The sequence below is a fragment of the Xyrauchen texanus genome, chromosome 37 (genome assembly GCF_025860055.1).
Source record: "Xyrauchen texanus isolate HMW12.3.18 chromosome 37, RBS_HiC_50CHRs, whole genome shotgun sequence".
NCBI classification, from domain to species: Eukaryota; Metazoa; Chordata; class Actinopteri; order Cypriniformes; family Catostomidae; genus Xyrauchen; species Xyrauchen texanus.
This window is the reverse complement of record NC_068312.1, coordinates 21,724,894-21,796,982: the sequence shown is the minus strand read 5'-3', so window position 1 is coordinate 21,796,982 and position 72,089 is coordinate 21,724,894. Positions and strand designations below refer to the sequence as shown.

At 37.3% G+C, this 72,089-nt stretch overlaps 3 protein-coding genes across 5 annotated transcripts in view; 2 read left to right on the top strand and 1 right to left on the bottom strand.

The window, feature by feature from the left end:
* LOC127631336 (protein Wnt-2b-A-like) overlaps positions 1-711 on the top strand; it is a 17,569-nt gene extending 16,858 nt beyond the window's left edge. The window contains exon 5 of the mRNA XM_052109439.1: positions 1-711. This exon is cut by the window's left edge and continues 348 nt beyond it. The gene's annotated coding sequence lies outside the window, so the exon portion shown is untranslated.
* Positions 712-29,434: 28,723 nt separating this feature from the next.
* On the top strand, positions 29,435-38,402 carry LOC127631337 (F-actin-capping protein subunit alpha-1-like). Its single transcript, XM_052109440.1, has 10 exons — positions 29,435-29,520; positions 32,995-33,058; positions 33,476-33,527; positions 33,716-33,779; positions 35,383-35,589; positions 36,522-36,601; positions 37,077-37,155; positions 37,246-37,317; positions 37,399-37,461; positions 37,560-38,402. Exons 1-10 carry the CDS (start codon positions 29,482-29,484, stop codon positions 37,698-37,700), a joined length of 861 nt encoding a protein of 286 aa, XP_051965400.1. The 5' UTR covers positions 29,435-29,481; the 3' UTR covers positions 37,701-38,402.
* A 138-nt stretch (positions 38,403-38,540) lies between these two features.
* Positions 38,541-68,030, bottom strand: LOC127631335 (CTTNBP2 N-terminal-like protein). 3 transcript variants are annotated; one of them, XM_052109435.1, is made up of 5 exons: positions 67,908-68,030; positions 58,064-58,171; positions 45,328-45,558; positions 44,602-44,709; positions 38,541-42,684 (listed from the first exon to the last, which is right to left on the bottom strand). In XM_052109435.1, exons 1-5 carry the CDS (start codon positions 67,911-67,913, stop codon positions 41,401-41,403), a joined length of 1,737 nt encoding a protein of 578 aa, XP_051965395.1. In that variant the 5' UTR covers positions 67,914-68,030; the 3' UTR covers positions 38,541-41,400. The 3 variants fall into 3 exon arrangements, with proteins under 3 accessions (XP_051965395.1, XP_051965396.1, XP_051965397.1); XM_052109436.1 differs by having other exon boundaries at positions 58,064-58,166; positions 67,908-68,028; XM_052109437.1 differs by lacking the exon at positions 67,908-68,030 and adding an exon at positions 63,772-63,795 and having other exon boundaries at positions 58,064-58,166.
* Between the last annotated feature and the right edge of the window lie 4,059 nt (positions 68,031-72,089).

Below are 72,089 nucleotides of genomic sequence, written 5' to 3'. Positions count from 1 at the left end.
CTGTTTTTGTGAAAGCACTACAAATGAAATCTACAGTTCTTTTCCCATGAGCTGCTTGCACACTATGCCCGATATGGCAGATTTGACTCTCTTTCCTCCTCTCTCTTGGTTTGTTTTGAATTGATCAGAGGATGGTAATGGATTCAAGATTCAAGAACAACCTGTGCTGTAACTTGTTGATGTATTTTTTGTTGTGTTGAGTGTTCTCATTATGTTCAATGAGTGGTTATGTGACAAAAAGTGTGCTGCTTTAAAAATTATATTTTAAACTGCCTCTGAGCCTATAAGATATTATCATGGCTAATAGCTGAATATGTACATCATGTTATTAAAAATGCCACTGTGTACTAAACATACATCACATGCCCGTACTGAACAGTATGTTACTCACATTAGTACTGAATATTACAGAATGAATGAGGTTCAGTCAACAAAATGGATAACAGCTCTGTGGGCTGTTCACTCCACATGGAGCCCTGACTGAGATCTTCGCTGGAAGCTACAGAGGACTTTGAAATGTTAATAATATAAATGAGACTGCACTTAGGACAGTTCAGTAAAAATGACATGCTATTATAAAAGTCATCCTTACAAGTATTCATGAATAAATCTATTAACAGCTGTGACTGGTAGAGGTGTAAGCTCTCTTTTACTTTCCTCTGCTGTGGTATGTGTTAACTGTGTTATAATTTTTTCAGCAAAAGTTCATATAAAGTCATTAAGTAAGACATTAAGTATTAGAGTCATTTTATTTCGTTCAGCATACATGCATTTTGCTGAAATTAGATGTCAAGTCAAGTCAAGTGGTTTTTATTGTCGTTTCAACCATATACAGTTAGTACAGTACACAGCAAAATGAGACAACGTTCCTCCAGGACCAAGGTGCTACATAAAAACAACAAAGGACCAACACAGGACCACATGAGACTACACAACGAAATAAAATACCTATATAAAAAACCTATATATACCTATATAAAGTGCACGTGCAAACATGTGCAAAAAGTACGGGACAGTACAACAAATTTCTGACAATGAACAGGACAAAAGACAAAGTGCAGCGCCGACCAGTACTCAGTAGTGCAAAAAGATGACAGTTTCTAAAAAATAAAATAAAAAAAAAAAACGTAAACATAACATACTATGAGATAGTGTTCTATGCACATAGCAGTTATTGGGGTAGCAGACAGTTATAAAGTGACAGTAATTAAAGTGCAACTCAGGACACGTGTGTGTGTGTCACTTCAGCAGAAATGAGACGAGAATCGAAACTGCACAGGTTTGAATCCAGATTTGCATTAGGACACTAGAAAAAGCTCTAACGGAGCATTAGACGGATATGAATGCGCAAGACTTGTAACCTTAAAGGGATAGTTCACCCAAAAATTGTAATCCAAACCTTACAAATAATTTACTCTCATTCCTTTACACACCTGTATGACTTTCGTTCTTTCGTGAAACACAAAAGGAGATGATAGGAAGAAAGATAATTTCTGTCACCATTCACTTTCATTGTATGGAAAAAAACATGCAATGAAAGCGAATGGCGACTGACATTCTACATATAATCTGCTTTTGTGTTCCACTGAACACAAGACAGAATTTTCATTCAGTAGTTTGTAAGTTAATCCTGCCATGATGATAGTGTAAACATGTTTGGCTCGCTGTCCCTGGAGGAGGGCTCAAGGCTCAAGACTTGACCCGAGATCTGATAGACATAAGCTCAGTTTATAAAATAGCCTTCCAGGACCTGACCAATGACTGACCTGAACTACCCAATAATGAGCTGATTAGTTTAATGACAGGGCAGAGGGAGATGATTGCTTTAAACAAGCCTCGGTCACAGTGGAGCTTGTGTCTGCTTGTGGATTCAGAACTTTTCTCTGAATGTGTTTTTTTTCTAACCAAAGCACATTTTTTCCTACATTCTTTTTCTCTTCACCTATTTTTTTATCCAACCAAGGAAAGACAAAGTGATGGTGAACTAACATTATGCTCTGATGTGATAACAATGGCAAATCAGCAGTTTTTGACAAGCTTTATGAATAATAGGAAATGTAGTGTCAAGGTTGTTTTTGAGGTTAATATTTCCTGTGTGTGTTGCTTTATCATGCAAGCCATTGCAGCAATTTGCAAGAACTATTTTATATGTAGAAAGAGCTATTTGCACTGTAAAAAGTGGGAACCTATAATTGTTACCTTAAAGAGCTATTTTTAACTGACTTACCCCTTAAAAATTGTTTTGTTGGTGTAACCTAATGCATTCACATTGATTCAGAAATGTAAAATAATTATTTTAAATTAAATTAAATCAATTACTGTAATTTAGATGTAACCACATTTTAGGGTACTTTTTTTAGTGCGGTGAAATGATAGGATTATCCAATGATCCATGTCTCCCATGATGATGCGATCTCTGCTCTTTTGCCATGGGGTATCCACACACTTCAATACCTTCTTGGGGAAATGTGTCCTGCATTATCTAAGAATGTGTTTGGCCATACATGCAGCCAGAGAACATAAACAGACAGGGAGAAGATCAAACAAGCCCTTTATACAGTATTTACAAATGTAAAAATTTATGTCCTGCTCTAATTATACACCTAGCTGATTCCAGGAATAAAGTTTCATCATTACGGTAAAGCACTCTATTAAGTTGCATAATAATGTGAAGTTAGCTGATCCAAATTTTGAAGTCTACATTTTAAAAAGTGGTAACCTGCAATTGTTAATTAACTATCTCTGCTTGATCAAACCCTTTAAAATAGTTATGTTGGTGTAAATTTATAAAAAAACAAAACGTCTTTAGGAATTTCAGTAGAAAATTCCCTATAAAGAGTGTGTGTGGGGGGGGTACTGAACTCATAGGGACGCAGATGTGCGCAATAAGCCTACAGTGTGGTTTGCAGATTGCTCTGAATGAGCCATGGGCCATTATTACTAATCGTTGCAATATGATAATTCAGGCAATTTAACAGTGGCCTTAAACACACTTAATATGACCCTAGTGAATCAAGGTGCTGATAGAGAGATATAGAAACAGAGGGATAAAGCGAGATCAGTGTTGCCTGAAACCTCATGTCACCAGCAAATAAATAGGCAGCATGGTATCTGACTAATACTACCGATCTGGCCCTACTGAGTGGCCCATTTGGGTCTGCCTTAGTTCCTCTGCAGGTGAGAGGGTGCACAACCCTAATTAGGAACCAAGTTGCACACAATGATTTATGAAACCTGGTTCAGGGAAGCCGTTGTTTTGATGGTCATAGCTGGTCCCCTAACTTGGTAAGCTTGATCTGGTTTGCTGGTCAGGAGGCGGCGGCGCCCACAGGTCAACGACATTGGGGCCATTCTCATTTAGAATCACCAGGGCACCAAACAAGCTAGAACTGCTACTGACTCACACACACAGACACACACACGCATGCACATCTAATCAGAGATGGGAAGTAACAGAATAGATGTAACGGGATTACGTATTTAAAATACAAAATATTAGTAACTGTGTTCCACTACAGTTACAATTTAAATAATTGTAATTAGAATACAGTTACATTCAAAAATTATTTTGATTACTGAAGAGATTACTTTGCATTTTATTGTCATTTGTTTCATTTAATATTTTGTCCTTTCAGAAGGAAAACATTTATACATATTAATGATGCAATCCAAAGTGCATTTGAACAGAGGTGAAACACTTTTTCTTATGATGTGTTCAATTCATACGAGCAGACAGAGAAGTAAGTTGAAGTAAGTTAGACGTAAGTTTGGAGCAGAAGAAATAGAAATAAACCTTGAGTAAATTGTCAGCTTTACGCTAAGCTAAAATGCTATTTCTAGCCATTTTACAGTAGTGTTACCATTCACGATCATATTTGTTTATCACGAAAATTCACATTGGATCATAATTTCTTTTTTCTAGTAAGACTGCAAACAATATTTAGGTTTTTCAGAGAATGTAGTTTTAAATTTTTTTGTTTTACTTTACTGGCAGAATTTTTATATTCAAAACAAGTGAAAAAATCTACCAGTGCTGAAGAAGTAATCCAAAGTATTTAGAATACGTTACTGAGCTTGAGTAATTTAATGAAATATGTTACAAATTACATTTTACAGCATGTACAGTATTCTGTATTCTGTAGTGGAATACATTTCAAAAGTAACCCTCTCAAACCTGCATATAATGTATAAAGAAAAGTAAGTGAAAGTCTTAAATTATTATATACTGAGTAGAGAAAATATAATGGAGGACAGAAACAAAAAGCTCATTGCTGTTCTCATAGAAGAGTGGACAGAGATGAAGGGAATGGGAAAGGGGGGAATGAAGAGAGGTGTGGAAAGAAATGAGAAGAGAGTAGTGTTGGGTTTCTGAGTGGCCTGGCGGGCATTTTTTATCAGCAATCCTGATCTTAATCTGAGTAGAAAAGAACAGCCCTTACACACACACACAACACACACACACATATGCATTCATCTTCATTACTTTTCCTGTCACCTTGTGCTGCTCCATTGCATGCTGAGGTCTGTATGAGATGAAGAAATCCAGTCAGGAGGGTGCAAAAGATGCAAACACACTGACATCTATACACTTGCCCTCAGACAAAAAGATATCAGTATCAGAGACCCCCCACAACCACTGACACCAACTAACCATTTGTCCATCTGAGTGTTAGCATGTCAATAGATTTTACAACCATGTCGCTCAGTTCTCAGATCCCCTCTTCCTTGCGTTCTTTCCCTCTGTCCATTTATTATTCTCCACCTTACCCATCTCTCTACTCACTCTCCATAATGTTTTCAAAACAAGGTAAGGCAAGGTGTAACCCATCTCCAAAGAGGAGAGGACAGTGACTTTTTGATGTTTACATGAATAATGAAAACTCTACAAGACTTTAATTTATAAATTAAAGGGATAGTTCACACTTGAAACACCCCAGAATCTTGCTGTTTCAGAGCTGATGCATTTGTTACCTCTTCTGTAATGAGTCAGTATAGGTGTTTCTGCACTGATGTTTATATGTGCCTCTGCACATGTTGTAGAGAGAGAGAGAGAGAGAGATAACATTTCCAGTGCTGCACGTTCTACGAGAAGCAGCTTAGCTTTATGGTTTTACCTGTGTTTGCAGAGGAGAGGCAGAGGGAGTGACCACAAAACAGAAAGTCCATTATAAGATAACATATAAGAAAAGTCCTCTGAGTCAACACCCAAGAATTCATCCGTTCCTATCTGCCCTGTGACTCTCCTCTCTATCATCTACCCCTACCTTGTCCTTTGCGATGATAATGATCACATTGTTTTCATGTACTTATTATAATCTCCATGTTTGACATAAGATCCATTTAAAAAATGTCAAATTAAAGAAACATTTCCATCCCAGAGTCCGATTACAGAAAATAACTGGTTTAATTGTGATGATTGAAGCGTCCACTCGCAACCGTATGCAATATATAACATAAAGATGAAAATGTCCCATTGTCTACAACTCTATAATATTTACAAACGGGAGATGAGCATGTTGCAATAGTGAAAACAATGACATTAAAACACTTAAACATCGTCTCTTTATACTTGAGTTGAGAACTTTCATCCTCTGGGAGTATGCTGAAGAGCATGCGAAACTCCTTGTGAACTGGGAACATTTTGCACTAAAAATCTCCTCGTTCAGATACTATTACATATTAAAGTGGTAGAAAACACATATGGTGAAGTGCTGTGTTAATCCAAAGAAACAATTAAAGGTCTGATGTTTACTGCCAAGTGCATTCAAGTTGGCTACATTTATTTAGAAAAATCGTCTATAGACAGATTGATGGGCGGATGTTTGGTTACCCTACTATTCGGAGCCGGATGTGACGACACGTGGACTGTGATAAAGGCCTATTGTTGGCTATTGTTGACTGGTTGCTATTTCTTTTGAAGTTTTTTTTACCATTTCTAATCATCTTTTTTTGCCTTCACTATTTCTTTAATGATCCAGCAGTGTGACAAATACATTTTTAAAAGTAAAAATATTCCATGTAGTCAATTAAAATTAGGTAATAAAAGCTGAATGCATAACAGAATTTCAATATGTTTATTGAAATGGTTTTATATAGAGTATAGCATGCCATACTATGTCAACTTCCAAAAAGTGGTCCACTACCCCATTATTAATGATTTCAGCTATTCTTCCATTTCATGGTGAAACAGTCTAACTGAACTTGTCTAATTTAGAGAAATATTTTTAAATAATGAAAGCAATATTAAAGGTGCTGTAAGCGATTTTTTTATGGAAAGGTATGTTAAAAAAAAAAATCCTACTGCTTGAAAGATATCACAAAAATAATTGTTGTAAGATATCTCACCTGTCTCTGTGACACCACTAGACTCACGTAAACAGCACATACAAATGTGTCCGCGGACCACAGACAATTATGCTTTCAACCTGTCAATCATTTTGCATGTTCTCATATAGTTGCAGCAAATTACTGAGGCTTACTGCCATTTTTAAGCCATGTTGTTTATAGCAGTTGTCTGCTGAGGGCGCTATTTTTCTGATGTTCTTTTAAACAACCGTTTCTGCATGATGTCGGTCTCAATAAAGCTAATTTGTTATCTTTGGAGTGCAGGGTTTTGGAAAGAGGGGCCGTGGCTAATTTAACAGCTTAGTCTTGTGGAAGTAGAACAGCTGAAATGCTTAAAGCACCTTTAATGTCTACCCAGTATTTATGTGTAATGTGTTAAGCATTCATGTGTATTTAGACATTCTTTATAGGGGTTTAATATATGCTATGTATTTGATTATGTTCCTGATATACTGATTATGTGATTATATATATATATATATATATATATATATATATGTGTGTGTGTGTGTGTGTGTGTGTGTGTGTGTGTGTGTAAGTGAGAGAGTGATGACTCTGCTTGTTAATTTGAGGGTCCCAGGGTCAAATGCATGGCATTCCAGCCCTCTTAAAGGTATGAGCGGGCAAGAGCGAGACAGAGAGCAGACAGATAGAAGGTTGGGGGAATTCAGGTGCCTTTGAAGTTACTTAGTGAAAGTAAGTTTAAATGTACTGATGCTCTCTGAACATATACTGCAAAATATTTTTGTCCTAAATTATGTCCTGAGGTCAGGGTCAAAATACAGACACACAGACCCACGGACACATGCACTCATAAGGCATTATTTTGTATGTTCATTAAGGCATTTTCCTTTGTGGGGACAGAACATGAAATATTCCCTTTTTTAGTCATGAGGCTAACTAACATTTGTATAAACACCTTGCTCTGACCATGATTCAGAAAACAGTTCATCTAAAGCACTACACAAGCTAATGCACATACCGAATATGTACACAAACAATATTCATACACAAACAAATGAATGTGCACTCACACACAATATAACAGATGAGTTATTCTCTTTTCTCTTTGACATTTCTCTCTTCCTCATCTCAGAGCTGATGTCATTTCACTGCCCCACACCCCAGTGTGTGTTGTCCACTGGCAAGGACACCATCCTTTATAATCAAAATAAACAGGCTGGCCTGGGACACCTTAACGGCGCTCCCTCAGGCCCCCTTTTCACAGCACTTCACTTTGGCTCTCGAATCACATTTCTCAAAAGTATTTAAACTGCAGAGGTTTACTCATCCATAAACAGACTCCTAATGTGTTTACACAGTCATATATTCTACACATGTACAGCTGTTACAAAGAGATGTCCTGTGAGGGTGAAAAAGACAGAGAGTGTAGCAGCTGACTGACAGACATATGAAGGGTAAAATATCAAAACACCTGTACATACCTGACACTGGATTGGAAGCACAGTTTTAATCTATGTGGAGCCAATTGAAGAATGTTCCCTAAATATTGAGTAGGAAAGTAAGGGGAGAGATTCTCTCAGAAGAGCATGTTTTAAAATCTCTGTAAACATTTCAATAAACACACTCCCACTAAACAAGAGCAAACACAACACAGCTTATCACAGAGACAATCATGTAATGCAACATCAAGACAGCTCACTGTGAATCGCACGAAAACATGTCGGGTCACATTTCACCGCAAAATCAAAAGGAAAAACTAAGAAGTTATATTTTGTGCAAACAAAGGCCATTTTAAGAATTTTAGCATTTTTACATTAAGAATGACAAATAGATTAACTTCCAAATTCCCATTACCATGTGTTTTACTTTTTAGATTTTTTACACTATGCTGATAAATAATTCTCCTTAGATTGTCATTACAGTACTTTTTTAATGTATTTTAGTAAAAAAGTACTGTAATAATTTGTTTTGTAATGTAATGAGAATTATATTATAAATTTTTGTCATGGAAATCCGGAATTCCATCTATTTTATTTGAGTAAAGTTACACAATTCAATTTGATGGAAATTTGTTATGAAATTAAAACAAAATATATTTCTTAAAAACAGGCAAAATACAGGCTGGTTTTGTGAGATTCACCCAATCAATAATCGTACTCTCTCACTCTTCATCCTGCACATTTTCTGCTTGCTCTCTGACTTTTCTATTGTCATTCCCTCTTTGATTTATTAATCTATTTATCCTAGTATATCTTTCCTTGTACTGTTAAAAAAAACACATTGAAACGAATATTCCAGGTTCAATACAACTTCAATCAACAGCATTTGTGGCATAATGTTGATTATAACAAAAAATTTAAAATATTCAACTCATCCATCCTTTTCTTTAGAAAAAAAAAACGCAAAAAAAAAAAAAAAGAGACCACATAGAGGCACTTACAAAAGTGAATGGGGTCAATTTTTAGACAGTTGAAAGGCAGAAATGTAAAGCTTACAATTTTATAAAAGTTCTAACATTAATCCTTTTGTTAGAACTGCTGTAATATTTAGCTTTAAAGTTGTTTAAATCATCATATTTATAGTTGTTTTAGGGATTTGGGGTTTGTTGACAGTACATCATCATTGCAACGAAGTTGTAAAATTGGCTATAACTGTACACAGAACAGGTTAATTAGTGATTTTAATCATGTTATCACACTTATTGTTTACATCTTGTGGTTATAATTTTGAAACAGAGAGTATTTAAATGTTTAAAGATTGGTCCCATTCACTTCCATTTTAAGTGCCTTACTGAAACCAAGATTTTTATTTTTATTTTTTAATAAAAGGAGGAACAAGCCACAATTAATTTTTGTGGTAATTTACATTATGATACAAATGCTGTAAATTGAGTTTAACTTGTATTGAACCCAGAATATTCCTTCAAGGGTTTCCTACACAACAACTTTTCTTTGCCGTTGTTCCTTCAGCATCCAGCACTTCCAGTATTTACAAGATACATTGCATAAGAGAGAGACAAAGAGTGAGAGAGAGAGACAAAAGGGAAAAGACAGACATCACAATTCCTGTAGACCACCAGGTGCTGTCTTTGTTATATTTACCAGATTTAAAGTAAACACAAGTGCATATTCTATTGCTCATACTGATCTGAATACAACGCTGATGTTTTTGTTATTGAATCAGTCTATGTTATTGATGTCCTCAAGGCTCATCAGGATCTCTCTGGTGTCTGGCCGGGTGACATACTTCAAAGGTATCTCAGTGTGCAGCCTATGTGGGACTTATGAAAGATGTAAACAGAGGGCTTTACAAATATGCAACATATCTAAGCAACAGGGAACCACTACTGATACTAACACACAGAAAGACAGACAGAGAGGAGTGAGAGGGAACTTTTCTAGCCTATAATAATGTTAACTCCTCTCAGAAGGGGTCAGTGAATGGTAGCATTAGTCATATAGCTGACAGTTAGACTTAGACCTCACAAACAAACAGTGTTAGACTGAAGCCTGGTTAAGTGAATAAATGAGTTATATTGCATTCATAAATTATAATATGAAGGTAAATTAGATGATTTGGCAAACTTCAATGACTTCATCCCACAAATTTAGCCTTTAATATTGGACATCTGCTTAGTATCAAATAGGAGGTGCCAGACCTCAAAGGTTTGAAGGAAAAACATATAATAATAATAATAATTATTATTATTATATATAGCAAGTATTTCAAAAATCTGATGTTTAGATAAATCAGAAATGTATATTTCCCTTAAGGAGTCAAGACTCCTTAAGAGGCTCTTCACTGATAAAATGTTTAGCTTGAATGGACTTTAAGTTGCTTTGGATAAAAGTAATAGATCTCTTTACCCTACCAAGAGTTTTCCCTGTAGAAATTACAAAAAATACCATCACTACCTTACCATAAACAAACAAACACACTGACACACACCTGAGCATGCTGATAATGTTCACCAGCAGCAAACACAAACGCTGCAGGGTGTTGTGATGTTTTACCATAAAAAAATAAATAAATATTACCTTCTGTCCTCTTCTTGCTGTGTCTCTTTCAGTCATTGTTTGGGTTTAGACACCCCTGCATTTGGGATTTTTTACTGTCCTCAGATGCAGTGTCAGTGAGTGTTCCTTTTTGTTATATGGTGGTCACATTAAATGCCTTTTATGTACTGGATTGATTTGACTGTTTTAGGCTTGTCCCTGACTCAGCAAAAAAAAAAATAAGAAAAATGATAAAAACCATCACAAATACAAATCATTGCATGTTTAATACTATGATCATCTTAAAAAAAAAAAAAAAAAAAAAAAAGGAGTTAATGTGCTTGTTAACAAAGAAGACAAAGGTGTCAGTGAAGACTAGAGCAGGCTTAAGATCAAATATGAGACAAGTGATGTTTAAAGAATACAAAGAATTTCAAGATAAATGTGACTTTTTTTTACTGGGCATCATTTCCAATTAATATGTTATTTTGTCAAATTATATGCATATATATATATATATATATATATATATATATATATATATATATATATATACACACATAAAATTCCTGATATTAAATTTTATTTAGCAAGACAAAGAAGTTGGCTTTTTTTATTTATTAATTTTTTTTAAACACTTAAAATGTCATTTTCATTACGCCGCAAAATAATAAAAAAAATATATATATAAAAAAAAAACAAACACAAATTTAAGATGATGTGAAAAAGACACTGTGGTGAGTATTTCAGAGACTTTAAGGAAAAATACTAAAACACAAAGCAATAACAATATAAATAAAAAACATCTACATAAATTAACATACAGTGTTGGACATTGTTAATAAACAATAAAAGAATATTAGTGAGAGTTTGATAAATGTTTTTACATGATTTAACTTTCTAGAAATGCACAGGGTTGAAAATGCATGAAGTTAAAGAAACACCCATGTATTGATTTAATAGGTGTACGATTGACAACAAGTGTTTGAAATGGGTACTGCAGTCCAAACTCAAAATATTGGAGATTTGTCTGCCTCGCCCCAGACACGAAGATCATGTGGGTTTTGACATGCAAATTAGCCAACTCAGCATCCATTTTGAAGGATTTCTGGGCTTTAAGCTGTCCCCATCTTTCAAAGCCATCTCCAATATTTATCCTTGTTTTACTTCGCCTCTGGTCATTGTGGATTTTAGATGGATGGCAAGGCTTTTAGGTCTGTTATCTCTGTTCCAGTTTGTTTGCTGGCTTCCATGGCTGCAGCATGCAGTGTTGTTTGCCTACAAACTTGTTCAAATCTGGAAACCCGGCAGTGTCAAAATACTATTGGTGAATGGGCAGTGGGCGGGATTACACATGCCAAAACATATACAGAAATTCCAGCCCCAAATGGAAACTAAATTTTGTCCTAGCAGAAGGAAGCAAGTTTTCTTCCAGGATAACCTTGTACATGGCTTAATTCATGCGTCCTTCACAAAGACGAATCTGCCCGATTCCAGCCTTGCAGAAGAACCCAGAGATAATCACAGATTCTCCACCAAATTTCACAATGGGTGCAAGACACTGTGGCTTGAAGGACTCTCCAGGTCTCCGTCTAACCATTAGACAACCAGGTGGAGGATCGATGATGATCTAGGGTGCTTCAGCAAGGCTGGAATCAGACAGATTCGTCTTTATGAAGGACACATGAATCAAGCCACGTACAAGATTATCCTGCAAGAAAACTTGCTTCCTTCTGCTATTACAATGTTTCCCAACTCTGAGGATTGTTTTTTCCAGTATGACAATGCTCCATGACACACAACCAGGTCAATTAAGGTGTAGATGGAGGACCACCGTCAAGACCCTGTCATGGCCAGCCCAATCTCCAGACCTGAACCCCATTGAAAACCTCTGGAATGTGATCAAGAGGAAGATGGATGGCCACAAGCCATCAAACAAAACTGAGCTGCTTGAATTTTTGCACCTGTAGTGGAATAAAGTCACTGCAATGTGAAAGACTGGCTGACCCTAAAGCTAAAGCTTGCCAAGACGTATGAAAGCTGTGATTAAAAATCAGGGTTATTCCAACAAATATTGTTTTCTGAACCCTTCCTAAGTTAAAACATTAGTATTATATAGTGCATATCGCAGCACCGTTTTGTGGTCCGTTCTGCATAACGCAGCGGCTCATTGTTGCTTATCACGGCCCATTCAGCACATTTCGCGGCCGAACCACCAGCCCGCTCGGTTCTCCCAATGGACATTCTGCCCCTGATCAGCCCTAAAGTGCATCGGCCCACCGGCAAAATGCCCGGTATGCCAGATTACCGGTCCAGCCCTGCTATGAATAGTAATTCCAGAGAAACTGATCATATTGCAGAGCTATGTATATATATATATATATCATTAGGGTACAAATGTTTAGGGTCAGTTACTCATTTATTATTATAATTTTTCCACATTTAAGAATAACAGTAAAGTCATCAAAACCATGGAATAACATAAATGGAACAATTGGAATTGTTGTGGTCTCTTTATTTTGTCAGAGCTGTGTGTGTGTGTGTATATATATATATATATATACACACACACTGTATATTTATAAAAGTATCATTGTTATATGCTTTATGATATTATTACATTATTTAATGTGATTTTAGAAGGAAAGAGAGAGGCAAAGAAATTCTGTCTCACATCCGTTTTGAAGTAACTGAACCTTCTCAGTTACAGCACAAGTACTTTAAACAGTGTGTGGTTTGGAAGGGGTCTGTGTATGTCCCATTGGATCACAGGAGGGATAATACCTCCACATCAAAGCGAGAGGCCTTAACAACTGTCACATCACATCAGTGTCCTCCGAAGTATGTGAGTGTGTGTGAGGTAGAATCTATCTGTACAAAAAAGGATCAGAGGGAGGTAAGGTTACCAAATGCATAGGTTGTGGGAACACATCTCACTTCCTCACTGCACAGAGTGGAGCACACACACTGGGGAAGATTTTTACTGCCAAGTCAGATCTCACTAGTTTGAACTTGGAGGTAAACAGTGTAGTGATATATGTGTTAACCAGTCAAATTCAGACTAGCCAGGTCTGGTAGAGAGTGGTGATAAGGTAGACATAGAGACAAATGCAGCAAATAAAACCCCAAAGACACTAATGCTGGTTAAGTTCAAAGGCATGACACATTATTGATGGATGACTTTCTCTCTCGCTTGCTGTGTTGTGATGATAAGGCTTTATAGAGTTCACACACACATTTGTTCCAGTTATTGCGTTACGGTGTTCAGTTGTAATCTCTATGGAATACCATGAGCACATCATACAGGAAAATATTTTTATAAGAAAATGTTTGCAATACTGTTGAAAATTAGGAAATTCCTTGCAGTAGTGCTTGTTACACTGATCAAAACTAAATAAATATATAACAAGATTTTGTAAAGATTTTTGCAGAAAAGATTACCTACTTTCTACATTAAATAAGTTAAAGCATGTACTTTAAAATATTAAGTCAATTCTACATTTGAACTCAAACATGTAAAACTGACTGCTCAAGATTAAGTAAATATTATTTATGATTTTTTTTTATCTTTACAATGCGTCATCATGTATCAGTTCTAAAGTAGAAAGTCTTGTTATATTTGTTTGCACTACTCACACATTACTTAACTTTTGAAGCTGGTGTTCCCAGCATGCTTGAATAATTAATGAGCTTGCTTGGTTTCACTATTTGCAAGTAAACCCCATCTCAATTTTTTTTTAGTGTAGGGCAATCATCACTATATTCATACTTAGGCCACATCCTCCAATTTTGTTAGAATTTTTTTTTTATCAGTTTATTTTTGTCATCGTTTTCCAACGTATGCAGTAATGGAGAAGAATTTCAGTAGAAAAAAAACAGCTCTAGTGGGGATGAGAGGCGTGTTGAAATTAATGCATTTTCAAACTATTTTAGTGTGTAGAAGTTTGTTTGTTTTTTAAACTACCCATAACACTCTAGCAACCACATAGCAACATCCTAAAACCTCTCAGAATACATTAGCAACCTCATAGCAATGCCTTGGCAACCATCCAGAACATTCTAACATTGTGGGTATCGAGCTTTGCACGGGTACCCACCACTCGTGATTTCTTTAGAACATTTTAAAATCTAGACAGTGTATTAAAATATTTTGCATCTAAGATGTTGAGCCTTTTTTCTTTTACATTTTTTTTTTATTATGTATAAAAAATGTATAGTGCCTTTAGACAGGATGATCCATTGAAAAGCATTTTAAAAGGAAAATCCTCCAACCAAGGTAGTGTTTTTACTTCTCGATCTCGCTTGAGTTATTTAGAAAATTCACATGCTGACTTCTGCTGTTCCAACCAAAAGTATAAATCTGCAGTTTCAACCAAAAGTATAGTCACACATCACAGAGAAGATGGGAAAATAGGAGCAGAGACATGGAGAGAAAGAGAGAAGGGAGAGAAAAGACTCCCCTGTGACGCACTTCTCTCCAGGCACATTAGTTCCAGGATGTTAAAATGAAGTCCAATGGATCATGCTCTTCCTGAGTTCAGTTTTCACAATGTCCTGGTTTCATATATGTGTATTGCATGTATGTCCTTGGCATACAATCTCAAACAGCTTACAAAAAATTTATAGAATTTCAGGTGAATTAATCTGCAGCTCTGGCAAAAAAATACATAAATAAGTTTAAAAAATAATAATAAAAAAGTCATTTCTTTCCATCACATCTATTTCACCGTTTGCTCATCTCCTCTTGCATTAATGAATTGTGAGGATAAAACGATGTGTTTATGTTTTTGGCCAGCAGTGATTTCACCTCTATGGTTTTAGATAAGATGCTTCTCTGAGATAACAGCAGAGCCATCTGCTGGTCAACAGTGATATTGTTTCATACAATTATTGCTTCAAAATATTTGGTAAACGTTGCCGTCTGTAGGACAGCAAAAGAATCTCAGAAAGGATGGAAACGATTGAATTTGGCATATATGGGCATCGTAAAGGTCCTCCAGAGGTATTCAAGGCAGTAGACGTAGTGCACTTATGGAGCATTTCATCACGCTTTTTTATAATTATGATATATTGCACTAATAGTATTACAGTTTTTGCAGATGTCAGATGTTTTATGATTTGTCTGTTTTGGTTTGGTTAATTTTAGGATTTTAACTTTACATTGGATTGTATTTTTTATTTTTTGGGAATAGCCTACATTTCTAATTCACAAACAAAAATGTTAAATGAGTATTCCAGATTTCTGGGTTCTGTACAAGTTAAGCACAAATAGACAGCATTTGTGGCACAATGTTGATTAACGCAAAATTTTATTTCAATATGTCCCTCGATGATCTATATGTAAAATCTCTCTTTGAGTGTTTGGATGATGTAAAATGCTAGATGGATAAAAAAGTTCTCCAGTTGAATGAGACAGAGGTTATCATGTTTGGCCCTAGTTTCTGTGTAAGGGGCGTTGCTAGACATAAAATTCTACTGGGGCACAGGCCCCCCATTACTCATATCACTTTTTTTCTTTCTTGAAAGTCTGCTGCGTGCAAGAAATGTGCAACACAATGCACTATACAAACTTCCATTGCTTAACCCACTACTGTCCAAGATGGCAGCGGCCGCTCTGGATCCAAAATGGTGCTATTTTTGTTAGTTGGCTCGACTTTTATGGCACACGGACATCGGAGCAACCGGTGTTCGTGTTTACCATTGCCAGACACTACTAAAATATAAGATTCATGCAACAACCAATCTGAATGATGATCTGCAGGAGAAGCTACACGACCTCGGCTTGCTGCGGAGACAAGGCCTCCAGTCCTTGGCATTGTCTGATACCGGTGGCCGTGGGAGAGGATGTTGTAAGCGGTGTGCGAGGAAGCGGAAGCGCGGCAAGAGGGAGTGGGTCCATGCTAGGCAAAAAACAAACCCTAGCCGGCAGGCTCTCCCGTCTATCCTGCTCTCAAATGCCCCCACCTCGGCTACTCAGACCACATCTCTGTTATGCTAATTCCAGCATACAGACTGCTTGTCAGGCACACAAAACCGCTTCAGAAGCAGGTGAAAACCTGGCCAGCAGGAGCCATCTCTGCTCTTCAGGACTGTTTTGAGTGTACTGACTGGCTGACTGTGGAGGTGCGTGCGCTGCTGAGGACCTGAGACTCCGCCTTCAGAGCAGGCGACAAGGTAGTCCTAAGAACATCGAGTTCCAAACTGTCCCGGGCCATCAGAGAGGCAAAGCGCGCACACGCACATAGAATCCACAATCACTTCCAGGACATCAGCGACACGCGGTGCATGTGGCAGGGCATCCAGGCCATCACCAACTACAGGACAACATCAGCTGTCTGTGATAAAGATGCCTCCCTTCCAGATGCGCTGAACGACTTCTACGCTCAGTTTGAGGCGCAGAACAACGTTTTGGCGAGGACGACCACCCCTCCTCCTAATGACCAGGTGCTCTGTCTTACCTCGGCCAATGTGAGAAAACCACATAGAGTCAACCCACGGAAGGCTGCTGGACCAGAAAACATTCCTGGCAGAGTGCTCAGAGGATGTGCAGACCAGCTAGCAGATGTTCTTACCGACATCTTCAACATCCCTCTGAGCAGCACCATCATTCCAACGTGCTTCAAGGCCACCACCATCATCCCCATGCCAAAGAAGTCTTCAGTGTCCTGCCTCAATGACTACCATCCTGTCGCACACACACCCATCATCATGAAGTGCTTCGAGAGGCTCGTCATGAGGCACATTAAGACCCAGCTCCCCCCTCACTAGACCCACTGCAGTACGAGTATCATCACAACCATTCAACAGACAACTCCATCGCCACCACCCTCCATCTGGCCCTCACCCATCTAGATAATAAGGACACATACGTTCGAATGCTGTTCATAGACTTCAGCTCAGCATGCAACACAATCATTTCTCAGCACCTGATTGGAAAGCTAAACCTGCTGGGCCTAGACACCTCCCTCTGCAACTGGATCCTGGACTTCCTGACTGGGAGACCTCAGTCAGTCCGGATCGGGAACAGCATCTCCACCACCGCCAAACTGAGCACTGGGGCCCCCCAGGGCTGTGTGCTCAGTCCACCGCTGTTCACTCTGCTGACTCACGACTGTACAGCAATGCACAGCTCGAATCACATCATCAAGTTCACCGATGACACGACCGTGGTGGGTCTCATCAGCAAAAATGACGAGTCAGCATACAGAGAGGAGGTGCAGTGGCTAACGGACTGGTGTAGAACCAACAACCTGTCTCTGAATGTTGGCAAAACAAAAGAGATAGTTGTTGACTTCAGGAGAGCACATAGTGAACACTCTCCGCTGAACATCTGGCTGAGAAGATCATAGGGGTCTCTCTTCCCTCCATCAAAGATATTTACATGAAACGCTGCATCCGCAAAGCAACCAGCATTGTGGATGACCCCACACACCCCTTACACAAACTTTTCACCCTCCTGCCATCTGGCAAGAGGTACCGAAGCATTCGGGTTGCACTTTAATTCATTGTCACTTTATAAAGTTGCACTTTAATTCATTGTCACTTTATACCTGGCTGCTACCTCAATAACTGCTATGTCCATAGAACACAATTTCATAGTATGTTATGTTTACATTTAGCATTTTAGAAAGTGTCATCTTTTTGTACTACTCAGACTACAAATGTGTACTGGTCTGCACTGCACTGTCTCTTACTGTGCCTATTGTCCTGTTCCTTTTAGTAATTTATTGTACTGTCCTGTACTTTTTGTACACGTTTGCACATGCACTTTATGTAAAAATGTTATTTAGTCTGTGTAGTCTCATGTGGTTCTGTGTTTGTCCTATGTTGATTTATGTAGCACCATGGTCCTGGAGGAACGTTGTCTCGTTTCGCTGCGTACATTACTAACTGTATATGGTTGAATAACAATAAAAAACACTTGACTTGACTTGACTATTCAAACACTGCAACACGTACTTGGAAAGGTAAACATGTAGAGATATTAATCTTTATGAAAATATTTAAGTATCTTCAACATACTGTATATGAAAATTATCAACATGTTTTACGGCATAAAAGGCATACACTGTATGCAAATAACAAAACCGGAGAAAACTTTCTTGCACATTTGCAATCTTCTATTTTACACATTACACATCAGGAAAACCTCTGTCAAGTAAGTCTGTGGAAATGCATTATCCAATGTCAGGCAAAACAAACTCAGATGAAATGGCTTCAGAAAAGAGAGTTTTTCGCTAGGCAGAGTTGGTAGTTAAACTGGCTGAGTTTGGTTGCTAGCATGTGAAACTAGCTGAGCAATCTCAAACGTACAAAGTGTTGTTTCTATAAATTAATAACTAGCTAACTAACATAACTTGTTTAAACTGACGTTTAAACTCATTAAGTTTACTTGCAACAACAACTCAAAACAAGCCAAAGTATAGTCCTTTTTAGATGCTAGGTAAATAGCACCCAGCAGCCATAGTTTCTGTCAACTGTTTTTGTAGTGTCCTAAACTAGCGCTAGCAAATTCAATTATTCATTTTACATCCAAAAGATTGATTCATTGTTATCAAACACAATTAAAGACCATACTACAAAACACAAAAATGTAATTCTTATTTTAACTGTAATTCCATAGATATGACACTTGATGCTTTTTCATTTGATGTCTGAAACCTGACTCTAACGGCTGAGGATGTAGTTTGTTTATCATGTAGTTTGTTTATCAAGTCTTACCTCCCTCAAATTCATCTCTCCTTTCTGCTTCCCTCTTCCTGCTTCGTCCAAAGAATTTTCTGATGTCCATCTACAGGAGCCATGTTTGAGTCAAAATAAGATCATCGGTATTATTTAGAAACATACTTTATTTGTATCATGTTTTCCCTAATTCTGACTTGTGTGCCAACACCTGGGTAGGTTTGCACCAGCTGTGTGTAAGTTCTTACGTAAATTAGGATGTAAAGTTCACACTAAGAGGTTACTAGTTAGTTTGTAACTAAGTCAGTGCTTTATTTGGTTGCACCATCTGTTCTTAAGGCAAGATTTAACTAGTAGATCGTAAACTCTCCATAAAGTGATGTGTAGACGCATAATGACATTTACCTGTATTGATCCAATATGCAGCCTTCAAACCTTTAAACCTTGTCTGCTCATGTAACTGTCAGCTGTAATAAATTATATCCTCATTAAAATATGATACATAATAAAAGAAGATTTAATAAATAGTATATTTGCCCTGTGTAAATAACAATATACAGGAACTGTATCTAAAATAAATAAGGGGTGATAAATAAATACTACAAAATTGAATTTTTTTTCATATTATTATCCTATATATATTTTTAATGTTGAAACTTCACACTGGGTGACGCACCCTGAAAACTGCACCGTTAGACTGGTTTCATGCTAAAGAGCTGCTTAAAAGTATGTTAAAAATAAGTTCTTCTCTCTCACAAATGTAAACAAGAGTAAATGTCAGCACCATACTTTATGTTGAAATTATTGATGCCTGTCACGCAAAACATGAGCACATTGATGTCATTAAATTAGTTTTTTTCCATCAGTTAATCCTGGTCGGAGGCTTCCGTATATATTATGTTCTACCTAAGTTTAATGGTGCAGCGCTCAAATATTTAGTAGTGTGCAAGTTGTGACTTACTGCCCATTTCCGCCACAACGTGGCTAAGATGCAACATACATATAGCTGGTTCAACCTGCCCCTGGTCTTTTTTCTGGGATTATCAATCTAAATGAATGCACTGACAAATAATGTAAATTGTTAAAACTCAAATTTGAGATTTTACTGGGGCACAGCAGATTTATACTGGGGCACGTGCCACAGTTAAAGGGGTCTAGCGACGCCCCTGGGCTGTGTTAAAGATATTTCCGACAGTCTAAGGCCCCAGTCATCCAATATTAAAACCCATGTCAAAAATTTTGTACATCTTTGACTCCGAATTTAAATTTGATAGCCAGATTAACGCTGTTGTAATAAATTGTTTCGTTCGCTCAGATCTATTGCAAAACTTGCTGTCCTCTCATATAATGATCTGGAGAATCATTAAATTTACTCATATTAACTACAGAAAAACAGCAAAAGTTAATTAACAACTAATTTATCTAGGACTATGTTAACTCAGTAACATATTAATATTATACAAAACAATCATTTGTTTTCATTTTGCCAGACTCGTAATTATTTAAAGGTGCACTCAGTAATTTTTTCCTTTTAAAAATGTTTTATTCCTGAAAAAATTCATTATAATTTTGAAACATATGTATACAATCATGACCTCTCACATGAGATGAGGACTGTAGTCATATCAGTAACCTTATAAAAGCTGTTTTATTCTACATGGGGCAGGGGTGCCCTCATGGGATCTGCCATTTTAGAGAAACATGACCAGCTGAATACTACTCACTCAATCTCAGTAATCATATTGTTATTGGACACTTTCACTCCTGGATTAAATTAATCATGGTTGATTGTGAAAGGTGAATTTCTACAATGGCATTTGTAACTGAAAACTGCTGATTTTGAATGATGCTGCACCCACACCACTAGGTGTCACTGTAAGTCCAAGATTACATGAATAAAGAGTTACTGAGTGTAAACTACCTTTAATTCACCTTTTTCAATTAAAGTTCATTAGAACTAAACATATTTACAAAGGAGAAAAAGTCATAACTAAGTTCTGAATTCACGAGTGTCCATGCAAGTTTTTTAGTAAAATTCTACTTTGTATTTGCCTTTATGACAATTTTCAATTTATTTATTTTTTGCATAGTATCCAGTGTTTCACTATGGTATTAGTATGGACCAGCTCACTGAACATTTGCTTGACTGTTTGAAGAATCTGTGTGTGTTAGGTTCTGCCTAGAGGCTGGATCTTATTTTGTAGAGTAACACACCTTCAGGACAGTTTTATGGATGAATATGCATGCTCTTTGTGTTTATTTGCCAATTGGTTGGACTTTGTTTTATAGATTATCTTTTGCTGTTTAATTCTGTCTCACAAAATGTATATAGAAACACCTTGACTTAAGCAATCCAATGGCAAGGGGGCTGTCGTAGGCATGCATGGACTGTTTGAGTTTGAATGGATGGACGTCAGTTGGTGCTGTTGTGCACGGGGTTAATGCGCACATTTATCCCTTTTCTGTTTGTTTTGTTCTGGGGGAAGTTCGGGTTTTGATGGTTGCAAGAGTGTTGGAATGTGGTCATTATAATCTTGTTTTTGACACATGATATGTTTATTCTTTGTAACTGGGCGGAGTGCGGTGCCAGGTCTTGATGCTGCACACCTGGCCCCTAATCAGGCTAATCAAGCATCCAAGAGCGATAAAGGCCGAATGGAGGCTGCAGTGCGGGAGAGACAGCGATTTACGGGCAGATGTCTGACACCTTTGTGTGTTTGTCTTTTTGTTTAGTTTTTCATTAAACTATTATTTATATTGTCAAGCCAGTTCTCACCTCCTCCTTTCCCTTTAATCTCGTTACTCTGATGCCGAAAGCTGGGAAGGAGGAGGGATGCGCCGTAGTGGAGTTCTCGCTGCTAAAATCCACCCCAAAGGAGCAGCCGCAGCCATCCACCAGAGGACGGAGGAGCCCGGCCGCCTGGAAGCGAAGTAACAGCCGCTGACTGCGAGGGGAGGAGGGGCTGCCAACCAACTAACTGGACCGGTTACCACTGCCAGGGGCAGGGGGAGACCCCTACCATCCACCAAAAACGCAGCGAGGCGTTCCGTCTTTAGGGGCCGGAGGACTGCCTCCGATCCACCTGGGGAGGCATGGCTGTTGTCCACTAGAGGGTGGAGGAGTGGCTGGGGACCAAGCCATGCGTTATCAGAGAAAAGGCCAGTAAGTGTTTTTTTCTTCTCTCTCTCCTCTCTCTCTACCGCTGCCGCTACGTGTTGGCCTTTCCCTCTCTTTTAAATATTACTTTGGTTTTTAGGGGGTATTGCACTGTTACAGCGAGTACCCCGTGTTTTTAATTATTGTTGTTTCCCTCACCCTGTCCCCTCCCAGATTCAGGACAGTGGGGATGACCTGCTGGCAAACGGGTTGAACGATATTGGGTGGGCGTTTGTTTATAATGCTGGCTCGAGTAAGAGCAGGGGAGTCATTACGCCGATAAGCAAACATCTACAGTTCAAATGTGTTAAACATAGTAAAGATAAATTAGGAAGAGTCATTATTGTTTTAGCTGAAATTCAGGGACAAAGTCTTATTTTGGCTAATATTTATGCACCTAATGTTCATGATAAGGGCTTGAAGATCTTGAAGGGATGTTGCAAGCCACTGGCACACCTCATGATATAATATTGGGAGGAGACTTTAATCTTTTGATGGACTCAGTCCTTGGTCATAGTGAAGCAAAAGTGTGCAAGCCCCCTAGAGCAACATTGATGCTTCACAGGATGTGTAAAAATTTTGGTCTTACAGATAATTGGAGATTTTTCAATCCATCTAGTAGCTAGGGACTATACATTTTTTTTATCAGTCCATAAGATTTACTCTAGAATAGATTTTTTATATCCCTCATTTCATCTGTTGTTGATTGCTCAATTGGAAACATTTTAGTCTCAGATCACGCCCTGGTGTGTTTAGAGGTGTTACCACCTACAGGGAAAAATACATGTATTTGAAAGAAATTGGTGCTTTAATGTATACCTTTTCCAAAACCCTGAATTCCAGCAAATGCTAAAGACTGAAATCAGTGTCTATATGGAGACCAACTGGTCCTCTGTGGGTATGCGTGGCTTGGGAGGAACTTAAGGTGGTTCTTAGGGGTCAGATCATACGGTATGCTTCATTCACAAAAAAAATCTAAATCACAAGAACTTGTGGAATTGGAAATTAATATTATGCTGAGGCAGAGCTGAAGAACCAAATGTCGTCTAATGGCCTCAGGGAATTGACCCGATTGAAATACAGATATGATTGTATTTTGTCACAGAAGGTGGAGATTTAGCTATTCAGGGAAGGGAAGCGTCTGGCTAGATATATAAAACAGAGAGAGTTTATTGTACCATTTCCTCAGTGAAATCTGCTGGTGGTGAAATATTTACCTCAGCCATTGATATTAATAATGCTTTTAAAGAATTATATCTTGATCTCTATACTTCCATGTCTTCGTCTACTGATGAGGATATTAGAAAATTTGTGAAACCACTAGAACTTCCTAAACTGACAACTGAGCAAAGGATTTCTCTTGATTCTGAGATAACCTTGGAGGAGCATGGCGAGGTAATTAAGGCCTTGCCTGCAGGCAAGGCTCCGAGGCCAGATTGTTTGCCGCTGAGTTTTTTAAATCTTATGCTACAGAACTGACTCCACTTTTGCTTGAAGTTTATATGTTATCATTAAAGAACGGAAAGCTTCCGCCAAACATGATCCAAGCCCGGATCAGTCTGATTCTTAAAAAGGAGTTACCATCCAATTTCCCTGATCCAACTAAACATTCAAATATTGTAAAAAATGAGGCTAACCGAATAGTAAAGTTCTGACATCTCTTATACATATAGATCAGGTGGGGTTTATTTGGGGCTGTAACTCTTCTGATAACATTAGGCATTTCATTAATGTCATGTGGGTGGTGGCGAACGATAAGACTCTGGTCGCTGCAATCTCACTTGACACCGAAAAGGCATTTGATATAGTAGAATGGGATTATCTTTTTAAGATTTTGGAAATGTATGGGTTCGGGAATCCTTTTATTGGGTGGATTAAGTTACTTTACACACACCCGGCTGCAGTGGTTCAAATGAATGGATTAATTTCAGATAATTTTATTTTGGATGTGGCAACTGGCAGGGTTGCCCTCTTTCCCCCTTATTGTTCTGTCTTTCCTTAGCAGACTATTAGCAGCCACAATAAGAAAGGAAGATGATTTTCACTTTCAGGCCTCTCCTCTGGCGCTCTGGATTGCCCTTTAAACCACTCTCCGCTCTCACTGCAAACACAAAACAGCTGTTAGAGGTGATTTACCACAGTTGCCAACCCTCACCACACTCACTCTCTCTGTCTCACTCTCCACAGATGTCACTCGGTCATGCCCCATCACCACACCTACTTATTTAATAAAATAACTTATTACATTTCGAAATAAGGCTTGCTAATGTAAAGGCTGTTTTCTGGCAGACGTCTGAGGATTCTGGCATAACTGCGGACCACTTACGAATGCTTTCTGGGGCTAGAGTTATTTGTGGGTGAATTTTGGGGTGGGTGTGGCATGTGTCTGGCTCTGCTATGGCCGATTTCAGAGCTTTCTGATGTAGTTGTGGTCCAGTAACGGTTGCTTTCTGGGGCTTCAGGGTAAGTTGTGGGTGAGTTCTGGGGTGGGTTTGGCATGTCTTTGGCTGTGGTATGGCTGACTTCAGAGCCTTCAGAGCATTTTCTGTTTCAAAAGACACTTTTGAAACAGAAAAACAAAAAGAAAAGGTTAAAGTTGTCAAAGAAACACAGAAATTGAACAACAGATATTTGGAAAAGAATGTTATGGATCTTAACCCCATTGAGCTTTTGTGGGATCAACTGGACTGTAAGGTGTGTGAGAAGTGCCCAACAAGACAGTGTCTGTATATATATATACGTGTATATATATATATATATATATATATATATATATATATATATATATATAGTTCAAGTTCTTTTATTTATATAGCACATTTAAAAACAGCATCAAGGCTGACCAAAGTGCTATACAATGCAAAATTATAAAACACACAACAATTTAAGACCAGGACATTACATGCTATTAAAAGCCAGTGAAAAGAGATGCGTTTTAAGAAAAGATTTAAAAATTGATAATGAAGGTGACAATCTAATACTGATAGGCAAACTATTCCATAAATTAGGACCCACAACCAAGGCTCTCCCTCCTCTACGCCTTAGCCTCGAGCGTGGGACATTGAGGAGATATTGATCACCGGGTCTCAGACTTCGAGGTGGATTGTAAGGATGTAGTAAATCTGATAAGTAACTGGGAGCTTGGCTGTGTAATGATTTATAAACAAACAATAGAATTTTTAAATTATTATTCTAGCTTGAACCGGCAGCCGGTGAAGTGATTTTTAAAATGGGGGTAACATGATTGTACATCCAACCTCCTTTTAGAAATATTGCTGCTGCATTTTGAACTAATTGAAGTCGAGCAATAAGAGATTTGGAAATTCCACAATAGAAAGAATTACAGTAATCCAGACGAGTGGTGATGAAAGCATGAACTGCTATCTCTAACATTTTCTCTGACAAAAGGGGTTTAACTTTAGAGAGTAGATGTAGCTGAAAGAAACTGGAACCTATGACAGCACCAATATGTTTGTCAAATTTCAGCTGGCTATCAAACTGGACACACAGCTTCGATACTTGAAGAGAGAGGAAAGCATTGAGATTTCCACAATTAGCATTACTTCAAAATTATCTGTAGGACCAAAAACAATCTCTTCTGTCTTATCTTTATTCAAAAACAAAAAGTTTATATATATATATATATATAAACACAGGGTTGGGAGGGTTACTTTTGAAATGTATTGCACTACAGATTACATGCTGTAAAATTTTATTTGTAACATATTCCATTCGATTACTCGAGGTCAGTAATGTACTCTAAATACTTTGGATTACTTCAGCACTGGGAGACTTATTCACTTGTTTTGACTACAAAAACTCTGCCAGTAGAGTAAGACAAAAGACATGTTAAAACTACATTCTCTGAAAAACCTAAATATATTTGTGGGGATACTTGGAGGACACGGGGAATCAGGTTCCTTCACTCAGGTGAGTAGGTTTTATTACAATACTCCGCTTGATTGGGCGCCACAATACGCCTGCCTCTCCAAACTTCAGCTTCACATTAAATTAACAATAAAGTTCAGACTCTTGCTAGACTTCAGATTCATATCAACTCTTTAGATTAACCCCCTTGTCTGCTGGCGGTGTGGCTCTTTTATGCCGCTCTCCCGTGTTCACTGAAATTAGAGACAGGTGTTAGACATAACTGACGGACACATGACCACGCCCCCGCTGCCACAATCTTATGCAGTGTTGTTTAGAAAATAAGATAAATAAAACTGACCGTGTTTTAAGGATTTTTTTTATGCTTTTACAGGAAAACAATACAAAAAATATTATCAAGAATATGATTTTTCCCCTAATATCAAAGGTCTTACTAGAAAAAAGAAATTATGATCCAACGTGAATTTTCTTGATTAAAAATATGATCGTGTCTGATAACATGTGCATGTAAAATGGCTAGAAACAGCATTTTAGCTTAGCGTAAAACTGACAATTTACATAAGATTTATTCTATTTCTTGTGCTCCAAACTTACTTAAACGTATTTTTCTGTCTGCTCGTATGAATGTAACACTTCACAAGAAAGTGTTTCATTGCTGTTCAAATGCACATGGGATCACATCCTTTAAATGTATACATTTTTCCATCTGAAAGGACTAAATATGAAATGAAACAAATGACAATAAAATGCAAAGTAGTCTCTTCAGTAATCAAAATACTTTTTTAATGTAACCGTATTCTAAATACCAAATATTTAAATTGTAACTGTAGTGGAATACAGTTACTTATACTTTGTATTTTAAACACGCAATCCCATTACATGTATTTCATTACTCCCAAACCCTGTATGTATATACAATATAAGTTGTTATATGTTTTAAAATTTTTACTGGCACCAGAGTATACAGTATTTCTGAACTCATTGCCTTCCATCATACCTAGAGGTATCTTAGATCTGCCAATCAACTGCTTCTTAATGTTCCCTTGTCATACTTAAAATGCAAAGGGGGTCGTGCTTTCTGTGTTGCTACCCCAAGGTTGTGGAATGGTTTACCACTGTCCATCAGGTCCTCTGCCTCTAAGAAAAACTGTATTAATATACACTTTTTCTCTGCAGCCGTTGCAACAACATGATGGAACTGTGTGCTGAACAGACTCACTTTTGTGTTTCTCTTTTGTTTATATATGCACAAATCTCTGTTTTTTTTTTATTTATTTTTTTATCATTATTATGTCAATTAGCTTCGTTTTGCAATTTGGTTCGTTTTGCAATGTACAGCACTTTGGTCTACACTATAGTTTTCAAAGTGCTTTATAAATATATTTGAATTCAATTTAATTGAATATCCATGTTAACATAATTTCATTGTAATAAAATCGCTTACTAGTAGGCCTATGTTACAGTATATACTAGTATAGTTTTTTAGAGTCAACTCTTTGCTCAGTTAAAACAACTTCACATCTCAAGTTGACTTATAATTTTAAGGCAGCACAAACGCTTACTTTTTTCTTTTTTAAAGGAAAGGAGGGACAAGTCCAAATAAATTTTGGTGGTAATCAACATTAAGCCTCAGCTGCTGTTGATAGCTTAACTTTTATTGAACCTGGACTTTTCCTATAAGAGAATCAGTCATTGTAGAGGAATCTATTGTGAAGACACAATAAAACACCACTATAAGGAGGTCTAAAATTTAATTGTTCCATTATACTTGCCAAAATACAAGAATATGTTAGTGTACATTAAACAACTTCTCTATTTGTTTTATTTGAAATTGTTTGTGTGTGGATGGACTTGAACCTACAACATACACATCAAACTTTGCTTCCACGGATCTAAAGTCATGACCGGTTTTGAGATGAAAGTAAATTGCACCAAAACTTATTTTAAAGCTATCTGTTTGTGTATTTTAAAGACCTTATTGACGCTAGCGCCATCTCATTCTTATCTGGAATGACGACGAGGCTGTGAAAGAAAGACTTACGCCCGTTTCACACATACTCCGTTTGCAGTGCGTATGCGGTGCGTATTTTTTTCCGTACCCATGTTAACAGAGCTTTTACACTGCACGCGGATGCAGTCCGTCGATCCGTTCCAGTTGCGGTGCGTATACAGGAGTGCAGCGATCGTTTACGCACCGAGTCTATTTTTGCTGTGCTGCACCGCACTGAATTAAAGTGGCAGCGCATTGTTCACATTAAAATAGACATAGATTGACAAGAAACTGTAATCATTTCATCATATACGCATAATTTCAGTTAATGTGTTCTACAGTTACTAAATTACAGGGTCAAGAAAAACAAAAAATAATGATTATAGTCCCAAAAGTTGCAAAATGCCATCCTATATGATTTTTTACCCTAAAAAAAGACAGAGTGAACGCAAATGCGTCTCATTCTTCTCCTTATTAGCAACAGATATAGCGCGATAGCTTTTCTTCAACTCGAACTATATGTAAAACAAAGAATCACAATGATTAAAATGAATTGTCATACTGTTTCAATGCCTTAAACAATCTCAAATTTAACGTTTGGGTTTAAAATCAAAATTCCTTACACATTTTTGATTTTGTGGCACACAGAAACTGCGGATCAGTAGCGCACTGCAAACGCAACATATGTGAAAGCACTATAGCGCGTGCTGCTCCTGTAGCGTATAGGCCTACGCACCGCATACGCACTGCACTGTTAGTCTGTTCGATGGGCTGTTAGCAGTTTAAAGTGTTTTTAGAACGTTCCGCTGACAAAACATTGATCAAATATCTGCCCAAGAACATTCAATATACAAATAACTCCAGACAACATGATTGGGTGAAACTCAGATGTGATCTACAGTCTTTATATAGCTTTATACCGTTCGTGCTATTGAAGAGATGTCAAATCTTTCCCTCACAGCATCGTTGTCATTCCCATTACAAATCAAAGATGGCGCTAGCGTGAATACAGGAATCGTGTGGAAACCACAACTTTTTAGAGCACATCTGTTGATTTATTTCATTACAGTTTATAAAGGAAAACGTTTAGCTCATCCTATCATCTGTAGGCTTACTCTCCCAGTTTGACAAGATACCTGTTCTGATTATCATGTAAAGCTCTGTATGTCGTCCAGTTAAAGTGCTGTTCTCGGTATAAATTCAGTACCGAGCTCACTCAACATAATCATGTCTTATAGCCTAATACACATCCATCTATTTACATCCATACGGTACTCGTGCATTGTCGTGAGTCGTGCTCCGTTTTTATCCTTTATACGAGTTGATTGACAGGCCGGAGGAAAGCGGGAGGGAGAGATGGTGCTGCGCGAGGCGGTGGCTCTCGGTTTTGCCCTATTATGGTCACGAGCGTGACAGCGCGCGCTACCCAGCATGCGCCGCGAGGCTCCGCCACAGCCAAGATGACCGACTTTGAGGAGCCGCTTTCAGACGATGATAAGGTACAATCTAAGGCGTTAAAATAACTCTCACAAACCGCTTAAGTCCACACGTTCTTCTTTCTTTGCATTAAAGCCCTCCGCGTGCTGAGGAATTCTTAACGGATTCCCGGAAGCATCGCGCAGGACTGTAACCGGTTAGCTGCGTGCTAATCTGTGAGGAAGTGAAATCGCTGCTTTGCACTCGCATAAAACACGCAAAGCTTAACAAATAACAGCGATACACCGAACAAATTAATATTAAATTAATGTATTTCTTGCTGTCCGGTAAAACTGGGATGACCGGGGTTCGTTGAGTTGCGGTGTTTGTTTTGAGTGGAAGTGTTTTGAGCGTCAGCTGTTAGCCTGTTAGCTGCCAGAATGAGTTCAAAAATAGATCTCAGCAGATCCACCCACTCTGAACCGAACCGACGTGCTCTGGTAGAGTTACACATATGTGGGCCAGCAGATGCCTTCTCCGCCTGACACCACAGCCATCTGAGTCGATGGACTCGGCAGGATGAAGTTACGAGCGCAGGAGCGGGTGTGTTTTGAGGTGGAAGTCTGTGATCTTTGGGGATTTAAGTTTGGCTTCATAACAACGTCATAATCATAGAACACAAAATGTCTTAGAAGATATCTTGAGAGTTCGTTGGTTGGCAATCTGTACAACCAGTAATTATTCCTTCAAAGAGTTAATTACTGGTTGTACAGATTGTTTTGTGTTCGTATTCATTCAGCGAGAGTGTGAAGTGATTTGTGTTCCAGGAGAGTAAAGTGATATTCAGTGTTACATGAAAAAGTCGTTTAGTATTTCATTATGTTTTAACAATTCACATCAGATCTGATTTGGAATTATTTCTATTCGGCTGCTAAAGTAAGACTTTACCACTAAGTTGAAGAGAACATTTGGAGATATTTAGTACTGCGAGTTGGGTGTTCTCAGTGTAGTAGGTTGCGTTTTTTGGTGTGTATAGGGATGTGTTTTGCCGAGATCTCAGCGGTTTGTGTGTTTATTTTAGTTTTAGGTGTGTGTATGAGGTCATTTGAGTTGAGCTCTGGAGTCACCCGCTGAAATTCTATGGAAGTAGTTCGATATAAGTGTAATACATGAGCAACAGCCCAATCATTTAACTTTTCTTACATATATTATATGCTGTTTATTTTTTGAGCTCTGCCAACTGATTAACTATTCTTTATAGAGGAGATGGCTAATTGTCACACTTTAGTAATTATATATTTTGTTATTAGAATGTTTCAGTTTTTACCTAGGGAAAAAGAGACATTTCATTGAACATACGTTGACCTTGTGACAACTTCCCCCAATAGAAGGGCAAAATGCAAATTTTAGCAATTAGACTTTTGAAACGTTATGGTTGCTAATGCTGCCTTCATGTGCTATTGGAATTATCCTACTTCCCAATTCTGAAGTGGTAATTATGAGTATGTTGCATTCAAGTGCTTTGTTGTCAGGGGAAAAAAGTTATCTAATACCAATTGGAGCTGTGGAAAAAAAGTATTTGCCCCCTTAGTTACTAAATGTCTTTTAGTAACTATGAAACTGCACTCATAATGGGGTTCAGCTGGACTTAACTACCCAGGCCTGATTACTGCCAGCCTTGGCCAAAAATGGCATCCACGCCATGGAGAGTGGCGAGGCAAAAACCATTGCTAACCCAGAAGAACATTAAGGCTCCTCTAGGGCTGGGCGATATGGCCTAAAAATAAAATCTCCGATTTTATTTTTTTTAATTCGATTTACGATTTTTTCCCGATTTTCCCATCTACTTATTAAGGAAATCAATACGACAAACGGCAGACAACTTAAAGCAAATTTTGCTTTTATTTAATCAAAAGCAAGACAAATGTAACCCCCATTTCTGGGATGAAGTTTCTTGGGAACAAACTTCCCACTCTCACCGGTAGCCATGTTGTCGCTTGCTGTATGCTGTTGTCGTTTCGTGTGTGCTATGATGTTGTTGTTGTCGCTTGCCATACTGCTATGTGAAACTAACGCTACGGATGCTCCGGGGAGCCAAAAATGCGCCATTACACAAAAACTCGATTTACTTATTTTTTAAATCGCCCGCAACAAAAAATTCGAATTAATTCATTGAATCGATTTTTCGCCCAGGCCTAGGCTCCTCTGAATTTTGCCAAAACACACCTTGAGGTTTCTCAAACCTTTTGGAAGAATGATCTGTGGACTGATGAGTCAACAGTGGAACAGTTTGGAATACAGGGGTCCCGTTACATCTGGCGTAAATTAAACACAGACATCCACAAAGAACATCATGCCTATGGTCAAGCATGGTGTGATGGTGTGGGGATGATTTGCTACTTCAAGCATTTGCTACTTCAGGGCCAGGGCGACTTGCAATAATTGAGGGAAATTCTGCTCTCTACCTGAAAATCCTAAAGGAGGACATCTGGTCATCAGTCCGTGAGTTGAAGCTCAAGCGCAACTGGATTATGCAGCAAGATAAAGGAGTGGTGGTGGCCTAGTGGGCTAAAGCACATAACTGTTAATCAGAAGGTCACTGGTTCAATCCCCACGGCAACCACCATTGTGTCCTTGAGCAAGGCACTTAACTCCAGGTTGCTCCGGGGGGATTGTCCCTATAATAAGTGCACTGTAAGTCGCTTTTTGTAAAAGCATCTGAGAAATGCATAAATGTAAATATAAATAATGAGCATAAGCATAGGAGTAAGTACACCTCTGAATGGCTCAAAATAAGCTTAAAGTTTTGAAGTGGCCTAGTCAAAGTCTTGACTTGAACCCGATTGAGATGCTGTGGCAGGACCTTAAACTGACAGTTCATGCTCAATCCCTCCAATGTGTCTGAACTAAAGCAGTTCTGTCAATAAAAGTAGGCCAAAATTCCACTACAGTGTTTTGTGAAAGACTGATGTCAAGCGTTTGGTTGCAGTTGTTGCTGCTAAAGGTGGCACAACCAGCTATTAAGTTTAAGGGGGCAGTTCGTTTTTAATCTGGCTGATATAGGTGTTGGATAACTTTTTTTACTTCAATAAAAAAAAAATCTATATTTGAAAACCGTATTTTGTGTGTACTCCGATTGCCTTTGTTTTATGTTATAACTCGTTTAAAGAGCTAAAACAAATTACTACCGGTATGTAAAATACACAGAAGAAAAATAGAAGAAATCAGGAAGGGGGCAAATACTTTTTCACAACACCGTAGCCCTTGACAACTCCCATATTTGTTTAAATATTTGATGTTTCTTTCATCTTAGCCTCAAGAGTATTCTACAAACTGCTCTGAATGTTCCATAGTGCTGTGGATCCAAACTTCATTCAGTATTGAGCTTACTGCCAATGAACTGGGCTTCAATATTTTCAATGCTGAATTACACTGAAAGATACAATATGTGTAATCTTTGTTTGTCATTCTATCATTAAAGGGAGAGTCTTGAAAGAGGGATGATGTCAGTGGATGTTGAGTATGAGAGCTCATCATTATTTGTGTTAATTCCACAGGTCCGCATCGCAGCTAACTTTGTGACCCATGCTCCACCTGGAGAATTCAATGAAGTTTTCAATGGTGAGTGTCATTTTCAGCTGTTCTATGTTAACCTCTTTCAATCAGTTATGTTCTAAGGGGATATTTAGATGCGGCACAATAAATGGAACAGAATACAATGTCAAGTTTTTTTAAAAGTTGTAGTTCTTTTAACTTGATATTTTATCTTAAAAACACAGCGTTCATGTATGCGATGCTGATAAAAGTGATAATCGGCTCAATGGTGAAAGACCATTTGTCTAGTGCATGTTTACATGGAAAAACAATTAAAAAAACTGCACAGACAGATGCTGATATTGTTTTGATATTACATTATTTGAATTGGCCTGTTCCCTAGGATCTTTACACTAAGATTGAGTGGATATTGAAAAGCTTTAAAGAGTAGAAGATGAATCCAGTGCACACTAACTGTTTTTTGAATTGTAAAATTTTTTTAAGATGTGCGACTTCTCCTCAACAATGACAACCTCCTTCGGGAAGGGGCAGCACAGTAAGTTGTGTTTGTGTGTGTTTAAGCTGTTATTTTGCAGACCTATCATGTGTCAGAAATTAAATATGGTCATTTGTACCCAGAGATATTTCACATCCTATGTCCAGTCAAGACATGCCTGTATATAGATTAAAGGTTGATTTTACAAGTTAGATTCATGCTGCATATTTTTTCTCTCTCACACACAGTGCCTTTGCGCAGTATAACATGGATCAGTTCACTCCAGTCAAACTGGATGGGAGTGAGGAGGCGGTAGGTTAATGATTTTATGACTCTGATGCAGTGATTTTAGTCTTTGGTTCTTGTTGTTGTTATTGGAATGTGTATGCAGGTTTAGTTCATGTATTGCCCTAATACTCTGATATGATGACAGACACTGGGTGGGAAGTTTGTACTTGGTCATAATTGTAAAGACTTCTCCCAGGAATTTAAGTGTTACCTATGGCACAATTGCCATGTTGACCATTAGTGGAGTGACAAAATTTTGATAAAAAAAAAAAAAAGTCAGCAATACTAGCTTTCTATTCGCTCATAAGTGCTTTTTATCAATTCATTCAGTATGTTTACATGCACAGTTAAAATCGAGCTACAGCTAATTTTGGCATAGTCGAGGTACAGTCTTTATTTTTCTTACTCATTGCCAGCATATTAAACCATTTGCATGTATCATCATAAACCCCTGCTGACTGACTCCAGACCAGAGTTTCCGCTTAGAAATTTTAATGTCGGCCAATGTGTCTGGGAATTATATAGTTTACCAGACAAATTGGGGGGAAAAAACATCATCTCATTTCGGTGTTTATTTTAACGCAATGTTCCATGTATAATATGCAATATAATAATAACACAATCAGTTCAAATGAACAATACATGTTTGTTCATTATAGCTGCTTTCTAATAAAAAAAGAAATTAGTTCACAAAGAAATTAACAAAAATCTTTGTCATATAATTTCTCATGTTTGCCCATTTCTTTCTCTTCATTTTGTTTGACTATTTTCCTCTGGTTTTACATGGCACAGAAGCATTTGCTGTCGACATGTCAAATATGTACAGCATTTCTCCACAGCTTGTGATGCACATAAGCCTGAAGTTATTTGAAGTTAGCATCATTATGGGCATTTAAAGTATTTCTGATATTTGTTGATAATATTAACATGCAAACATCGTCAAGGCCAGTTATAGTCCAATTAATATGAATACATCCTGGACGAAGCCGAGCTACAATCGCATTATCTAGGTATGTGTGAAAGACATATGCTCATTTGGGTAGAAGGAAGCAGAAGCTGGGTGCACATCCAATCGTGCAACATTTATTTTTACACTTTCCAGTGTCTTTACAATCATACAATGCTTTTCCTGCAGCACGCACCCTAGTGGCTTTCCAGCTCACTGACCTCTCAATCGCTCTGCTTAGCAGCAGCAGCTCTCAATCACACACACAGCTTTGTTGCGTCTCTTTCTCTCGGTGTCTCTCTACATGATATTTTAAAAAGACAAATCATTGCATTATTCTGACTGAAAATTTACTTTTAAAGTGCATGTGAACTGATTGTCATCTTATTTTTTTATTTTATTGTGTAGATGTTCGGTATCTTGTTCTTATTAGTTTGTAGAAAGAGCACACATATTACACATTTATTTAAGTAAGGTTTAAACTCTGTTCTCTAGTGATCTGAGCTCATTAATTTGTGTGTGATTTAGTTCTGTGTTTGGGCAGGTGTGATCAGTGCACTAGAGATCTGGCTCAGTACTGTTTGTTTCTGAGTAAGGACCGGGGCAGTCTCAGCTCTCTAGAGATCTGATGTCTGTCTAAAGTTCTGCCTAAAGAACAAGTGGATTCTTACTCTACTGCAGGTTCTGATAACTGAGCACGGAGATCTGGGTCAGGGGCGGTTCTTCGACCCACGGAAACGCGTGTCGTTCCGTTTTGATCACCTGCGAAAGGAAGCAAGCGATCCTCAGCTCTATGAGGGAGAGACTGGTCTCCGGTCCTGGAGAGATGCCTGCGATGAAGCACTCAGTGCTTATGTGAAGGAGCACTATCCCACAGGAGTCTGCACGGTACACTTAACACACTTGTCACAGGATTATTTCTTAATATTCCACATAATCTCAACAGTACACCCATAGAATTTAGTGTTGTGCTCTCCCACTGATTCACACTCAGGATTGCCTGTTTTATAACCCAATAACTTTTTCTCCAATCATGTATCAAATGGAACCTTTTTTTAGTCTAGTTTCAGTGCTACACTGTCTTAAAGAGTAAGTTCACCCAAAAATGTAAATTGTCTCGTCAATTGCTCACCCTCATGCCATCCCAAATATGTATGACTTTCTTCTGCAGAACACACATTATGATATTTAAAAGAATATGTCAGCTCTGTAGGTCCTTACAATGCAAGTCAATGGGTGCCAAAGTTTTGCTGCTCCAAAGAGCACATAAAGGCATCATAAAAGTAATCCATACGACTCACGTGTTTTTCTGAAGTGATATGAAAGGTGTGGGTGTGAAACAGATCAATATTTAAGTTAATTTTTGCTTTAAATTCTTCTCCCTGCCCAGTAGGGGGAAATTTGCATGAAGAATGTTTATCACCAAAAACACAAGAAGAAGAATGTGAAAGTGATCTGTTTCTCACCCACTCCTATCATATCACTTCTGAATATATTGATTTAACCTCATTCAGTCATATTACATATATTCAATCATATAACAGTCATATGGATTACTTTTATGCTGACTTGTGTGATTTTTGGAGCTTCAAGATTTTGACACCCATTAATTTGCGTTGTATGGACCAAAAGAGCTGAGAAATCCTTCTAAAATCTTAATTTGTGTTCTGCAGATGAAAGAAAGTCACACATCTAGGATGGTATAAGGGTGAGTAGATGAAATAATTGTAATTTTTAGGTGAACTATTCCTCTAACATTGTATGTGAAATCACACACTATTGAACGTGTTTTTTTTTTTTTTTTTACTTTTCTGCTACAGGTGTATGGGAAGACTGTTGATGGACAGCAAACAATTATTGCTTGTATTGAGGGTCATCAGTTCCAGCCCAAGAACTTCTGGTGAGCAATGTTGAGTGCAATGTACAATTGCTAAATTGTACATTATAATTGACTGTTGTCCTAGGCAAACGATTTCTTGTGTAGCTGTGATGGTTTCATGTCTCTAGTGCAACTCGGTGGCCTCTGATCAATATTGTCATGTAATGGCTATTTATTTATTTACCTAGCAGGTAACCATGTAGTTAATGAGATAATGTCAAGTCAGGAGTTGACAAAGGACAAGACTGATCCCTTTGTCACATTTTGTGGTAGTGACCGCCTCAATGAACTGTACATTATTCTGTACCTTGCTTTTCCATAAATCGGTCTCACAAATATTTGTGATGCACTCTAATACGCATTTTCAATATATTTTTAGTGAAATTTGAATACAAATGTATTTGACTATAGTTTTTTTTTTTTTTTAACTGAACCAGCAGTGAATCTAGAATACTATAACCTGATCATCTCCTCACCTGAAGTTATTTCTTGTCAGGAATGGGCGGTGCAGGTCAGAGTGGAAGTTTACCATAAGTCAGTCATCAGCTCAAGTGATGGGAGTATTGAAGATCCAGGTGAGACATGACAGAGTAACAGGTTAGGAATGAGAATGGAATTGTGTTGGAGGAGAGTGTGTGACGTTAAATCATGTTTGTGTTTTACAGGTGCATTATTATGAAGATGGCAATGTGCAGCTGGTGAGCCATAAGGAGGTGGAGGAATCCATTGTAGTGACTGTGAGTAATCAGTGTTTTAAAATTTGGTTTAGAGGTTAAACCAAAGAGGATTTAAAGTAACCTGCAGCCTTTTACCTCTAGAATGAAACCCAGACTGCCAAGGAATTTGTAAAAATCATTGAAAACGCTGAAAATGATTATCAGGTAAACACTTTATTTCATCATCATATGTGTAAATTTGATTTAATTTTAATGTTAATTACAATATTAAGACTTATGATTGTTTAAATGTTCTCTTGCAGACGGCCATCAGCGAGAATTACCAGACGATGTCAGATACCACCTTCAAAGCTCTTCGCAGACAGCTGCCCGTCACTCGCACCAAGATCGACTGGAATAAGATCCTCAGCTACAAGATTGGCAAAGAGATGCAGAACGCTTAGAACCGACCCGGTTCCTCTTCCTTCTGGTAAACACATGGAGCCGGCTTTCGGAACACCATATGCCACCCGCACAGCCGTAGAAGTCTCCCAAAAGTTTAAAATAAATGTAAAAAAAAAAAACTTTTTTCTGTTTAAAAGAGAATGTGAGTCCATTCAACTTTCTGTCATTAATGGACTTGGCTGTTGGAAGAGGTTCAAATGAGAACTTGGAGGGAGTTTTGGATCTAAATTATCAGCAAACTGCTCTTCTTTCAATTACCCAATCACCAGTCACTCAAAAAGAGTTTGTATTATTTAGATTTATTTTTTTCTTTGTCTTTTCATGTGAACTGTGACCGCTGCAATGCTTAAACATAAACGTTTTATTTTTTGTGTGTTTTAAAACAGTGGATAAGTAATGCCTCACTCACTGTATCTCCAAAGCCTAATTACATAACCCCACTTTCCTCTTCATCCAACATTTGACAGCCTTGAGAAATAAGGGATCCTTTTGTCCTTCCCTCAACCATTCAGGCTGTAACAGGGAATGCATGATGATGAAGAGAGGAGAATGGGCTGTGTCTGGGTTTGGAATGGCCATCAGGCATAACTGCTCTCTCTGTATCTTTGTCTAACAGTGACTCACTTAAACTAAAATGGTTAAAGCCAAACCAACAGAATAAATAAATACATGAAATACCCTTAGTGGTATAGACATCAAAATTCAGCCTTGAGTTTCATATTTTTACACAAATTTGATTGGTCTGAACCACTATGCAAAAACATTGTCTGTTACAGGTATACTTTGTGATTCAGTCGGGGTAGCTACAATCTGTAGTGCAACGAATACACAATCCAAATGGTGATTTTAAGTTTACCTTCACCCCCTTTTTCGTTCAGAGGCTGAGGGGTCAGTCAGTGTTTCTGATGTATGTTTCTGCAGTTCACACTGTTTTCACACCAGTCACATTAGACTTGTTTGTCTTACTGTTCCATCAAAAATCCTCTGTAAAATACACCCCTACTAAATCCATCATGTAATACTGGCATAATCTCTGTCTCTCGTAACTTGACTTTATTTTTTTCAGATTTTAAAACATTCACAGTGAATGAATAACTGGTGCCAAAACAACTTCTTTTTGAGCCTTAATTGTGTGTTTTAGTTTTTTTGCTTTGTGAATTGTGCAGATTTACACTTCAGATTTGTTTATGCTTTATAAGATCAGTGACTTATAACATCAATTTCCTGGTGTCAAACAAGTGTTGAGCGCGGTAGTGCAGTATGTCTCTTCCTCTAATGTTTGTAGTGGTATTCTTAGGGTGAGGAATACAAAAACAATAGTGCAATAACAATCAAAAGCACTTTAAGAGAAAACAATGAAAACCTTAAAACAAAAAACATTTGCTGTCATAAATACAACTTCACTAATTTATTGCAGTAAAGGCATCAGAAAAATACAACTAATTTAACCATTTGTTTGTCATACAACTAGATAAGCAGACTGTTTAAAAATGACAGTGGTCCTGCATGTCACATGTATTTATCCAAGTATTGGTTAAATTTTTTTGTTTTACATAAAAAAAAGGATACAGTAGAAATCTTAACTGCTGCTTAAAAAGGTTGCAGTGCAGTAGGAGAAACAGTGAGGTATTTCAATTCAGATAAAATGAAATGAGTTTTATGGACGCATTTTCTCATTAAAACCCAACATACTTTGATCTCTTATAAGCAGGTAAAGACTAATGTATTCATGTGAGCAATACCTTAATGACAGCAGGACTTTAACATTTAAATAATATTGTCATACAACTAGTATCAAGTAAAAAGACTTGAAAAAAGGACAATGGTAAGAGATTACATTTTCAGGGTAACATTAAATGATGGCATAACTTTCAAACCATGGTTGTAAATCATGTAAACTGGAGCTCTACCTAAGTTCTACCTAATATCTAGTTACAGTTGAATTTAAAATATAAGGCTGTCCGGTATAAACAAAATATATCAAGAACAGTCTTACATGCAGAAATACATAATGGCATGTATAAATAAATCCAGAATCGCAGTGTTTTGGCCCTCAGACCGATCTGATTCTAAATGATTACAACAATTGAATCCATGGTTGAAAGTCTGTGTAGTTAGCATAAAAAACAAATGCATTTTCTTTAATCTTCATTTACAGAGAAGGTATTATGGTTTGGCAGACGTTTAATGCTGCCTGAACACTAGGTGGCAGCTTCCTGAGCAGCACTTCTTATCAAAGACACTAGAGGGTGATGTAATCATTGTATAATGCAATAGGAGACAGGTTTTCCATATCAGTTTCTTGCCAGTCCCTTAAAAAGTCTCTTCTAAAGTTAATTTCAATATATGGACAGCAAAATGAACAGCAACTTAACATCAAGACTAAGACTGCTAGACAGAAAACCACAGCTGTATAATGTATATATTATATATTTACCATAAACAGAATATAAACGTCAGACATTCACCAAACAGATAAAGACAGTTTGGTTCTCATTAGTAGCCTAAGATGGACTGATTAATTGGAGGATGACTTGGTTGATCAGTATTTGCTTTCAACTTCATAACATAATTTTTGCTTATATACTTTCCTTTGTGCAGGTCATCTCACATTAGGAATGGCCTAGCAAGGAATAACATTTTAGGATAAATAATCTTTTCTGTAAAAAATAAAAACAGTATAATAAAATATTTAAAATGATTAAAAGAATATATAAATAAATTCAATATTATATGAGTAGCATTTGACAAAGTTGATCAGGTCTGAGCCATAGTTGCCTCTCCCATTTTTTCATGGTTGGGCTGGTTCAGATTGAGGCTTTTCCTGGGATCCCAAATGTTTTCAGTGGGGCCTCAAAAATAGTGCATTATCTTGGACAGCATCTAAGGCTAGGGTATACTTAATTTTTCCGTGTGCTGTTCTGTCTCATGGATGGTTGAGCACTCAGCCTTTCAAAGTATACTCTTTTGACCACGAACCCATCCAGACTCATTCGACACATGCACACTCAGACTGCTTTGTCTGCTAGTCAACGAAAAGCGCATGTGCAGATGTCGTGTGCAGATGCAAACTGCACATGTATAGAAAAACATGGCTACATGCTGTGTTTTGCCAGATCTCGCAAGAGAAATAAGCAACCCTGTCTACAAGCAAGCCCAAAAATGTGTGTATTCTGGAAATAAGCCCCCCAAAAACACATTCTGCCCATATTTTTAAGTGTATTCATGAAAAAACAAGCCAAATGTCGCTTATGATATCGGACATGGCAACACTGACCTACTGTACTGTTGATGAAATTTACAGCACATGGAAAACCAAAGTATACTTTGGTCTTAAAAGGCAAGTCCAGAAAGGATAAAGTGAGGAAAACCAATTTGTACACTTGACAAGTCCAGCCTTCAATCCTGGTCAAGGAGTTCCCCAGCACTGCACATATTGAATGTCTTCCTTCACTGACACACCCAGTTTAAATCTTATTGCCTCAACTTTTGAGCTGATAAGTTAAATCGGGTCTGTTCAGTAAGGGAGACATACAAATTGTTCAGTGCCAGTGTAACCCAGGAACATGATTAAAAACCCCTGAACTAGACATTTAGGGTAAGGAAAAGCATGAATGAAGGTTCTTTGAGGTTTTCAGAGAGTGCTAAATATGCCATTGGAGGGAATGGAATGCATTCTGGCTGTGGGCTCCAGATTGGTTAACTAGATGAAGACATGACCACGTCAAGCTCCTTAGTCTCCTCCTGATCGCTGGTAAGACCGCAGCTCCCAGTAAGCTCAGGGAAATGGCTGGCCCTGCTGGAGGGCACAGGAGATCCAGGAGACTGATTGACCCCTTGCTTTTTGGGAGGAACAGGGGGTGGATAAGTCTTCTCTGACCTAGGAATGATTGGCGAGCGGATCCCAGGTGAGAGAACCCCAGGAGTTTTCCCTGTCGGTGATGAGGTGGCAGTCAGGCTGCGGTAATCAGTGCCAAAGGGTGAGCTATTGGCCGGAGGGAGTTTACCCGTCGCTTGCTGGCTCGTGAATCGGGACAGCACCTGAGTGACAGTGTTGCGGGCGATCTGCTTTGCAGTAGAATTGTCTGGAGGAGTAGGTGGGGCTGCAGTAGGGGAGAGGTCCCGTGGTGAGTGAACAACACTTCCTACGTGTTGGTGCTGATCTGCCTCTGCTTGTTGCTGAAACTTGTGGCGTGCAGCTTGGAATCTTTGGTTGATACCAGCCTGGTAGGGGGAAGGGTAGGTTGGGCTAGAGCAACCCAGAGAAGACAGACGCTTGGTCAGGACAGGGGAAGAGCATGGAGATGAGCTAAGGGAGGATGAGGCGGGACTGCTGGGAGAAAGACACAGCATGGCTCCGCCTCCTCCAGGGAGCCCCACCCCATTGTCCACCAATCCCCCTTCCTTACACCGATCCTCTACTGGGGACTCCACTTCCCTGGAGGTGTGGTGACCATTTAGTTTGGGTTGTGGCGATGATTTTGACCCAACGGTTTTGCCATCCATTTCTGTATGACTAAGAGGGGTTTTTAGTGGCATTTTTACCTTTTCTTCATCAACTTTTTCCCTCCCTGCTTTTTCCCTTTCTTTTATTTCATCCAACTCTTTCCTGAGACTATTCATCTGCTCCTGTAGCTCTTGATATAGTTTTTCTTCCTTGTGTAGTTTCCCTCTCATCTGCTCACGCTCTGTATCAAATTCAGCCAGCTCTCTTTCAGCTCTCGCCGCTATCTGCTGAGCACGAGTGCGTTCACTTTCCAGCTCCCCCTTCAGGGAGTCGTAGGTATTGCGCTCCTTTTCTAGCTCACGGCTGAGCTCTGCAACACGTTGGCTCTCCTCCTCTGCCCATGCTTTAGCCTTCTGACATTCTTTTGTCAGTGTAGTAGATAACTGCTGTTGCTGTGCTAAATCTTCCTCAGCCTGATTCGACAGGACTGACCGCTCACGCTCCAAGCGTTCGACATGAGCCCTTTCTACATCTAGCTACGAAGAGGGAAAGAGGAAGAGTCAGTAATGGAGGAAATAACAGTCTGCTTTATATAGATTTCAAATGTAAGATTGTACTGAAGTTTCTTCCTCAGAAATGCTCATGTAGCAAACTGGGTAAAGAACAGATTTGTTTTCCCGTGCACTGATAAAAACCTGTGCAACTCAACTCCCTGAAATTGCGTAGCATTCAGCTAATCATATTGCAACAGGTAAATTTAAGCTCTTGTCATTTTTATGTGTAATATAATAAGATGGTCTAGCTGAGATCATCTGTAATATGACAATGTTTATACAGAGCTATTATTTAATTGACTGGGTTCCCACCATTTTTGACAAAATAAATTGGTCTTTGGAGTTTTCCATGACATTCCTAGTCATTTAAGATGAATGGAAAAGGACTTTAAAAATAATTGTATACAAACGATTACCTAATGAATCATTTAGACCAATTTGTGAACCATTTTGACAAATTAATTGACTCAAAAGAAATATTTGCTTACAAATCAGACATCATTATGGTTACTCACTGTGCTCAGAACAGTTCGACCCAATGGTGCAAAAGCGGCTATTGTTTCTTTTGTGCAACCATCTAACTGTGTTTATATAGTGTAATAATGTAACCTAATTAGAGGTTCAATGTAACTGCATGAGTGAAATAAAGCAGGGTAGTTCTCTACAGTGGGAGACAGCTAGTGCTTTAGGCCCCTGTTAGCTGCAGGATGTTTGAGAGACATTACAATATATCTACAGAAAATAATTGTTTAAATGGGAAACCTAGAGCAAGGCAGGAAGGGCCTTTACATAAAACGGCAGTCTTTACTTTGACCCTATCATCACCTTTTTCTAACACCATAAACAACCTCCACACACAAATCTGTATGTGTGTATGTGTGGATTTTTTTTTTGGTGCATTTCAGTCCATTAAAACAATGGAGTCTCTGCAGGACTCCAGAGAACCGCCCTAACAACGTTACACAATCCACCTTTTGCCTGAGCACAGAAGTACCTGAGATTCCTACTGGAAGGCTGTTGTTGTTTTGGGGCAGACATTTACATTGTATTACATTCGATCAAAACAAAGAAAAGTTTGGTATTTTTGTAGAAATGTGTTCAATTCAAAAGAAAATAATTATATAATGAAACAATATAGGAAAAAAATACAAGTTGATTTATCATCATCTCTTTTCTGCATTTTAAGAATTGAGCTGAAGTACAGCCTTGATGCAAAACATAAAACTGATCTTTACATAATTGGTAAATATTTAATATTGTGTTGAGATGACACAAATAGAGAAATTTTCAAAATCTAATCTAAATTAAAAATGGATTTAAAGATGTTCTACATGAACCATATTAGCTTTCATAATGTTGCATTTTATTGTACATGGTTATTTCAATTCAGGTTACAGTGTTCACTTGTACTATTGATATATATATATACATATACATACAAGTAACTGAATACAATTTTCTTGTCTTCTGCACAAATATCCTTGAAGCTTTGTAATTTTGTGAAACCAACAACAGCCTATGATAAACCTGAGCTCATATTTAAATTATATCTTACATTTCAAACAGCTCTGGTTCTCTCTGTGTGTAACTTTTAAGATTTTTAAAGAGACCAGAAAAGGAAAACAAGCATAAGTAGGGAGCCATTATGGCGGTGCCCACTGGTTGTGAATATAGCCTTACCAAATACACCAAATACACTATGTACTGTATGCTGTTTCAAATACACCATCATCAAATTATTGTCAACAAAGGTAAAAAGGAATCTAAGACTCTAAAAGTTTTGCTTTACTTCTTCTATTCATTGTTCTATTCATTTCTTTTTATTCTGTGGTTTAAGACATGTTCAAATTGTGTGTGTGTACAGTGTGTGTATGTGTTTTGGTGGTATTGCTTGGTTACCTGTTGCAGTAGTCCATCTCGTTCCTTCTCCAGCATGGATGTGATGTCATCACCTACGGCAGCATCTTGAACACGGCGTCTTTTCTCTTCCTCTAAATCAGCTATGACCTACATGCACACACAAGTACATTCATACATCAACCACAAAAAAAAGGGAAGATGACAAGCCATCACTGACCGTACCATCTAATTATTAATAATTAGAGCATGTGTAATATTGTCTTTTCATACTCTCACCAAGCGCTTTATTAGGAACACCTGTACTTATTCATGCAATTAATAAAAGTGTTTTCTGTCAGGTTTAAATGGTTCAGACTCTGTAGATTCAGAGATCCACACCTTTCAAAATAATCAGACACACCCAAAGTACATAAAAGGGAGAGTAATTCTATTTAATTTCAGATTAAACTTTTATATAATGTAATTAAATATTTTTTTTTACTTCCAAGAACTGACTGAACAGTCCCATGAGCAGCCAGCCTTTTAATACTCGCATCTTTAATACAAGTAAACAGACTCTGTTCCAAAAACTAACAAGTAGCCTTGCTCTCTAGGGTCTACTCTCTACAGTACATAGGCAGCTTTCCTCAAAGGTGGTATCCTAACCATCAAGAAACCTTATACACAAGAGACCTGACAATTGCATTTTGTAAATTTCAGAGATTTGCATTAGTATGTTACCAGGTAGGTAGCTCAGTAGGATTTGAAACTCTCTTTGTTTCTTACCCGTCTGTGTCGCCTTTCTGCAGCAGCAAGCTGTTTCATCATTTTCTCCTTCATGTTGGTGCAGTGGGCCATAACCAGCCTCAACACGCCCAATGGGTTCAGACACACGGGACCCTGCCCTTCATCATCCTGAGCCTGTGATAGCTCGCTGTCCCTCAGCAGCGCTACGAACGGGTCACGGAGGTCGTACTGTCCGTATCGCTCCTGTACAAATGCATCTCTCTGTTGTGCCTAGAACAAAGGTTAAGATGAATTATCTGTTCTTAAGTGTCCTGATCTGAAGGCAATCTTGTAATGTTACAAAATTGTTTAACCAAATGGAATTTCAAAAATAACGTTTTCAAAGACGTTTCCTGAACACTCCCCATGTCTGCCATTGGTTGAACAATAAGAGCACTTTAAAAGCAAAATCAAGCAAGTTTTTAGGATGACTGATAATTATCTTCAGTTATTTTTTCATATAGGCCTTGTTTTTCATAGATAGAAAGAAAGAGATTACAAACAGTCTACATACAGGCACACCGATGATGCAAATACAGCTGGCCACCATCAGATCCATTTTCACAAAATATAATCATACCCATGACCCCTCCTCTACAGGCAGGTGTTAAACCTCCCCTGGGCTGAAGGGATGGAGAGGGGAGGCTCACAGCACAAAAGGCCTGGCTGTAGGGGGTAGTGTTCGCTCTTCATTGTGCATATGTGCGTTTGTGTGAGGGCTGGAACTGGGGGGCAGTGTGACTAATTTAGAAAGGATGGGGTGGCCTTACTAAACAGATCAGCAGATGGGACGCGCACACACACACAGAGTAAAAGATCAGAAAAGACATGTGGTTTATGTTCTGGGTGACACATATGCATCCTGATGTATTTCTCTCATCTCTCCATGTTGTTCATCCTGTCTGCTGCATTCTTCTGTTCTCAAATCATCCCTTCTGTATCTGATTCAAATGAGTCAACAGCACTAAGGAATTCTTTCTCTCCCTTTGACCACTTTTAAATGCACAACATTTTCAGATTAAAGTCTAAATTCTGGTTAAGGAAAAAGAGATTTACATGCTCAACAGCTATTGAAGTATTCCTGTAATCAGCATATTCTGAACACTAAAGGGGCTATTCACAGACCTGCATTCCTACATAAAAAAAAAGAAAAAAAAAAAAAAGACATAGAGCAAAGGAATGGAACAAAATGCAGGTGACTTAAATATAGCGTCTCAAAAACATTGCACTTATAATTTAATAAGTAATATTTCAATAACCAGACTTCACAAGACCTCAGCTTCCGTAATTAGCTGGTTATTATCTGCTGATCACTCAGTCTGAGGCTCAAAGTCTTTTAGTACCACACACACACACAATCGCAGAGGGTGTGGTGCGATCTGTATGTGAACAGTGATAAGCCCAACGCAGTGTCACAAACATAACATACATTATAATGCAGGCTCTCATTAACACCTCTCACTCTCTCTCTCTGTTGCGCAGAATTACATACTGTAAGCTGTGCAAGTGTGTTAATGTCGTCTCAGACCATCAGACCGGATCGTTTATTTGTTTAACTTCAGCCTTAAGCATCACTGCATATTACTCCACAATATTACAGCAAACTACAGTCAATTTCCAGCCTTAGAGGCTTCAATCTATGGTCCTGCTTTGGCCACTGTGTGAACTTATCCAGAGATCAGACAGAAAGAGAAAGAGAGAGACGTCAGAGAGTGTAGCCTTTGTAAAAGTAACCTTTTTGGCTCCACTAATTAATTTTAAATAGTCCTGCAGTGTGACAAATGAATGTTTAAGTACAAATATAGTTTCTAAATAAACATGAGTTCATAAAAGTTCATTTGCATGCATAATAATTATAAAAGAGTAAGCAAAATACAATTTAAACTAATTGTAGATTTGATTTTCACACCATAGGATACATCACTTCACAAAAGTGTTTCATGAGCTATTTAACCCTAAAAAGGCCAAGACCATAAAGTAACCCTCAGAAAAGAAATATATTGCTATTTTCTGACACATTAGGGTTCAAATAACCCAATTTCATGTTTTTCTTAAAATTATTGCTTGTATTTTCAATTGTACTGTTTGTATTCCCCATGATACGCTCCCCTTTTAGGGTATGAAAAATGTTCATATTTGGTAACCAGATTTAAACCCATTTAAAAACTATGTCAGAGCCTTTTAAAATGTTTACAAAAGTACCATGGTATTACCATGTTTCTTAGAAATAGACAATGGTATTACTGTTTTTGTTTTGTTTTTTGGACATGGTACCATGGTGATTCTAAGTTTTTAGAACATGTACTCTATGATGGTAATACACTATATGCTTTGAAGTAAATTATTTTGAAGTACCATGTAAATGCTTTAATGATTTTTATTTAATACCACAGTACATTTCAAAGTACAATGTGTCACCATCTGATAGCATACCATGGTACTGATCAAGATCAAGATTGTGGCCAGTGTCCCAGAGCTTCAGACAACCAGGGGTGTCCAAAGCCTCAGGACTGCCAAAGGAAGCTGAACACTAGAGCCCTTGGCCACTAGGGTCATCGACCCCTGGCAAGTACAATGTGTGCTCATCACTAGAGACCCAGAGACCTTTGACTAATACACCATAAGCTGACTACTAGAGTCCAGTGGCCTTTCAATAAAAACAGTATGAGATGATTGCTAGGGCCTTGTGATGAAATATCAGATGGGGATCATCTGGGCCTGACCCTTTGGTGCATTTAGGATAGCTTGCTCAGAAAATGATCTTTATGCAAGAGGGGTCTCTAACGTCCTAGGCTATATTTGGCAGCCATCTAAAGTTAGCCAACCAAAACACAACTTTCCTAATTTGCATTAATTTTTGAAACTAGCCATTTGGCACATAATATAGTATAAGTGACTTTTCACTATGGATGGGGTGGGAGGGTCCCCCCCAAAAAATGTGTAATCATGATCTGGTGGGACCCTGATCACATCTATGTTCTAATAACATAAAACTTAACATTTGAAGGTAATGTTAAATTGTACTGATTTTCTGTAAAACAGACTGAACTGAAGAAAAATCAAAATAACTTGGTTGCTGAAGTTTAACTCTCCAAATATTCTAATTTGTTACTCAGTCACAGACGCCATAAAAACATTTTTGCATTAACATATGTTTAATTACTGATTTAAGGCTAAACAAAATGCTTCCAGGTGTCTCAAGAAAATGAGAGGGACACAAAAATTGAAAGAAATCCAGGCAAGTGTCAACATGACCAGCCTTTTCAGTGTCAGGACAAAAGACACTACACAAACTCTTGCTGTCAGACATCGTGCCATGACACAGACATGGCACTTGTGTGTTATGTGGACACGTGTGTGTTTTCTGTCTCTGCGGTTTAAAGTATGTGTGAAGGTGAAGAGCACACTCATACTGCCCGACTTTCTTTTATTCTAAATCCTAACACTCTTATGATTTGAAAGCATCCAGAAACAAAGAATCCAGAACACATGTCTATCTCTCCCACTCTCTCTTTTCAAATCCAAAACACCACACTAGATGCACACCCACACACACAATATCGGCCAAGTGGGAAAGACTACACTGCAAACAAAAAAAATGCATACACCTACTACTGTATATTTGCCATTGCCATTGCCATCTCCAGTTTGTGTATTAGTAACTAATTTCACTTCTTACTCTGCTGTACTATAAAAAATTCCACTGTGAATTTACTTTAAATGACTGGCAACTAGTAGCCATCCTTTAACAGAAATGTAATAGATCTGCAGTGCATTAGAATAAAATGACAACTGTTTGTGACTTCACAGTGCACAGGGTCAGGAACTTAGTCTGATGTAGCAGTATCATGCAATAGGATAACAATGATTAGCTGAGTCTGCATTACAGTAATCTCTTAAATATGTGCATTTGAGCTGAAATAGTAGCCCTTCTGCAGTCTGCCAGTAGTTCCCCAAACACATACAACTCATACTCATACAACTCCAATTTGTGAAAAGATAAGGATCAGCATGTTTGTAACTAATGGCAAGATTAAAAGTTATTTCCAGATCAGAGAATCAATTATTTACTCTGTAATACAAAAACTAAATTTGCTCTGTAGTAATGCATTAACATTGGCGGCTTCCTTGGCAAGCTGTCTTCCCAGGGCCATGATGTACGTAAAGGGAAACCGGCCCAGCATCCATGTCCGTCGTCTGCAATGCGTGCTGCTTCAACCCACCGGCTTTGCATTTATATAGTGTCAGGGTCCAGGTCTGGCACGCATCTAATTCGGCCGGCTCTCCCCACTCTACTCCTGGATCTGTGAGGACGCCAATGTGTGAACACAAGGAGATAGAAGCCGGATTCCCGAGAAGAGGCACGCTCTATGTTTTAAAGACAGCGGTGATGAAGCATTAATAACATCAGGTGTGCTTCATCAACCAATGTCGGAACGAGGCTTATTAACTACGCACCTCTTCTCGCACTCCAGCCCACTCCCGTTGTGAGTCTGGCTGAAGGACGGCTCTCAGAGATGGGGTGACAATGACAAGAGGGAGGGGTGGGTTGTTCTGCTACAATGTGAATCAGATAAAGGTGGCTGTAAAAATCTAAGTGGCTGGTAATGTAAATGTAAAGAAAATGTTGAACATGTGATTATTAAGTGTATAAAGTATAGTAAGGAGAGATCAAAACATAAAGATACAATATCTAAAGTGGGAAGAGAATGGAGTGAAGACAGGAGAGAAACCAAATTAAGTAAATAGGGCTATTTTTAAATTCCTACAAGAAACACAGATACAAATCAGAATATAACGTAGGAGAATGAAGTCTTGATGCTACACACTCTGAAATAGTAGGTAGCAGAATACACCTTTCTACGCTGGTCTGTAATCTGCCATAAAACAGAAAGAGTAGAAGTAGTGGCTGGTAAAATTGGGTCAAAAAAGTTTGATCCATACCCTGCTCTCATCCTTGAAAAGGGCAAAGACCTGCAGTGGAGGCAGGGGCGGACTGGCGAACTTTTCCCAGTGGGCCGGCCGCGAAACGGGACAAACTGGCAGCGGTAAGCTGAAACGGGCTGCCACATTATGCCGAACGTGCCACGACTGGCTGAAAAGGGCCGCAAAAAGGTGCCACGATATGCAGAAAAAGACAGTGACCCCCCCGGGCCGGGTTTCTCTTCCCAGTCCGCCCCTGAGTGGAGACATCATGGATATCATGTATGAAGGTGAGTTAGACAAACTATTTTAAGAAAATGCAATCACAGTAGAGGTCTGCAACCCGACCCGGGACTGACGGGACCCAAAAACCCACTGGGTTTCTGGCTGGGTTATGGTCTGTTATTCCAAGTATGACTTCGGGTTCGGGTTTGTAATTATTGAAAAAATAAACACCCTACCGAACTTGGACGAGTTAGGGGCTGTTGACACCAAATGTATTTTTACACGTGTATGTTCTGTTTTCCCATTGTTTTCCTAAGTAAACACATGCTGGACGAACGTCTGTGACAGTTACGCCGTGTCTCGCTGTTTTTTCAGCGTCTCGCGCAGGACCGTCACTGTTTAAACACTGTGTCAAGTTAAAAAGAACTTTCACATGTCATTCTGTTTCATTCTTTGCACTGCGTCTATATTGTTTTTAGTGCAGGTGTCACAAATATTCAATGTTCTGAAAGTTCAGGCTCTAAAGAGTGGACTGGTGCATTGTCTCATATTATTATTATTTCAGATTTTTCTGCACCAAGCAAAGTTTCAGCACATAAACAGTAAGTCAATTCTTTTTTCCGATTTTACTCTAGTGTAAAGGGCTGCCATGCCTTGTAAAAACTGTATGTTTACTGTTTCATTACTGTTACAAATGTTGCCTATATGCTTAAATGACTATAGCCTATTGCTACAGTACTTTAAATTATAAAAATAGTGAGCAATTTTGGGTTCGGGTAGGGTTTGGGCATATAATCTGATGGTATCTTTTGGGCCGGTTAGGGTTTCATTTTAAGGCCCATGCAGACCTCTAAATTGCAGGCAAATAACCTATTTCTATTCAATTGATCTTAGCATAGCATGTTTTGAACTGCCTTTAATTTGTTACACTTCCTGTGTGCCTGAAATATGGGCTATGAGTTCTATTAAATGTACTAATAACAGCTTCATATTATGATTATTAAACAAATCTTCATTTGGATAAAAGAATTTTAGAGTTTAGGGAATTTTTTGATTTTAGAATTATCAGTGTGTAGAGTTGTGTTTGATTAGAGTTAAATGAATATTCTGGATTCAATTCAAGTTAAGCCTAATCGACAGTATTTCTGGCATAATGTGGATTACCACAAAAAAAAAAATTCTTTAAAAAAAGCACAGCGGTCACAGTGAAGCACTTACAATGGAAATCAATGGGGCCAATTTTTGGAGGGTTTAAAGAAAGAAATGTGAAGATTATAATTTTATATAAGTATTTACATTCATTCTTCTGTTAAAACTTGTGTATTATTTTTGCTGTAAATTTGTTTAATTTACAATTACTTAAAATAGTAATTTTTATAGCCATTTTAGGGTTTGTTGATATTACATCGTCATGGCCAACAAAGTTGAAAAATTAGGGACAGGTCAAAATATATCTTTGTGGTAACCAATATTATGCCACAAATGCTTTGATTGAGCTTATCTTGTATTGAACCTGGAATATTCCTTTAAGACTCAAATTGTTTAATCTAGAGGCCTTATCTGTTGCACATAGGATTTTATTTTGAGCCAGAACATTTTATAGTATAAACTAGTAGTAACGGTTGCACAAAACACTAGAAAAGCTGAATGAAGAAAGTTCCAATAAAAGTCATTTGCTTTTTGGTAACAGAATTATATATTTTTCTTTTCTTATATTTATGGAACATATTGTGTTTGGAATAGTGGAAAATTATATGTTTGCCAAAACTGTTATACAGTTTACTATAAAAAATTGTTAAACTAAATTATGCTCAGGAGAAATTCATTTCAGAATCGCAGGACGTATTGTGGCCTCTGTTTTGTGATGTGAATTGTATTGTGATGTTGTTGATGTTACCCAATACTTGTAATGAGGTAGGTTTTGTTGATTTAAAACTCGACTGAGCATTAATCTTAAAAATCTGTTTGACATTAAATGTGACTTTTAGCACCAAAGTAAAAATGTTACTTCAGAACTTGTGATATGTGTAAGAAGCCTCATAATATATTTTAGCAAAAATGTCAGCAGTTGTCATGAGATCAGGCTCAAAACAACTACTGTATTTACAACAAAAACATCAACAACTCTAAAAAGAGCTAAAGCCTCTATTAGTTCCAAAAACAAGTATTTACAATCCCCAATGCTTTGTCCAAGCATATATAATTAATTTAAAGCAAAGGCCTCTGGGATGCCAAAATACAGCATGATTAGTAATTTGCTGTGTTACAAGACAAAATGACCTAGCTACATTGATTTACAAAAGTAGAATTTTGATTACAGTATTGTAATTATTTTTTTTACAGTGCATCTTATATTTTATAGTATATGTTTTGTAATGCTGTGAGAATATCCATTAATATGCTGGACAACAGAGGGACAGAAATTACAGTTGTTTGTGCTTTTATGCTTTTGCTGATCTGAGGGGGTTACCGTAGGAGACAGACAGGAATCAGGAGACTTCCTTGAAGGAAGTTAACTCGGAGGGAATCCTACATCCCTCTAATCAACATGCACACACACATTCCAGGCTTTTAGAATGAGGTACCCCATTGATTTTCTCTAGAAGTGTGTGCGTGAGCCCAGAAAATGTATTTATAGGGTGAAAAATGTTCTAGACATCCTCTCTTTTTGTACAGAACAAACTGGCTTGTTTAGTTTGTTTAGACTGTAAGATTAACACGTAATTCCCCATTCATGAGACCTGTGAAACAGTGAGTGAGTCATATTAATGGCAGCTTTCCCATTATAACTGCCAGCCTTCAGGACATTGGCTCCTCTATTACATCAGAATAAAGCATGGGAAAAGAACTCAATAGGAGAAACAGAAAGAGGACTGTTGTTTCTGAAGAACTTCAGCTGGTCTTCAGGCTTCCAGAAATTCAACTATGACATCACGGTTTCCTGCCACACTGTTCTGCCCGCATACACTGCTTCACCACAGCCAGCACATACTGGAGATTCTGAAGTAGTGAGGGCACTGAAGTGGGGCGCGCGCACGCACACACACACACACACACAACTTCATTCATGATCAAAAGGCTCAAGAGCCCCAAGGGCCCCTCATGGGTCCCACTATGAATAAGGCTCTTACTTGTCAGGAAGAACGTCAGAAAATGAAGCAGTAAAGGCACTAATACACTCACACACACTTGCCCTCTTGCCTGGGGCTAACAGTAAAAGAGGCCTATGCCTGAAACAGAGAGATAGAGAGAGAGAGTATAAGAAGTTTGTGAGAGATGAATGTAATCGCTGAGCAAAAGACAGCAAAAACAGAGTGTTTTATAACATTGTAAGATAAATTTAATACAAATGTACATACCAGGGTCAGAAATTAAACAGGGCTGTCAAAAGATCTCATTTTTTGTTGTGGATTGCAATTGTGTATAATTACAACAATTTTCAGCATAAAATGTGAATCTGAGGTAATCTGATAGCCTTTCTCCATATTAACAGTGGAAAAACAAGTGCTCAAAAAGTATGAAACATATCCAACCACACAGTCGCCATTGTATCATCTCCACAGTTACAGAGTAAGCATCTCCTCCTCATCTCCACTCCATCACTGCATGTCTTAACCCTCCATGTATGAATCCAACAACCAAGAACATTTGCCATAACACAAATGTTAAAGTGAAAATGGAAAGTTTTGTGTTCCCTATTGAAAGTCTTGTTAATTTACATTCTCTGAGGCAGAAGGATCTTCCATTTAACTCTTATTAGCCATATGTCTGGTTTCACATCTTATATGCATTGTATTTTTGAGTATTTGATTTTTGACTAAATAATTACAGGCAATTACGCTCATTACACAAGAATACTTTTCTGTGTGTTTTCAATGCAAAATAACACAAAAAAAATTTAGCAAATTGCATTGCAAGTTTTTAACAACGTCTCAGCAATTTAGTCATTTGGGCCGTAATGATCAGGAAAAAATGCAGCGAAATCCTGGAAGGACTGACTGATCTGCAGCTGTCAGATATCTGTATTAGCTTTCACAGATGCCTGCATTGTTGAATGTCAAGAAATATTGTTTTTGAAAAATAAAATATAAATAAAACTTTGACCATGCTCTTTCTTGTACAACAAAAATGAAAAGGGTCTGAGGCTTATATATATATATTAATTTTCATATAAACCTGTATTGAAATTTCCTTCTATTCAATTCTGACAAAACAGAGGTACTAATTATTGGACCAAAAAACTCAAAAAATAAGCCACTACAATATAATTCTGTTAACTATGTACAAAGCTTTGAATGGTCTAGCTCTGCAGTACTTAAGTGATCTTCTACCATGCTATATTCCATCACGTTTATTACGATCGCAAAATTCTGGCCTGTTAATAGTTCCTAGAATATCAAAATCCACAAAAGGAGGTAGATCCTTTTCATATTTGGCTCCTAAACTATGGAATAGTCTCCCAAACACTGTTCGAGATGCAGACACACTCTCTTAGTTTAAGTCTAGACTAAAGACTCATCTATTTAGCCAGGCATACACCTAATTTATCCTCCAACCCACAATTAGGCTGCTTTAGTTTAGTCTGCCGGAACCAGAAACCAGAACATTGATCATGATTTATAACTCTGCAATAAATTGAATGGCATCTATGCTAATATTATTTTATTTGTTTCCCTGTCTCAAACTCGGGACTCCTATCCTATTGGACTTCAAAAGACATTAGTCATTAATCTTACGGTTCAAACAAAATCGATGTTTAAACACTGACCCTTAACACTTACTTAGTTTAATGATTTTAAACCATGACTTGCACTATATATAAGTAATATTTACATTATATTCATGATGTTAGCCAGAGGGGAAGTGGCCCCCACAGTGAGTCTAGTTTCTCCAAAGGTTATTTTTCTCCATTAATCAACATCTTATGGAGTTTTGTGTTCCTTGCCACTGTCGCTTTCAGCTTGCTCACTGGAGTTATTAATATAATTATTATTGAATTACTTATATTTAAACACGATTAACAATCGTATTTTATCTAATTACACAATGATGATTCATCGACATTATAGACATTACAGTTTTATCGTCTGTTAATGCCTGATCTTCTGTAAAGCTGCTTTGAAACGATGTGTGTTGTGAAAGGCGCTATACAAATAAAATTGACTTGACTTGACTGTATGATTTCACACAATATAGTATGCAAGATTGTACATTTTATTTTCATATTTCGCTTTTGATCCTTTTAATAACATTTTAGGTTGTGTACAACTGTACAAATTTCACATTCTTTCAATTTATATGATGTCATGAATTTGCATTTTTAATAATGATGTTATTAATAATATGAATAACATCATCATTATTAATAATAACTGTTGTCTGTTTGAAATTTCATATAAATTGAAAGGTTAGAAAAAAGGATGGAACCTAATAAAATAAAATTAATAATTATATTTTTAAAATAATGATCTAAGTGCTACTATATCAAAACTAATTTGCAAAAAAACAAAAGATTTGTGTTTGTTAGATTCTTTCATATTACAAGAAAGAAGTTGCATGATTGTTGCAGTTTTACCCTCATCCATGCAATGTATGATTAGGAATAATTTTTATCTTTTTGATCACCATCTGACTGTATATAACAAATATATACTGTATATATATGGCCACATAAAATGAAAATGGGGTGCCTGAATGAGTCTTGTCTTTGGATACAAAATACACGGAACGTAGCCAAAGAAAACTTTTACATGTAAAATGTGTATCGACTAGCTTGTAGAAATATTTATTTTCCACATTCCCAAATTCAAATCTATAAGCTAGATTTGCAACACTTTTACTTTCTTAGAAATGTCAAACAGGCGTGTAAATGGTCTGTAGGCTTGCTTTAAAATGGGAAATGTTGAGAGTGAAGAATCTGTGTAACAGTTTAACCAAATTCAGAGTTGACGTCACTAAATGCAATGCCAGTGACATTCCGAGGCTCAACAAAAGTGATGGAGATAGCGTGAACAAGACAGATCCGGACCCACTGCAGCCAAATAAGTTCAATTTCATTCAGGGTGTGCTCACGAGACACAACATGCTGTAAAAGACGAGGCTGAATCAGCTTCCTAATCACTTCTTATTCTGTAAAAGGAATACTGCACTTAAGTTCTTCTTCAGCACTACACAACTCAACCTCTGGCGAGAAACATCTGAATTTTTACTCGCCAGTGGCTAATAAAATTCATATTTTTGTCGCATAGTGAGAAATTTGGTCGCATATGCGAGTGATTTAGTCGCTATGTTGAGGGCTGAAGAAGGAAAATTTGAGCTTGTGACGACATGAGGGTGAGTAAATACTGTCAGAATTTTAGGGCGAACTATCGCTTTAAGTAAAAGTTAATTTGTGACACTGGTACACAAAAATAATAATAATTTACTGTTTTACAGTATGAATTCAGCTTCTCTCTATGTGTTTTCTTATATGTGGTCAGCAGTAATGCTATTAGAATTGCACAAGTAGGCCTATATTCTATGTAACACACACTAATCTCATACTCCAATGGAAACAGTCAGCAGTTGATCAGTAGGTCACTCTGAGACACCAGAGCAGCTTTTGTGGCTGAGCCCCTCTTCTCACGTTTCTGTCTTTCCCACACACACCCCTGTGATCATCTGAAGCTCCTGTTCTCTGTTATTAACAATGTGTTAACTCTTTAACATCAGCATCAAACAGAACAATTACAGCTCTATTACAAAAACACACACACCCTCACGCTCTGTATATTCAGAGGGAGCACTGTGGGTCTCTATTTTGTGTCAGTATGAGTACACACTACACTGAACTAAATGTATTCTTTGAGGAGGTCAGATTCAATTGAGCACAGCTGATTAAATTTGTGCACTTATCACAGCATAAAATGAAATGGAAAATGACAAATTAACCGTGTAATGAGGCCCTAAGTCCAAAAGAATCATACTGAAAAAGAATCAGATTCAGACAGCTTTAAATTCAGATAGAGTCTTATTCAGAAATGGTCATATTAGATATATTAATATATTAGTCATATTGACTTTCTTTGTTTTGTGGCACATAAAAGGAGATGTTGAGATTGATTGTATGGAAAAATGATGCAATGAAAGTGAATGGTGACAAAATCTTTCAGTCCCTAACATTCTGCCTAACATCTCCTTTCGTGTTAACAGAAGAAAAAAGCTATTTTTGTCTGGAACATTTAAGTGAATAATGATTACAGAAATTTAATTTTTGGGTAAACTTTCCCTTTAACTAGTGCTCTCAATGTGAGGGTCAGGGACTGTGTTTTGTGAATAAAAAAAATAATGCCTGCCATTGTTCTTTGCTCTGCCTCTTTCCTGAGTAGCCCCTCTGACACACTTCCTCTGGTTCCTGTCCAACAATCCACACCAAAACCAAATCATGTTCTGCCTATTATATAACACAGCCAAGCAAATCTATATACACACACAGAACTGAGAAAGGTATGGGTAAATATATATATTCAGCATCTCATTACTGTGTTTGTACATACTTAGCAATCTTTTGGGGACACAATTTAATATTCTGAAAACACAGAACTCTTACCCTGAGTGTGTGTATGACTACATCCTGTGCTTCCAGTTCTCCTTCCAGAATGCTGAGCAGCATAAGAAGTTCAGCTTTACTGAGAGTCTCCACATCCATCCTGCTACTCTACGACACACGCACACACACACACACACACACACACACACACACACACACACACACACACACACACACACACACACACACACACACACACACACACACACACACACACACACAAACAAACAAACAAACATTAATACACAGCTATTCAGTATCTTCAAATTTGAGTCAAATGTTTTGATAACCAGAACTTAATCAGAATTTATCATTAACCAGTAGGGAACACGTGGATGAGCCAGTCAGGGATTTCAGTAAATGTAGGGTATTTTATATAACAACAAGACAAATGTCAGAACCTCAAAACAAAATCGCATACCAAATCACAAAATAAATCACCAAAACAAAACAAAAAACTCAACACTCAAACACTCAGCAGGTCATGTTTAAACCACTGTGCTGAGACCATTTAAACAAGATCACATGCTCACAGATCAATTTCTCTGTCCCAGAAATAGAATAGAGTAGTGGTCCACATTTGATCAGTGAATGGCTCCTGATCTGAAATTGCATTTGTGGGAAAATTATCTGGCATTCATGAATGCATACACACACAGAACCGTGTTCGGTTTCTCTGCATTGTGGCCTGGCTAGGCTTCAGACCACATAAAGACAGGAAGCTATTAACCTATTAGTACAGAGGTCTCCAGTGAATGAGTTAAACTGTTCTACTGTAATGAATTCCCTCAATCTATTCACATACACATACTGTGTTTAAACACTTAAGCATTTCTCATTTACAGCAAATGAAATGGGAAGCTCTAGAATCAGTTGGAGTGTAATTGAAGGTTTTACATTAACCATAAAGTTTTGGCTTGTCGTATAAGCAGGGTTTGAAAATTTGGCAGATCCCGACCTGTATGGATATACAGTAAATCCATCTTCACAAATAAACCAACAAACACCCCAAAGGTCTGTGCAGGCGCAGATTCATAAAAAATATTTATTTAAATTATGATCATTCTGTATAATTACTGTTCTAATCCACAGCTAAAAGACATCTTCATTGTCATTATCATGGCGGTACCGATTCAGATTGGTTGACGCGTCCCAAGGATGTTAATTTTCTAAAACAGAAATGAAGTAGTTCCAGGTTTGTTCAAAATCAATATCACTTCGACACATTATTTAAGAATAAGTGAAATACTGGTGGGCCATTCACATCGAATGCGTTCTTGTATCCGTCTGCACTGTTTTTCAAATGTTTTTCTATGCAAACATGCCCTACAAGAACATCTTTATTTTTCAGCTCCTTGAGCAGGAACGCAACATTTTCTGAGCAGCCTGTCAATATACAAAATCACTTAAACGTTTAAAAATGCATCTCGAGACACCATAGCGTTCTGTTATATGCGTTGTGCTTAGTCCAGCTTTTAGTGCAAGAACACAATCAGTCTGAATGGCCCCTTAGGAAGTCGTTCTAAACCTGAAACATGTCTACTGGTAAGCACATGTACATTTGGTAACTGTGGTACAAATAGAACATTAACATTGGCCTGTTAAATGATTGAAAATGAATGTATACCTGAGGTGTAACACCTACTCTGCTTCATGTTGTGCCCTTATTACTATACATTTTCAATAATTCAGTCCATTGACAATTATTCCTTACGTTTATAAAAGAAATTAGAAATGAGAAGTGTTAGGAGGGATTGTGTCCAGTAGCAACACAATAAAGGTAAATCGCATGGACTACTTTTATAATAATTTTGGTCCTTTTTTAAACTTTAAAGTTTACTGAAAAGACAGGACACGTTATTCATTCTTCCTTTTTCCATCTCCTTTTGTATTCCACATTAGAAAGAAAGTCATACGGGTTTGAAACAACATGAGGGTGAGTAAATGATGACATAATTTGCATTTTTGGGTGAACTTTTCCTTTAACTAATTTCCTTCTCAAATTTATTGTCTTCTTGTCCTGATGTAAAGTGGAGCACACCCCAGGAGGAAAAACATTTCAGGCTTCTCAAGTGGTTTCCCTAAGACCATCTTCTCTTGAAATCTGAACACTTCCTGAGATTACATTTCGTAGCATGTCAATGTGGTTACCAGGATGACAGCAACAAGTATTATATTTTTATCTTTCTACTGAATAGATTCACTGACCAGACCTAATATAATCTCAGGGCAATGATGTCATCCAGACATTACTAACACAAACTACAGATGTGGCTGTCCATAGAGCCAGAATGTGTGTGTTAAATCTGGAAAGAACCATTTTTCTTAAGGCTTGGCTCTTTATTAAACAACAATATCCTGCCAAAGGCTGTAGAAGTGTGTGTCATGTGAGTGTGTGCCAATGATCAATCTCAGCACAACACAATAGGTTGGGAACAAAGTAAGAGTTTCGTTAGAGAAACTGTGGTGCAGTGGGTAGCAGAGGTTGACCAATAATGGATTTTGCCATTACCGATAACTAAAGTGATTGAAAAGGCTGATGACCTATTAATCTGTTGACAGTTTTTAAAATTGATTTATTGAATGTTTAAACATTTGGATGAAGGGATTTGGCCACAGAGGAACACAGAAAAAAAACTTTTTTTGCAGATAACCGATAGTTCTAAAAAGCAAATATCGGCACCAATGAATAGTAAAAGCAATATATAGGTCGAACTCTAGTGGGTGGCACATGTACTCATGGCAAAGCGGTTCAGAGGAAGCAAAACGCATTGCAAAATCAATTGCTCTTTTTATCTGCAAAGACCTTTGTCCATATAGCGTGGTTGAAAACATTTTCGAAACATTGTACAATCAACTGTAGAACTTTCCTTCAAAATGTATTGAAATGTATCCAAATATGCAGTACTGTATTATGCTCTTGAAATATAACTCAGAAAGATGTGATGCATTGTTTTTGTAAACCTGATCAAATACAGTCTCAATAAGTGTATGATTAAACTTTTTCCCATTGTCTCACTAAAATCACAATAAATTGCAATATCGTATTGCAATACTTGTAGAATTGGCACCCAAGTATCGTGATAGTATTAAATCGGGAGATAAGCATATCGTCTCAGCTCTCGCAATAGTGTTTAACACTACTAAACACGTGGCGAATAAGAGCCGTTAACAGATGTTGTACTTGTGATGGAGCATTAGTGGGACACTCTTGGAGCGTGTAAAAACAATGACGATCCGATTTTTTTAAAACCCGCTCCTCGCTCCAGGCAAAATCATTTCGCTCCACTCCTCGCTCTGTTTCCACTCTGCTCCGCAGATGGTTGATGCAACAGTAGGACACATGGTCTGGTAAGTTTTATATTTTCTCATATTTTAAACAAACACTGTTTAAGTCTTTGCAGTCACTGCTTCATATATGTCAACTCCGTAATTCCCATTATGATAATTTCTATTAGAATTGAGCGATAAATTGTGACACTTTTAGATTAGGTTATAAAGGTTTAGGTTAAAACATGGTTAAAGGCGGGTGAACACTTTAAGATTTTGGCCACAATTCTGCCATCTGAGACTAATTTTGGGAATCCTAAAGGATTTCTCTCGTCGTAGGGCAAAATCTGCAATCTTACAGTGTTCAGTGTGACATGTTCACAGATGGCCGATTAATAGCCTTCGCGATGATCTTCGGCCTCCAACAAAGTTCTGGCAGTGTCAGAAATTTTGCATCGTATCCGTATTGTGTGACTGCTATAATTACAATGGCAATGATGAGATATTCCGCTCCTCTCTCAAACCTAATTCACTTGAAAAGAAACCTGTTCCGCGTCTGCACCATAGCAGGATTTTTTCCCAGTTATCACTCTACTTAAGCTCTTTCAATTTATATAAAAAGTTTGAATAAATAAACAAACAGAAAATACTTGGAGAAAAGTGTAACACGTCAACAATATGAAAGCATTATTCTCTGAATTAAATAAATGGAGAGCTTAGGTTACAAAATGAAAATAAATAAATTATTGCATTTTCTCATTTGTTTTTCTTTACATTTATCATGCATTTTCTTTACAACGTTATTTTAATTACTATTTTACTTTTAATAAATGTACTTTAAATGTCTGTAAACTTCTTTAGTTAAGATTCACATCACACCAATTGTATTTATAAATAAATAAATAAAATAAAATAAAATAAAATAAAATAGAAAGATTGAACAATTTATACTGGTAAGTTTTTATGGGACATTTGAACCCAAATCAGCAAATACAATTGGATACAATGTTTGAAATATATATTATGTTTCTGCATTATCCATAGAGAATTTGCAAGCGTGATATATTATCAGCCTTTATGAATTTTCAAAATTTTGCGTTGCCGATAGGTTACTAATCTAAAATAGGAGAAAGACGTACTATAACCCACCTTTTTTTGTTTTCTCTAATGTGAATGGTGAAGTTTGTCATTTTTCAGGCCACAAGTCTTTTTATTTCCCCAATGAATATTTGCTTGTGGTAGTTCATTATTACTGTAGGATACCTCCCGCACTCGCATTCATTCTCAACATCTGTACTTTTCTGTATTTGTGGTCAGGCTGTATTATTATAGGCCTATTTGACAAAATCCATATTTTTTGTAAATGTTAGCCTATGTTCATGATGGAGTGGTTTTAGAGCAATGGAAATGCTGATGTCCTGACTTTCAGAGAGAGAAAAAAAATGCTCCTCAATGGTGGGCAAATTTCGCAGTTTCGCTTCTACATCTACATTACATTTATGTATTTGGCAGACACTTTTATCCAAAGCGACTTACAGAGCCCTTATTACAGGGACAATCCCCCCGGAGCAACCTGGAGTTAAGTGCCTTGCTCAAGGACACAATGGTGGTGACTGTGGGGATCGAAACAGCGACCTTCTGATTACCAGTTTACCAGTTATGTGGTTTAGACAACTACACCACCACCACTCCGCTTCAACATGGTTCGTTAGCTGAAACCATTTCAAATAAATTAAGCATAAAAAAAATTAAAAACTCAGATTTTACAAATGTTTTGTCCCTTTTTTCAAGAATCAGTGAGCTATGAACAGTGTGATTCTTCACTGTACATATGTTTCATTTACTTTTGTCTCATTTAGCTTCACTGGATTCTGTGAACTGCCCTTATCTGACAGAAACTATTTATGTATATCTGCTTACACACTGATTTGATACTATACCTCATAATTGCATTAAAAACATGGAAAAAAAATCTCATATATGCACTGCTCTTTTTTCTCTTTGTTCATTCCTTTGTTTCACCTCTATCTTTTTGATTAAGAATTCACAAGAATTCACAGCACACTCTGGTATTACTTGTGTAACCACTATTTCAAACAGTTATCTAAACACACACCGTGAGAACAGACAACCACTAATAACATTTATTGAGAAGGCTATATCTGAAGTATGATGTTTCAAACACACATCCACAAAATAATCACACACAAACTAAGGCACAAACACTAACATGTATGCATACAGAACAACACAGAACCACAAAAGTAAAAGCTAATGGTTTCTGGAGGGATGCTGGATGTGAGAAGTGAGGTGCATTTTTGGCTTGGCTCTTCTCATTTTCATCTGTTCAGTTTTGGTTTTAAAGGTCAGTTAACCATTTTTGCATCTCCATTCATTCTATTCTAAATAGGAAACAGACTACAAGAGCTCATTATTACCAAATGAATCTTGTATCCTGTAAAACCTTATCTGTGCAGATCGCAAGTCCATCCTGTCTGTCCGCCCATTTGTCCATCCTTCCTTCTATCTATCTACTGTATCTACCTACCTATCGAGAGGACAGAAGAGGAGAGGAATGCTGGACAGATGGCTATCATTTAGTTTAAAAGCACCCTGATTCTGAGTCCTTTCAGATCAAAAACCTTCAAAACATCAGCCAAGATCTATGTCCTTCTGTAAACAGCACGGATGACCCAAGAAGATTGACCCTGATTCAGTCGCACCCTATGTTCTGTAAGTACACTGATCCTGAAAACATAAAACCAGTGAAACTGATGCAGTGCAAAACTGGCTATGACTGGTTTGCTGTGCAGTAGACTATATACTAGTATACTGTATAATGTTTCACTAGTTTATATAATAAAGAGAATAATAAATAATGACTCAGAGATGAACGAAACAGTAAGAGAGAGTGAGAGAATTGATGACTCTGTGCCAATTTGCTGCACCCAAAAGACAAACACACACAACTTCATTATCATAGAGCAGTACAGCCAATTAACCTCCAGTATCACTGCATACATTCACATACAAATTAAAAAGATAGCTCATCCAAAACTAAAATGATGTCATCATTTACACAGCCTAATGATGTTCCAAACCTGTATGACTGCATGTTCTTCAATTGAACTCAAAAGGAGATGTTATCCTCAGTCACCATTCACTTTCAATGAAAGTCAATAGTGACTGAGTCTAACAATCTGCCTTTAGATCTCTATGTTCCACAGAAGTAGAAGAGTCATAAAGGTTTCGAATAGCATGAGAGTGAGTAAATTATGACATATATTTCATTTTTTGTGTGAACTATCCCTTTAAGTCCTTGAATTAAAACAACTCTGGTCTTCTAGAAGCATACAACTTATCATTGTATATCAGTTAAGGTAAGGCTTTTCACATATTTTAAGTTAGAACAGACCTTTCTCTTCCATAATCTCACTGAAAACTAATTTAACCTCAAGCCAATCCCACAGTAAGCCAAACCATAAAAAACATCAGACCACAGCCAGTCAGCTTACTTAATGAATCATTTGCTTTAATGTGAGAGTGAGACATGTCAGATGGGCGTGTGCTTCGTAACGCTGCTCTGATGTTGTAACCAGACATTAAACCCATACAAGTGCAATAAAACGATTTTCCAGCAGCAAAAACTCAAGTCTCTACACAGTGACAGCAGGAGTTCACAAAGGAAAAAGAGAGAAACACTATAAGGGTTACAGAGACCTAATGGAATGCCAGGAATTCACACCCCACACACACTTATTAAATATTAACAGAATGAGACTCCAGAAGAGATTGTAATGCATACTGGAAAAACCCCAAAAGTATTAGCATCTGATTTAGCACCTGTTTTTCCTCATCAAAGCCTTCATGTGATTGATGAAATGCAAATCCAAGATTCTGATCTTGGGACAGTATTCAGATGACAAAAAAATAACACCAATCTGAATATCCTATGTTTATGTATAATGCTTGTCTAAAACCAGCATGCAATGATTTGTCATGTTATGGTAAAAATCTAACCCTTACTTCCACCCTGGACTAATGATTTCTCTAAACCCTAAACTTTAACCCTTGCCCCAGGCTATGGAGTCAAAATGTACTGATGAAGTGCTGTGGTTTTTGCTGAGTGTGTGTTTCTTACACATTTCCTCAATTCTGCAGATTTGCGTTTTGTGGACTCAATTTGTATAGAGCAGAACTCAAACAAACCATCAAGCGGTGGTTACTAAGGGGACAGACCCTGGCTTCAGATTATGCTGTGTGCTACTGACATCATTCCTAAAGTTTGTTCTAATACTCATTGCTGAGGTTTGTTGTTCAGAGTGCTTTTTTTATTTGTTGGATTAAAAAGGTTTTGTACTGTTTAAATTAAATGCACAAATTTTGAATCTGAACTTCATGAAGACCAAGACCTGTCAACCTAGCCATAGGATGATTACATGAAACCTGCCAAGAAAATCTCCTGTCCATTTAATAAGAAATTAGATGATGAAAATGATGGTCTGAAGACTGTGTTGCAGTAATGAGAATAATCATTAAAAAAGATGAGAATAGTAAAAGTAAAATAGCCAGGCATGTAATGGTCATGGGATTTGGGGGGTAAAGTGTGGATAGTTCACCCAAAAAGGAAAATTATCTCATCATTTACTCACCCTTGTGCCATTCCAGATGTGTATGACTTTTTCTGTAGACAATTGAAGATTTTTGAAGAATATTTCAGCTCTGCAGGTCCATACAATGCAAGTGAATGGGTGCCAAAATTTGGAATATCCAAGAAGTACATAAAGGCATCATAAAAGTAATCCATACGACTCTAGAATTTTAATCATCCATATCTTCAGAAGTGATATTATAGGTGTGGGTGAGAAACATCAACATTAAAGTAATTTTTTGTTCGAAATTCTTCTCCCTGACCAGAAGGGGGCGATATGCTTGAATAATGTATATCACCAAAACACAAGAAGACGAAGAATGTGAAAGTGAAAGTTAAATTGGAAACTATATAGTAAAAAGGACTTAAATATCAATCTGTTTCTCATCCACACCTATCACTGTGCTTCTGAAGATATTATTTTAACAACTAGAGTCTTATGGATTACTTTAATGCTGATGCATTAGTTTTTTGGAGCTTCAAAATATTGGCACCATTCACTAGAATTGTATGGACCAAAAGAGCAGAGAAATGCTTCTAAATATCTTAATTTGAGTTCAGTAGGTGAAAGAGAGTCATACAAATCTGGGATGGCATGAGTGTGAGTAAATTATTAATTTTCATTTTTGTGTGAACTATCCCTTTAGTGTTCTGAAAATAATGCCACAATTCAAAAAAGCATAATGGTTCTAAATATAGGATTTATTTTCTTTATGAAAAATATTATTTCATATTTTTTGTATTGCTTTGTGGTTACATATGACCAGGACATTTTTTGAACCTGCTGGGCCAAAAAAATCAACCTGTTGGGCCAAGTTTGCCACATTCTTAAACTACATCAATCTGAAAAGGAAGGAAAACTGCTCTTCGGTTGCAATTGCTGGCCATTAACTGGACACTTTAGACATCCAAACATAGAGGAGGATCTGCAAAACGAGGCGAGGTATTCTCAGGGGTAATTACACACTGAATAGAGATAATGTCTTCAACCCAGCTCTCCAGTGACTGATTCTGACATGCCAGTCAAAACAGAGCATTTCTCGCATCCAGGCTAGACCACATTTTAGCCCTTCACCCACTGACAAACACTCACATCACTGCTCTTTGCAATCACTGCCAGTTTGTATTCAAAAGAACACATATGAGAGTGTGTTAGATGAACATTTAGATTAAAATTAAGTAGTGATTTCAATTAATGTGTCCACATCTCTGGTAAATGCATTTGGAAAACTACTCTTTACAATTTATTTAAATTGTGTATTGTTAATCTTTATAGCTTCACTGCATGATTAGGAATAAGAGCAAGATATTCAAGAGCAGTTCAGCAAAAAGCCCTCTCTGGGAGTATCAAATCCCCTGCTGGACACAAAGCTTGCCTTTCAGCGTTTGAAAAAATCATCCTGAACATATGGACCATTTCACATACTACTAAACTCAAATCAAAACAAGCAATCAGTGCACTTCAAGCATGTTCAAGGTTGAGAAGCACGAATGCACCCGTTCAGATCAATTATTTATATCAGATCTGACCAGAATGTCTGACATCAGCCTGTGATACACACTTGAAGAGTTACTTTGTAACATTATGTTTGTGGCTTTCTGTAGGCTACAGAGTACATCCTATAACAACCATAAATAACTTTTCTATTAATGTCCGACTTCTTCAAAACTTGTCATGTTATGACTAAGCGCGCGGTTATGAGCGATAACATTGTGGGTGTGAATATCAATGAGTAGGCTATAATGTAAAGCGGATGCGCCGTAGTCATGATATTAAAGAGTTAATGTTTTGTAAAGCTATACTAAGATCTGAGATTCACTCTTCCACACCAACCAACACGCAATCAAGATCACATTCACATACTCTGATCCTCTACCCTTCACTTGAGCGGTTCTTAAAAAATGAAATGTTCATCACCTTACCTTCATATGCGTTTATGTTTACTCATCAGATCCCACGATGAGAAATATCCCAGTTTGCAGAGTTAATTCTCACTTTCACTGCTGACTGTGTTCCTGAGTCCTGTCCCGGTCGAGAATATGGACTAATGCCACTGACAGATCGTTCAGCCAATAGATGGAGATCACCATCCAGAGTCGTCCATTAGGATTGGATGTTAGGCTTCAGGGGGCGGAGCTAAAGAAGCGTCGGGTCCGTCTCTTTGTCTACGATTGTTTTTTGTATAGCCTATTATGCAGTTTACTAGTGTTTTGAGTTGGTTTCACACATTTCACTGTCCGTATCTCTGCGTCTCCATACTTACTCTACAAATGATGTAATTTTGCATTTCCATGTTCGTGTGCATTCCTTATTTTGTGAATGTGAATATTGTCAGACAGTCATGAAACATAATGGCATGATTTTGAACGTCTTAAAAGTAAGAAGCACAGAATGGCTCACTCTTTATGGAACAAATATTTGATGGTGTTATATGTAAAACTATGCTTATTTATGTATTTCATTCTTCCTGCTCTTTCTCAGTTACAGTTAGGCCTATTATTTATTTATTTACTTTTATTATTATTAACGGAACATAATAGACAACAGTATACAGAGATGTACAGAAATATACCAGAGTGTACAGCACATTAATTCCTTAATCAAAAAATTTACCACGAAAAATACTACAAGTCCTTTTTTTTTTTTTTTTTTTTTGCCTTTTTTTGTCAATATTCTCCAAACAGGTGCTGTACTGTAGTACTTTGGCTTGGACTCTGACCATTTCTTCTTATGTATGTGGAAATTCCCCCAAATAATAAGAAGTTTTGATTATTATTTTCATTGGAATAATATATATCAAAATTATTAAGCTTGAATATAGTTTTGGTTTTCCTTCTGATAAAATGTTCCATATCCACACAAAACATCTTAGAGCATACACAATTACAAAAAAGATGGATAATTGATTATTCTTATCTTGAGTAAAAATCAGGAATAATCAATATCCAAATTAAATCTCTCTAATACACCTTTAGCTGGATACCATGTAACACTTTGAATGTAACCTCATTTACTTTATTATTTAAACAATATAAATATTCCAAGCTTTAGTCCAGTTTATATTTTATACATTGTTCCACAATCAACTTTAATGAGTAGCTGTTTCGCTTATTATAATATTTCTAATATTTTTATGAGTACAATGGTGTTTAAGGATATCAATATCTCCAATAAACATGCCTTTATAAATACTTTACATATGTATTTAACATATATTGTCTCAGACAGTCACAGTTATTAATGTAACATGTCGTTTCTAATGCTGTGAAGTGTTGTATACCAGAGGCATGGCAAAGGTGAGCAGATCAGTGCGCCTTTTATTCGTATTACAGTGCGCGTCAATGAACTCGCCCTAACTTGTCTCTGGCGCCTCCTCGTGGACAAAAAGAACGGGCAGGTCGATGCCGTCTTCGCTGAAGCAAATTCATCTTGGGCAGACACAGAAACATCAATTTATAATATAATTTCTATTTAAATTTAAAAGTACTTTATTGGCATGATTGTGTTTACATACAATATTTCCAAAGCATTAATACACAAAACAGATAATGACAAGGAAAAATAAATACGAACAGGCCTCTTAATAAAACAGCAATATGTAGCATCATCAGCAGGATCATGATAAATTGGATCTGTAGTGTACTTAGACACTTGTACATAAGTCATTAAGCAAACTGATTTTGCGGCATTTTCAGAACTTGTTAAATAAGTGAGAGTTTGTGTTTTAAATACTTAGGCCTATAGAATATAAGATTGGACAGAGAGAATGGTTGTTGTTTGTGCATGACCAAAACAATCCACATGGGCAACTGGGCATGCATGTGCCCTTGTCCAGGGGGCACAATGTCTTTTTTATTCCTTAAGGTCCATGCAAATCTGGCAAGTTAATGACAGTGGTATTATTGTTGATGAAAACTAACCTAAATTAAACAAATATCGTTAACTGAAATACAATTAAAATAAATAAATCAAATTAAATGAGTGGGAAAAACAACAACACAAAATAATTAAAAAATAATTACCTTGAACTAATATTATTATTATTATTATTATTATTATTATTTTACACAGTAGGGTAAATACTGGCAAAGAGGGACACTTTTGGAAATTGTACATTTCTTGGTAGTTTTAATTAATTCTGATCCAAAAGCCACATAACATGTCATTATACCTTTGTAGAAAACTTATGTTTCCTACAGTACTTTGGTCAAAAGTACAAATTAGGAAATTATCAATACTGGGAAGAACCTTTGAAGATCCCACTACAATAATTATTGTAACCTAAAAATTATTTTGATTTTTTTTTTTTCTTTTATCACCTTAAAAAAATGTTGCCTCACATTTCTACCATTGCTTTTACCACCGGTGGTCATGAAATGAGATCTGCCACACATCCTGATGTAAAATCATCCATTTAAAACAAAAAATGCAATCGTTTTCTTCCCAAAGATGAGTTTAGTAATGATAAGGAAAAACAATGTATACAAAGGGGATCAGGCTTAACTGTCCCACTTTTCCCATATTTCCCCTTCATTATAAAATTTGAAACATCTACAATCTAACTTCATTAAACATGAAAACGCCACTAGAGGTAACGAGTTAGAGGTAACGAAAACTAAAATAACATTTTGTTAGTGTGAATAATAACAAAAAGTAAACTAAATTGAAATTGTAAAATTAATATAAAAAATAAATAAAAACTAAATAAAAAAAAAAATCCAAAACAATAATTACAGTACTGCACATCGAAATTTAAATTAAATGGTTACTAAAGTTTATCCAGACTGAGACTGCTGCTAATACGGTGCGCAGGCGCAGACGGTTCTGTCATGTGATATCTGTTTCTCTTCTCAGCGATGGAACAACAGTCATATGGATACTTAATAAGGATAGGGACTAGCGACTAAATATTCTTTATAGTGATTTTATTGATATATATTGTTGGGGCGGATTTCTATTCCAGTGTATGAACATTATGGAATTGGAATTATTATAGGCTGAATTATCATTAAAAAACGTTTTAGTGTAGGCTACAAATGTCTCCAAAGACAAAAATGACACACAAAACGTCCTGCCTGTACCACGAAGCCTGTTTCGGTGGCTAGCCAGGTAAGTTTTAGTTTAACCCCAGGTTTTAGGCACTATGAAAGTTGGCCGGTTTTTGCGGTGTTCTTCTTCATAGTAATTTACGCTACACGGCTATCCTCCGTAGCAGGTTTCGTTCTGGATTACAGCTCGCTAACAGATGCTGAACCAATCAGCTGTGAGTAACATGACATCTGTGAAGCAATCAAGTCACTCCCCCTTGTCTCTAAAGCGCACTTTACAAATAGCATCTTACAAATCCACAAAATCGACTCCGTGATAAATTATTTATTAAGCAGATAGAGTGTTGTATTTTATTTAAAATGTAATTGCTTTTCATTTACCCCCTTTTGCCATATCAACATTAAAAAAAAAAAAATATATATATATATATATATATATATATATATATATATATATATATATATATATATATATATATATATATATTAACATATTAGGCTTTCTGTAAAACAGCCAGTAAAATGGATTAATATGATTAAAAGCTCAAGATTGATATGGAAAGGGGCGAATGCCACTCAAACCTCTGATTTCTTTCAGGACATTTAATATAACCCCTAACCCTGTTTTTATATTCTCATAATTTTCCATAACCATCTTCAGCAGAGAAGTAAAGTAAATCTCGCTGACTCTCTCGGGAGACTTGACTCGCGCTGTCTCGCACGCGATAGGCTGTTCGCTTCATTCATGTGAACACGTACGATAATTAATCATCTCGGGACAAACTCTGAATTGATAAGAGTTTGTTACGAGCGTTTTGTTACGACGTATATATACAATAATGTATTGTAAAAAAAAAAAAAAAAATGCAAAAAAGGTGGTGGATGTGGTTAGAGGCCATGATCCCACCCCCCACCCCTCCCCGTTTACCTGTCCCTTATTTTAAAACTTCATAAGTGGCATCCCTGTTATGGAATCCAGAACTTGTTCAGCTTTTTTTGTGATACATGGTTACTGTTTTATCTGTAACAGGGGTGTTTACTAGTTTTAAATGTATA

Coding starts and splice junctions, on each gene's coding strand:
- LOC127631337 (XM_052109440.1), top strand. CDS start 29,482: ATGACCGACTTTGAGGAGCCGCTTTCAGACGATGATAAG. Junction 36,602..37,076: donor TTCCAGCCCAAGAACTTCTG/GTGAGCAATGTT, acceptor ATTTCTTGTCAG/GAATGGGCGGTGCAGGTCAG. Junction 37,156..37,245: donor TGGGAGTATTGAAGATCCAG/GTGAGACATGAC, acceptor TGTGTTTTACAG/GTGCATTATTATGAAGATGG.
- LOC127631335 (XM_052109435.1), bottom strand. Junction 45,559..58,063: donor TAGTCATACACACACTCAGG/GTAAGAGTTCTG, acceptor CCTTTGTTCTAG/GCACAACAGAGAGATGCATT. Junction 42,685..44,601: donor GAGATGGACTACTGCAACAG/GTAACCAAGCAA, acceptor CCCTCTTCGTAG/CTAGATGTAGAAAGGGCTCA.